This window comes from Diuraphis noxia, unplaced genomic scaffold (genome assembly GCF_037042655.1).
Source record: "Diuraphis noxia isolate RWA-SAM2 unplaced genomic scaffold, SU_Dnox_SAM2 contig0001, whole genome shotgun sequence".
NCBI classification, from domain to species: Eukaryota; Metazoa; Arthropoda; class Insecta; order Hemiptera; family Aphididae; genus Diuraphis; species Diuraphis noxia.
Window position 1 is genome coordinate 106,301,358 of NW_028301711.1, and position 72,089 is coordinate 106,373,446.

Here is a 72,089-nt window from a genome sequence, read left to right on the forward strand (position 1 = left end):
TGACAATAATAAAATATATTAATATGTAAACACAAAAAACACAGATGTTTTGATTCACAACATAGATGTATTACTATTAATTTAGGACACGTACGTTCGTGTCTTAAGATAAGATTATATACATTACCTGATACACATTTTGATACATTTAATTCATCACTTTTAGTGATTTCACCAATAGCTGTCACATCTAAAGATTCAGCATCTGCCATATACAAATTAACAAAACAAAATGTTATAATAATTATTATTGTTTAACATAGACAATTGAAATAAACAAACATTTTTTTTTTGAATGAATTAATTTAACTAATCTTAGTTTAGTTGAATAATAATGTTATTAAAATAAAATAATTACCTGATAAGATATTTGTTTTAGTCGTGACTGAAATATTTTTAGGAGATTTAAAATAATTACTTAAATTTGAACCAAAGTAATTATGACTAATTTTTTTTTTTTTATTGCACTTGCAAGCCTCTAAATGTCGACCCCAATTTACCGAGTTCAAATTACCACGTTTCTTACCACAAACGCATACTGACCCTACTGTCGAACTCATAATTTGGCCCAAAAAGAAATTACAGTCCAGTTTAATATTGGTCACAATATTTGTCACGAGCACAACCACGAACAGAATATGAACAACAAATAACAATACATAAAAAAACTTTAAAGTTAAAAGTAACATAACCGTCAATTCGTCTGCAGGAGGGCACGGCATACGTTATCAATTAAATATTTCATATCAAAAACGTGGTTACGGCCTACGGGAAACAAGCCGACCCCGCACAGCGTACCCCGCCAACGTGGGAGAAACGTTTACATAATATGTATGACTTTGGGTCTAATATCATGTTAGTACGGGAAACGTTTTTCGGAGGTTTAGACTTCAGATCATAGGGAAACAAAACTCCAATCAGCTGATCGAGTTTCGCTTCTATATTGTTCTGTGATATTACGTGCATCCACAGACCACGATCCACCATTGTTGCCTACAGCCCAACCATGATTTAAGATAGACTATCTTAGTCTATCTTAAATCATGAGCCCAACCAACGAAGGGGAAATAGTGTTAATAGATAAATAAAATATTGACACAGATATAGATAATATTATCTATATCTGTGAATAATGATGATAAAAATAATGATATAATATTATCTTTGATAGTGTTACGTAGTGTTACCACAATGGCACCAATATACCGCGTTATTGTACACTATACAACATGTACTATAGTTAATAGTGTATACTGTATTTCCAGTAAAAGTAACTACGTAAGGTTAGTATAGTTAAGTAATACTACTAATACTAATAAGTAATAGTATTAATTGATCATACTCCATATGTGGTTTTTAATATCCGTTCCCGGGGGTACCACCACCTAATTGGTCGTGAGGCAATTGCCTCATGAAACACCCTATCACGCCGCCACTGGTCAGAACAAGCACCTTCACGCCAGACACCAGTCCAATTTAATTATTCGGACTTAGAATATTTTACAACCAAATCATTTTGTGCAGTAAAAGTGTTTTATTTACATAGTAATCAAATAAATATCTAATAAATTAATCACAAATTAAGTTGTTATACTTATTACACCCAATCCATCTACCTCAACACCAGTCGTTTGTCCTCCTGTATACTGGGACGCTACATAATACTATTGATTATAGAATAGACAAATAGACCATGCTATATGGATTTTCGCCGACTACAATTTTAATTATGATAGCTGCCGGTAGGTAGCGTTGTATGAATTAATTTTATATTATTACTACTGACGGCGAATAACATATTCCTAGACCGGTTTGAGGTAGTGACAGAAAAAGCGATAAGCCTATTAATGACTTTATCATGGATAAACCTATATTTATTATTTTCTGAGCATTGCGTTATGATTGCCACTATCGCTAAATAGTATATTCACAAAATTGTTAATTTTTATGTCGAATTCTACTACAGAAAGCAATAATTAATTAATTTCATTACGAAAGATCAATTTTGTTTGGAATGTTACGATTCAGTAAAATCTGCTTTGGGCGGAAATATTTAATTGAACATTACATACTATACTAGATTTACCAAGTTTTAAAAATAAAGCAAATCTTTAACCATATTGTAATTTTTAATTTTATTGTATTTTCATACTTTATAAAATACATTGTTTTGTATTTTTGTGTTCAAATTTTAAAATAAATAAAAACTCAATAACAACATAAATAATATACATAATTAAATTATTAATATAATTTATAAATAAAATAATAGTTGTGTTTTGTTATTATAAGTACATACTGAATGTGTTAAGTTTAAAAACCAACTATAAGTCTATATAATATGATGAAAAACGATTCTGAGTGAAGATATACCAAGATTGCTAAACTGGATTAGAAATAAAATACTAGGTTTAAAGAATAAAAAAATTGTCTTTATTATTAAAAAAACCCAAAATAAGGGTAAAATACATTTATACATTTATATTGAAGCATAATTATTAGAATAAAAGTAAATTGTGATGTTTGTTGGTTCTGAAAAGAACCGTTTAATAAAATTGAAACAAATAGTCTTAAAAAAGACTATTTAAAAATTTAATGCTAAGTCCTGAAAAGAACTGTTTAATATAATAAAAATCAATGCTTAATCCTGAAAAGAACTGTTTAATGTAGTTGATGTGAATTGTCCTAAAAAAGACAGTTTAATGTAATTGATGCAAATAGTCCTGAAAAGAACTATTTAAAAATCAAAGCAAAGTCCTGAAAAGAACTATTTAATGTAATTGATCCTTAGTCCTGAAAAGAACTATTTAATGTAGTTGATGTGAATTGTCCTAAAAAGGACAGTTAAGACTGCTTCTATATTGTTTTATGCAAATAGGTACAAGGTCAGAACAAGAAAAAATGTATTTAATTTATTTAAATATGGTTTAATATTTTTAATTTAGAAAGTTTTGCTAATTTTGAGGTAGTTGAAAATAATTTTGTTTTATTAAATATTTTACAAATTAAAAGTTGTTCAATTATGTACATTTTATGATCTATGCAGTTTGTCAATGATTCATCAAGCCATTTTTTAATTGTATTATTATTTTTTAAGCACTCAGTTAGTTGAAATTTTATTTTCTTTTTATGCAAATAGTTTTTATAATTGCTTTCAAAAATATTTAAAATTTTATTTACTACATTATTTAAGCTATTTGATGGTGCTTTAAGTCCACTTTCATTATCAATTGAAGTATAATTTTTATTAAGAAGATGCAACTGCTTTTTATCATTTAAGTTTTTATCAACAAATAGTTCAAGTTGACATTGGTTACAATTAAATTTTTTCATACATTTATAGCCCAAATATCCTGCGAAATATGTTACAGAACAGTCTTCTAAAGTGACATCAATATTACTATCAGTATTATTTGAGTCCTCGTCAGATGAAAAAAAACAGAGAGATAAATTAGAATTACATTCTGTGTCGGAATCAGATGATAATTTTGAACTGTTAAAATTTATTTTATTTAGTGAACTAACTGGGTCAATTATAATTGGATTATCATCTTCTTGGGTTTCTTCACAATTTGTCGCTTTTGATGTACATAAAGAAAAAATACAATTACTTCTTATGGAAGTTCTAATTGTTCTAGCTGTTGGGTTTTTGTTATAACCACCATTTTGTCGAAAAATACTAAAGAGGTTTTCTAAAACATCCTGATTTAAACGATTAGTCATTAAAAATACAATATCATTAGATTTCTCTGCTTCAAAAAATTGCAATACACCTTTAATGGTCTGTGTAAGCCCTTTAAAACAGGGAGGTTGAGATAATTTTCCTTTTTTTAATTTTTGTAAATTTGTGAAGTATTGTGAAGCTTCTATTAAAAAATTTTTTACAGTACCTAGATCAGTTAATGTACAGAGGTATGGATTATGACTATATAAAGATTTACTATTTAAACAATCAAATAAATTATTAATAAACTCAATAAAATCTGCAGTATTCGATGAAGTGTTACTTTGAAGTTGTCCTGTTTGTATACAAGTTCGGATTGCTGCGGCCATGGAATTGCTTAATAATTGTACTGCTAATTTAACACGCATTTTTTGAAAAGAATTAGGGTAAATATGTGCATCTGTTATTTTGATGAGAGACTTACTTTTATGATTTTGTTTGTCCAACTCATATGTTTTTTTTATATCATCAAATGAGATTATTTTATTATCTTTTATATAACAGGCATTAATTAAATTATTTCTAATACTTTTAAGTAAATGAGGAACATCAAACAAAGAAAAAATTTTATTGTTGTTGATAAAAAAAAATGGATTATCTTCTGAAATATTTAATGATTTTAAAGTGCTTTGGTTGTTTGTGCCTTGATCGCAAACTATAATTTTGGGACACAACCCAACCTCAAATAACTTTTGTAAAACATCAATTATTAAATTTTTTAAAATTGTTTTGTTAACTCCAGAATGAACAAGAAAATATGCAATTGGAAATTTCCATGTAGAGTAAATACCTCGAGCCATAAATACTAAAACACAGTTAGCACTTTTATTGGTCCTCCCATAATGACCTAAATCTTCAAAACCTTCAATAAAATCAAATTCTTTGGAATATTCTATAAATTCTTTTATATACATTTCATCAAAACAAACAGTGCAAGCTTTTTCTTTATAATCAGATGACTCAAATTTTTTTTGTATATGACTGAAAAATAATTTACTAAAACCTGGTAAGAATTTTGATTGACCAATCCAACGACGAATAGTTGATGGCCCAGGTAAATTAACTTTTTGTGAACGTAAAAATTTATATGCTGTTGGTGATTTATAATATAAGTTTAAAGCTAAATTTTTTTCATTTAATGTCCACGGACGACTCCTATCTTTTAATTGCATCGTTACCATTGCCTTAGAATTAATTGATGGAAAGTTATGCATATTTATTGAATTCTTAGCATTATTATATGTTTTAAAAGTTTTAACTCTTTTTTTTAATTTTGAAATTTGAGTTATTTTATTATGAATTAATTTGTTTTTTAGTTTTAATTTTTGTTTTAAATTGATTTTTCTAGGTGTATCTATTTCTATCAAATCAGATTTCCTTTTTAAATTTGGGCTAGGCATGTCAATTATATTTGTTATTTTAATTTTTTGAGGTGTAGAAAAAGTTGAAGGGGGGCTCGGAAAAACTAACTCTACCATGTCTGGTTTTGAGTGTGTATATGTTTTAGTTGGGGTTGACATTATATTATACTCCTGCTGAGATTCATCATTCTGGTTAATGCCTGATGATGTAGATGGCTGTGTTTTAGATTGATAATTATAGGGAATAGCAGTATCTATCAAACGATTTTGAGTAAAATTTCCCACACAGCATTTGTCAATCAAAACAATTGTATAAATATTAAATTTGAATTGGGTTTCAAATATTTAAATTTAAAAGTTAATAAATTATTGATAACATATTTTATTTTTTACCTTTTAATCAAAACATTGTATAGTTACAAATAAATATTGGTTTAACAATATTTAATTTTTAAAGATGATTAAAAATTGAATAAATCTTAAAATTTAACATTTAATTAACATGACAAAATAAAAATTTATTTTTGGTTTAAAACTCATTATTTATTCATTCTTTAATATTAATATTTTATATTTATTTTCTATTTGTTGAATAAAATATATTTTATTTCCAATGCAAATTGGAAATTAAATGTATCTTATGATGTAACATTAAATAACTAAACTATATTAATATTTATTTTTTGTTAATACTAATAATTTATTCAATGTTTATAATTATTATTTTATTTTGATTTTTTGTAATAGTTGAATAATAATTATATTAATATAAGATAGGTAATATTTATTATATACACGCAAGCACACAACGTATTAGTATTTTATAATGCCAGAGCTATCGCGTATCATGGATAAATGAACAGTTGTTTTTTCCGTAATCTATTGGAAAATTTGAAATATTGGCTATTTTTATATTATCCGTGAATTTTCTAGAAGCGTATAATTACGACCCCACCCTACTCCTCATTATCTACGACGGTACGAACTACGAATTTCAGCCGCTGTTCTGCGTAGCGCGTATTGCGCGTCTGCAGTCTGCAATTCTGCATTTAATCTTTTTCCATGTCCACTGTCCGCACGAGCAAGTCCGAGACGTCGAAAACTCGAAACTGTCCCGTAGACAAGAAACTCAAACGCGTTATAGGTAATAACTAATAATCAATTATTTTGGTGCGACATCGAAAGTTCAAGTATTTGGCACTGCGACACTATTATTATATACTCACTACCTCACTACGATATACCTATATGGACACATATCACACATGGAGTTATAAATGTTGTAAGTATATAACTTAATCAATATTATTATTGTTGCTATACCTACTTATATTACTAAATAATAATAGACGTATTCTTGTCCGATCGCTTTGTAAAAAGCTGCTAGGTTTTACTATAGCTGTTATTAGAATTTAGGAAGTACCTATTATCTTCTAATCATATTCCATAAAATCGAAAATTGAATTTTGGAAAATTTTCACTTTAACTACCTACTGTATTTTTTGATTTTCTTTTACTTATTTATTTTAAATAGTTAAGAACCATGATGCAAAAAAATAATTTGGAAACTACTATATAGTTTTGAAGTTTAGGTATTGCTGTTTTGTTTATTTTATTATAAATATTAAATACATCTATGAATAGGGACTCTAATTTTAATATAGTTATAAATGCACTACTTGCAGTTAAATTAATAGAAATATATCTAGGTAGGTAGTAACCAGTAGGTACTAATTTTATAATAGATATTATTATAATGAGTATATACTATATATTATACCTATATGCACATAATAATTACCTAACTTATAAGTTATAATCGCATATCATAATAATATTACTCATCGCCTTTGACTATCGCCCCGATAGTATCCTAACCTAACCTATTTATTTTTATTAAAAAAAGAAAATACTTTCCTCTATTGAGTGTTCCAAATTAAACAAAATAACAAGCATAATAATACGACATATTGTTCTATTTTAATTATTGTTGGATGAGCAATGGTTTTTGAGATGCAATTGCTAGAAAAAAGGGTATTACCAATAACTGAAGTTAATGTAAATTAAAGATACTAGGTAGGCATATTACCTGGACTATGCTAAATTTGTGTAAAGAAATAATAATAATTTAATTTTGGTTTTTGCTGTTATGCATCAACTTTTATCATCATGATTTGTAAATCTTCATTTGTACAAATTTAATTTTTAGTGAAATATCAAAAATAAAATTAAAGTTACTGACAACAATTAATAAATCCTAGCATATACCTACAAGTAAAACACTAAGACATAGCAGCTTTTTACCTATAATGATCAAACTTTATTGGTATATTAATTATAATTTATTTATACATAAGAATATAATTATGTTTACATACAATATTTTTATTTCAGCTAGTTGTTGCACATATATCAAGCCTAATCTGACGATCACCATAGATTTAGACTAATAGTAAATAGCTTTGATAGCCAGTAAGTAATTTTTGTATTTATACACCTAGGTATTACCTACTAAGTTAAATAATTACTTTTATATAATCAAAAACAATATTCAGTTATGTATAACCATAATATTAGTAAATCTACTAAGCGTAGAAGGTTTTTAGAAGAACTTGAAACAGTAAATTTTTTGATCGATGACCAACCTGAATTAGGTCCTCAACCATCTTGTTCATCTTATGAAATCCCTTTTATGTCAAGTTCTGAGAGCTCTAATAATCTTATAACTGAATCAAACATTTTAAACCAACCACTTGATGCTACTGAAAAAAATAATTTTGTACATGGTTCTTTTTCAATAACTTCTGATTCTAGTAGTGATGAATCTATTTGTCATGAAATTAATATGCTGGACATATTTGATGAAAAACAATCAATATTAAATTCTTTAGCGAAATGGACTGTGAATTATTCAATTACATCGGAATCTTTTTCTAGTTTGTTAAAAATATTAAAAGGTCATAGTTGTTTCAACAATTTTCCTATTGATTCAAGAACAATTTTAAAAACAAATAAGAAAAATCAATCTAGTGAAATTCAAACTATTCATCCTGGTTTATATTACCATTTTGGTATTGAAAATGGTTTAAAATCTCTTTATGATTTGAGTCTTTTTGAGGAAAAAATTAATTTAGTTGTGGGGATTGATGGCTTACCACTGACCAAGAGTTCTTCAAGTACATTCTGGCCCATTCTCGGTTATGCTCGTTATCCTAAATATAAACCGAATTTATTTATAATAGGTCTTTATTGGGGGAAAGAAAAACCTAAATGTAGTAATTTGTTTCTGAGTGATATGGTTGATGAACTTAAACGTTTATCCTATAGTGGCATGATTACGGAATTTGGTACTAAGTTTGTTGTTTTAGATTTAATAAGTTGTGATCTTCCTGCTCGAAGTTTTGTTACTCGCACTAAGAATTTCAATGGATACAATTCTTGTTCAAGATGCACTGTTGTGGGTGAAAGGATAAATTTTACAACATGCTTTTTGGGAACAATTTTTTGTAAAAGAACCCATAGTGACTTTTTAAATCGTACTGATGATGATCATCATGTCACTAATGATGTTTCTATATTAACTGAAGTACCATATATTGATATGGTTACATGTTTCAGTTTAGATTATATGCATTTAGGGTGCTTAGGTGTTATGAAAAAGTTAATTCTCCTTTGGTTAGGAATGATGAAAAATGCATCTGTATCAGTTCGATTACAAAATTGTGATGTAACAAAAATATCTAATCATCTTTTATCCATTAAATCATTTATTACAAGTGATTTCCCTCGAAAGACTAGAGGGTTAAATGAAATTTTGAGGTTTAAGGCTACTGAGTTTAAATTTATGCTAGTATATGTTGGACCAATTGTTTTAAAAGGTGTAATTACAGATGAATGTTATTCTCATTTTCTATGTTTACATGTAGCCTTTAGGATTCTGTTATCACCACACAGTAGTATGAATCGTGTAGAGTTTGCTGAAAAGTTACTCGTATATTTTGTAGAAACATTTGAAGAATTATATGGGGCACAGTTTTCTTCTCTTAATATACATGGTTTAATACACCTTGCTGATGATTACAGAAAATATGGAGCCCTGGATAATTGTTCATGTTTCCCTTTTGAGAATTTCATGAAGTTCTTAAAAAAAATGGTTAGGAAACATGAAAAACCTTTGGAACAGGTGATAAATCGTTACCAAGAATTCATAACTTTCAACAAACCATTGGTCAATAATAATAGCAATGTATCTTTCAAAAAAGAACATACCAATGGTCCTTTAACTGAACATTATACTGGACCTCAATTTCAAATTCTTATTAAAAATAACCTTAAAATTAATACTAAGTCTGGGTCTGATGTATATATTGGTTTCAAAGAACAAAACAAACTATCCATTTTTAAAATTCTAAACATATGTCATGATCCTCGTTCAGGTAAAAATGTATTTTTAAGTAAAAGTTTTACTCAGGTTGAACCATTTTTTGATAAACCCATTAACAGTTTGAAGCTAGGTATAACTAAAGTTGGTAATCTATCAAAAAATTTTACAATTATTGATATTGAAACGGAATTTTCTAAATATATGATTATGTATGATTATAGTCTCAACCATAGTATTGCATATCCTATTATACATACATATTATGAATAGTGTGAATATTAATTATAATAGGTATTAAGAATTTTATTTTATTGTTTTGTCACTTTTTAAATATTTTTAAATTATCAGTTATTATTATATAATTTGTATTTGCTAAATGTGTGAAATTTTAATTTAATAAACAAAATTATTACTGTATTCTATATGTATTATATTTTATAAAGGTATAAAAATGAATACCTATTCAGTGGTCGTTTTCACCGAAGATAATTCTATTGAAGCTGTTCCTACAAACTGGTTTAAAAATAATAAGTGTGCCTGGCCAATAACCAAAAATCATTCTACAATTAGAAAACTAATTGAGCGAAGAAGTGTCCCTAATGAAATTGAATATACTTATTTCAACGCCAAAGTATTGAAAACAACTGGTAAAATACTTACTTAAACTTAAGTAAACTTAACTATAGTTTTTAATTTAGTGTATATTTGGTATTGTTATATTTATAGTTAGGTATTTCTTATTATTTATGGGTATCATTATGTATTTTTAATTTGCATTCCAAGTTAGGTATGGTTATAATAAACCAACATGACTTGTAAGTTTGTGCACTAAGAAACAAAATTCATCAATAATAAGCTATAAAAGGTTAATATCTTGAATGTAATTTCCATAATATGTCACTTATTTAACTATCGAGACAGCAATAAGTCCTGCTTATAACATAAACATAATAGTACTATAATATAACCTTAATAGTAACATATTATTATATTATACATTTATAAAGAATCAGTATAGAACATCAATGAATATGTTGATATATCTCATACTATCATATTCATAGTTGTTATACATTATACTTAAAAATGTACAATATTATAGATTCATTGCTTAGAGCTCGAGAAATGACAAAAAAAGGTTTAAATAGAACAGATATATCATCTGCCGAGGACTATGATAATATTGTAAGAACCAAACGGAAAAGTAAGGGTACAACATTAAAAAATATAATGGAGCCCGGTTCCTCCTGCCCAACTTACTCAGGTATCTACATTAAATATTAAAATACCAAACTACTTGGATGTTTGTTAAAAAACAAAGATTTTTTTTTAATTTAGCATCTGAGGATGATGATGATGATGACAATAGTACTGACAAACGTAAAGCTTCCTGTAGGAATACACCTAAGAGTGGATGGTCACCGTCACCGAAAAAAATTAAATGTGGGTTAAATGATGATGACAATAGTACTGACAAACCTAAAGCTAGGAATACACCTATGAGTGGATGGTCACCGTCACCGAAAAAAAGTAAATGTGATAGTTAAATACTTATACTTTTCTGAAATACCTACTATAAAATAATAAATAAAAGTAATACATCCCATTTGTATATAGTTTTGATAAGTCCAATTTCTCCAAATACTAAAATCGTAAACAGCAGCTATTACAAAGAAATGGATCACCATTCACAAACCAAATCAATCTCCAGAAAACTTTCTTATAATATTGCAAATGAAGGTATGTTGGTTTAAATAAATTATTTTCAGCCTAAGACGCGTAAATGTTGGTAGTGACGGCATTGGGAGTAAAAGATGAACATTTTATACAATTTTACTACAATACTCAGTATAAATAGCTATTTTTTTGCATTTACAAACATTTACATCTGCAAATTATTTTCTTTCATTGTAAAAATATAATATAGGTACTATTAAAATAATATAGAAACATCTTATTATAATTTATAAATTGTAATCTAATTTACAGTAACAGAAACTATAACTAAAAAACCATTAAACCGCAATGACTATACAATTGATAATGATGGGGACTGCAGTGTTGGAAATAATAATGACATTAATACCACTGATGTTTTACAAGTTGATAAAAATATAACAAAACCTATTGAATCCCAACCAGGTAAATTAAATTAATTATTTCTAATTATCAAAACTAATAATTACACAATATGCATTAATCCATGACTAGGTATTGTAAAAAATTATGAGCATTTTGTGAAAATAAATGACAGTTTTAATAATACATCCGCTTCCCCAGATGACCAATCATTAACTAATATAATTTCATATAAATCAGTGGGTAAGTTACATTGTGTGATATTCATTAATAAAAAAAAACAATTATACAAATATGGTTTTAAAATTTCCTGCAATATAGATAATGGTTTTCAAAAAGATGTCCTGCATAGATTGGCTTTTATAAAGTATGAGTTAAGAAGAGTTGTAAACAATCAATTGGATTTGAGCCAGAGATTTGAAACATTTGAGTCCAAATTTGAAGACATTTCACATGCTAGTCATCCAGATAACCAGTCATTATTGAACAATATAATCGACTGTCCTTTACCTATGGATAATACAATTGACCTTGAGACGTTTAACGATAAAATATCTGGCGATAGCAAATTCAGAATTAATTTGGTATACTAACCAACATATTTTAAACATTAATTACTTTTGAATAGAGCTGAGAATTTTTTGGATAAGCGTTTTTATTAAGCTTATTGCAAAATATAATTTTCCATTGATGAATATTTTTATTTTAATTGAGGAACTATTGAAATAGTTTAAATGTTAAAATTTTTTATTCATAAAATGGTTTTTTATTTTCTATATGACTATTGACTCTTATATTAGAATTTTGATTTTTTAATGAATTGTACGGTGTTTTAAGAATATTGAATGTATCAGATTATAATAATCAGATTCACAGCCCTAATTATTTTAACATTATTATTTATAACCCATACCTATAGTCAAATTATTTTCTGTTTTTTTAAGACCAATCAATTATCTTACATCGGTGGAAAACATTGTAAGTCAATGATTAAAAGGATTATGAGTAAGCTGTTTACAGATGAGTTGTTGAAATTGTATTCATTTAGCGGGAAAAAAGGAAAAATTAAGTTTTCACAATTGGCTGTTTGTTCAGTCATATTTGGTAAGTTCACAATTACATTGGTTTTATTAATTTATTTTAGATTCTGAATAGAGCGATGAATAAATATTAATATCCTAAAATATTGATATCTTAATTCTTAATCTGATAGAGATCTTAATTTCTCTTCAGAATCACTTTTTATTATATACAATAATTTATCATTGAATTCAAATTTAAAACATCTACGAGTGGCCTACCTAATGGCGAGGTGCACTCGAAAACTACTATACAGCAGAGAAATTTTTCCGTTTTTAAAGTTTTAAATTTGTTTTCAATACATAATCGCTAACAACTGTGACTACCTAATCAATTTTTCCAAATAATTCTAGATTTCATTAAAAAAATATAAATAATGCATGCAGATTTTTATTATTGCTCTTATAATCAATAAATATTTTTACATCTAATCAACTTCTTTAGTATTTTGAATTAAATAACTTAATATTATCTTAATTCTAATATTTAAATAATTAGTATGTAATGATTAATTACTGACCCAACTGATGTATACCTATTAATTATTATTATATTAATAATGATTTCCAATACATTTTATACTTGCAGATGCAGTTAAACAAAATCATAAATTCAAAAACGTTACTCAAAATGACATGGAGGAAGTTATAAAATATGTATTGGCACAAGCTCCTTTCAATATTAAAAGACTTGAAAAAAAAAATGATTCTATATTCTTTTAATTATTAAATTTTATAATTTTCTATATACTTATTATTAATTTTTATTAATTTTTCAAAATGTAAAAGGATACTAAAGATTATAATTTGAAATACATATTATAATGATTTTTATAATGCATCAATATTTTTTGTATTAATAAATAAATATAATTAATATAATAATCATAATGCGTTGGTAATTTATTTATTTTTTATAAATATTCATTAACTAGCTAGGTGTCTTGCAATACAAATTAAATATTGGATTTACAATATTTTATACAAAAATTAGGCCAACATTTATTGCATGTCTTTTATAAATGTTGATTTAACTTTGGATGTATACTATTAAATAATTATTTATAAAAAAAATTTATTTAACATTGGTTTTCAATATTTAATTGAAAATGCAAAAGGGTTCACCCAATGGTTATTTAATCAAAATTAAATATTTAAAAATCTATTGTCAATAAAATTTCGATATTTAATAATGATTGACATTTATTCTTAAATATTTATTTAACATTGAATAAATATATCTATGCTGTGTGGGTTTGTACAAAGCTTTCGGGTGGGAAATGTTCTTGACAAATGTACCTATTGTGGAGTTTATCTGGATCAACAGAAAACAAACTTGTGTTTCCTGTGTAGATATAAAAAAAAATGTGTAAAAAAAATTATAAATATTCGCAATGGTACAGAAAAATTAAAATTTAAAATTAATTACTCACCTGAATGTATTATCCATACTTCTTTTCTATCATCTTTTGGAAAACGATACATTTTTAAATTTGGAAACATTTTCTTTGATTTTCCACAATTTAAATATTGGCATTTATTTCCAGACATGTTTAAGAATTTTTAATTGTAAATGCAACTTAAAACTCAAAAAACAAGAAAATTCGGAAGGCGGTTGTTCCACAATGAACAAGATAGTAATAAATGATAATATAATAAAATTATTATTTCCAATCATTTCAGTATATCTTCAGTTTCTTATTATTACTCTATTTTTAGATCGGCACTTCGCGATAAGCCACCTCTTCCCTTCCCCGCATATCCATGGCAAACATCTATGATGGGGGTACCACCTCCTTGCATCCCAACTACAATAGCGCTCCATAGTGGTTGCATCCTACGCATGGTCACCAAATATTAACATTGCATGGGCTATCTGTCTATTCTATAATCAATGATAATACTAACCACATATTTTAATGTAATAAATAAAATCGTAGACTTATTGTAATACGAAAATATATATTTTATTGTACTAATAAAAATACTATTGTAATCAAAAATGACAAACATGAAATGTAATAATATATAATTGTAAATGCTTCATGCATATGTAATATTGAATGTAAAACATACAATATGAAATTAATGAAAATTGTATTGTAAACAAGTTGTTTGAACTTGTGAAAATATTAATGTAAAATAACTATATTGTACACAGATTGATTGATTTCTGTCTATAATAAATCAACTTTTTAGAGGGGAGGTGCTATGGACTAGCGTCCCGCATTGTCTAGTTCACGGTCAACTAGGTACCAGCCGAACTAAGATAGGGTAGGGTGCGACCAACTTTGTAATTATAAGAGAGAAAGCATTTCGTGGAAATCATTAACGTTAGGGCAACACGAAATCATGTGGTTAGACGACTATAAAAGATCTTGATAGGTGTGCACAGGATGTGGGGTTATGCATCATTACAAAAGTTACAAGAAACAATGTCATAATGTAATATTATAATGTATATTTTTACATAATAATAATGTTAATAATAATATAAATTATCGAGGTCTGTAGCCACATGAGATACGCATTTAGCTCGTACGTGGGCGAGTGGCATTTCCATCAATCTAGATAACTTTACCACATCCGTGAGAACAGCGACAAGAGCAAGTAGACTATGGGGAGTAGAGGGTAGCACTATATAAGAGACCCCGAAACGGCCTGTATTCAGACGCGACTTGACCAGACTAGCCAGAGCACCTTCACGCCAGTCTGTTGTTTAATTTAATTCATTGGACTTAGAAAATTTCTTATAAACAATATTTTGAACTTAGAAAATATTTCGAATCAAACCGAATTTATTCTATCATTCAGAATACTTAACTTACATTCAGCTTTCATGTTATAAATAAATATATGTTTTACCACAATAAATAAACAATTAATCTAATTAAGAAGAATTCTACGTTGTGTAATTAACTCAAGAGTCACCTTCCAAACATCATCCTTGACTACTGATACCTGTAGGCGACGTGATCACTACATAAGTCATAAACTCATAACATGTGTAAAATAGATATCTAATGGATATCCAAAACTAATATAAATGTGGCCAATTGGATATCTACTAGATGTTTAATAGATACCTATACAGAAATATCTAATATACGTCATAGATAGGTATTTATAAATCATACTGTTATTTATTATATCCATTAGTTGTCCCTGTGTTATGTGGGTAGTGGGTACCTACCTACTTTCATGTATTATATAATATAATTTATATAATATTCATAAAATACACCATGCAGGGGTGCAAAATAATTTTGCCTCCCCCACCCCAATATATTAATATTAAATGCGCCCATGCCTTTACTAAACAAATAAATTCCAAAAGAGCACTAAAAAATCAAGGGTTCAAAAACGTAATTAAGAATCTATATTTTTAATATTTCCAAAATTCATAATATCAAAAAAAAGTGCAAAATAAAAGTAAATGTAATCATTTGTCGTAAGAAATCTATGTTTAACGATAAAAGCTAAAAATAAATCATTTTTTATTTAAGTTCACTTCTCTAATTTGGTATAAAGTATGATTTGGTGTTTAACACTTATCTGGAGGAGTTAGGAAAGTGATTTTTTAAGTTTTACATTTACACTTTCTATCTCGACAAAAAAGAAAAAGAAATGCCTAAAATAATTTATACATGTTATATAGCATTATAAATTGTATATTTTAAAAATATTTATATAATGTTAATGGTGTAAGGTTAAAAACATAACCTAACATAAATATTTAAGAAATATTTAAAATGTAATATTATTTTATGTTATAAACTTAATATTCTTAAAACATTTCGACGTAATTAACTTCATAATATTACAAAAATAAGCTATCTGAAATATTAAGATAATGTTTCGTGTATAATATTCTAATTTTAATATTGCACTAATGTGATAGTAACATTAAATTAGAAATATTATAAATTTAATCAAAGATGAATATTATTGTAATATAAATATTACTGTTTTGCTATCTGGGTGTTCATCTTTTAAGAATATTTTGATTTTCTTAGTAACATTGCTAGAATATTATTATAACATAATTTTGCTATCTGGGTAATATTATATTTTTTATTCTTATTTTGTTTTTATTTTTTCTATTTCAATGAGTGCGTTACACGGTGTAACTTACACCTCCATGTGGCGTCGACTCTGTTTTACACACGCGTAATATACCACATTTTGAGTTCAGTATATATGTCACTCTTATTTTTCAAATAATAGTAAATTTATCAATAATTTACATACAATTTTTGTAAAATTTATTTAAAGTTAAGATCATTATCTAGAGTATTTAGGAGGGTTTTATTGACATTTTAAATATGAAGCAAGTTATAATATGATTTGAAAAACTACACAAAAATTACAATATTAAAATGTTAACTTGCTTCAAAATTAAAATATCAATACAATTTTCAAATATGCCCAGGCAATAATTTATCTTCAAATTTTACAATTTATAAATTTACTCTGCATTTAAAATATCACAATTAAATAGATTATTAGGGACACAAAAATTTGCCATGTACTTGTGTGTAAGACAGTTGACAGAGAGAACATGCGGATTTTTTTAGAATGTAGTCGTTAAATTTGTATATTTATACCCCCTGTCAGGGCCGGAAGCATATAATGTTAATATGCGCACTCCGGACACCTTTGTTGCTCACCACTAACACCTAGGTCTTAAATATGCGAGGACCAGCTGGGTGTGTAATGGTGTAATAGCTCGAACAGCAGTGGTCGAGATTGCCGGGCAAATACTGTCGAGCTACGTAATGCGTGTTGTGAATTGTGTGTATTTGTGTACGAATGTGTGTATGTATGTGGGTGTGTACAATAAAACAAATGATAATAAAATGGTAACAAGGTTTTTGGAAATTGTTGCTGTATAATACAAATAATTCAAGATAACACACAATATAAAATAATAAATACAGCAACCAAACGGGTACAAAAAAGGTATAAATAATGTAAAAATAATATGTGGCCCTTCTGGCCCAACAGAAAAAAATATTAATGTAAAATTTAGCACTTCTGGCTCTACAGGATAATGTTAATATAAATGCTCGGCCCTTATGGCACGAACAAATAAAAATACAATAAGCACCGCTATTAGAGCTGAAGCTCGTACAAAAATAATGAATATAAATATAAAATTACGTGCAGCCCTTGTGGCGCAACATAATAATAATATATAATATATATATATATATGGGTGGCCCTTATGACCAATAGAATATAATATATATGTATAACTAATGTAATAAAAAGTATAAATGTATAAAAAGAAAAACTCACAGTTATGACGGTGCTCGGCTGGCCAGCTGCTACCTGCCCTATATATGGATAATAATAACAATAATAATAATAATACGCGACACACACACTATGTCGTAGCAATATAATATAGCAAGATGATTTGGCGGTACGCGCTTTACAATAAATAAATAAATAAAAATAAAAGCTGTGGCGATTCGCGCCTGCACTGAAAAATACTATAATTTGGGCAATCCGTGTCTCAAAAATAAAACTATAATATAAACGCGACGTTCTCTCACGACGACGTACGATGCGAGACGGACAAAAGACAGTGTCACGGCGACCGTGTTAATTAATATTCGCGTAGCCGGTGCGGCGGCATAATCTACATACATATAGGTATTATATAACTCATAAAACACATTTAAATAGATATAAAAATAAAATATTATAATGACAACAGGTGATAGTGAGTGTGTGCTTGTGTCCAGCTATCCTCGCGGTCAGATATTAATAATTAATTGAACACTATTATGCCATACGTTTACCTATAATTATGTTGCGGCGGCAACACCCCCCCCCCCCCACCCATCAATATTAGGTAGCGCCGGCCCTGCCACGCGTTGTCGTGCAGCAGGCAGACTCCGCTCGTTAACAGACTCCTCATTTTATTTTTGATAGTTCTCCTCAATTTTTTTAGGGTTTTACAATATCTTACTGCGTCTCCCCTAAGGTAAATAATCAATCAAAATGATGCCTTTGTGGCCCCAAAACACTGATGCCATGATTTTTTTAGCTGAAATGATGGTTTTGAAGTTTTTGGTTGAGGGTGAAGTGGTGTGACGGCAGTGTTCGGACTGTCTCTTGGTTTCTGGTGTATAGTGTGCAACCTAAGTTCATATGGCCTTCACCATAAACGGTTCGTACTTCGTTAAAAATCTCATGTGGAGATTTTTTCTTCGCAACAAGGTACCCGGGTAACATTTTTTTGGATCAGGGTCGGTTATATCGCACCGTGCACATAACACGGTGCTAACACAGAACTCGAGTGTCATAAAAAACTTATATGGTGCATGATTGGTGTTATGATGAAAATATAAAACTGTGTACTAGGTGTGTTGAGGTGCATTCATCTACCGAGTCTTATCCGTGTACTGGTGTAAATTTGGTGATACCAGTGTGCTACGGTGTTATAGAAATGCCGTGTGGTATATGTGTAAATGTGTTCAATATTACCTCAAAATAATCGCTATCAATTTTATTTTTAGCCGGTTTTCCAACAATATTGCCTCGCCGTCGTAATCGTTGTTATTGCGTGTGGTGATGGTGCATTGGTGCAGCAGTAATAATGTAGACATGAATATAAAAATAAACCTACAGTATAATATTATAGTGATTACTGATTACGATAATCAATATAATATAATCCGATTAATATTTAATAAGTATCTTCAATTTTTTTGTCTATTTATTTAGTTTATATTATTATTTATTTTATCACATGTGATCAGTATAATATACTGACTGTAATAGTTGGGACTTTGGGAGTACACAGTCTGCTGCAGTTTCGTCTTGCGTCACCCGTTATTATTATATCAGTGAGTATCTTTTAAAATAATAACAATAATAATTATTATATTTTACATAAGTTTTATAGGTTACCTATACGTTCATTTAAATTAATATTTTCTATCTGTGATTAAATCAAAGGAATAATTTTAGTTAAGCATTTTTCAATTTCAGTAGGTACCTATACTTCTTAACGTACTGCCAGTTTCGGTATACCTACACATAAGATTGAATTATAAAATATTAATTATTATATATGACTTAGGTAGGTACCCAAAATCAAAATATATTCTGTTAGAGTACTTACAATATGAATAAATTTCTATTTTTTGTATAATTAGTTAAATTACTTAAAACTATGTAATTTAAAGTAGGTATAGGTAATAAGTTTATCTAATTAATCATAATTATTGCAGTATTAACACATAGTATAACTAAGAAACTACTAAAATTAACTTAATCGATAAAATAAAATAAAATTCTTCTTGCTTATATAGATACTATAATATTTATATTTAATTGAAATGTTAGAAAAAGGTTTTAAATTAGCAGTAATTATACATTAGATGGACCTTTTTGGTTAATATTGTAACTAAAAGATATAGTGATATACTGATATTGCACTTTTTAAAGTTTAATTTATACTGTATACCTACTATGTATACTACATGGCTATTTATTGTAAGTATATTATTGTGACTTGTTTTTTTATAATGTGCTTCAAAAGTAAAAGGTAATACCTACAGATTTTAGTGTGAACGATAATAATTGGGGAAAGTATAGATTAAAGTACTCCTATACCTATATGTACCTAAATCAATTGTTTTATTACCTATATTACTTATAGATATAGATACTTTTTATAAATTTATTACAACTTCCTCGATACAAGTAGGTAATATAGGTAAAAACCATTATGTATTTGGACTAGTACCTATTTGCAGAATGACTAATAAAATATAAATACATAAATATTAATAATAATGTATTAAATAATAAAAAAAAACACTTTAAATTAGATTAAAACAACTGCAGTGATATAGAATAGTGCAATATATTAAAATAATATTTTTTTTTATTTATTATATATATTTTACTTTTTATATGTTCTAGAGTTCAACATCCATCTTACACAAAGACCTGCGAAAAAGTATTTTGCCCTATATTTCCAGATTATGTAAGATTGTTATTATTTTTTTATAAAATAAATAAATATGTCAAAACGAAATATAAACTTTAGTAAGAGTACCCGCTTCAGGAATAGGAAAAAAGCTTCTATGATGTTATTAGAAGCTCTATCTAGTGAAGATGATTATGAAGGCCAATCTCTTAGTAATTCTAACAGTTCATCTATAAACACAAATAATACTGTTGAGCATCCTCTTCTTAATTATTCAACTTCTACTGATGTTGATCAGACAAATTTGAATTGTTCTAGCGTACACATTTCTCATAACATGCACATTGATGAATATTCATCTGAAGAAAGTAATGTGGCCTCTGAGTCTACTAGTTGTCCATCAACACTTTCAGATTCTAATGACAATCCTGACTTGAAATTGACTTTAGCAATATGGCCATTTCTCATAATATTACTCATTCAGCCCTTAACGATCTATTAAAACGTCTTTCAAAGTTTTCTGAATTTAAAGAACTCCCAAAAGATTCAAGAACACTTTTAAAAACTCCTCTTAAAACAAATGTTAGGGAAGTAGGTGGTGGTATTTAGCATCATTTTTGTATAGAGGAAGAAATCAAAGACATAATTAATTATGATAAAAATATTCCAGCAGTATTATCGTTGTATGTAGGTATTGATGGACTTCCTGTAACTACTAACCCCCCTAGCCAGTTATGGCCCATTCTTGGGTACTTTGTAAATTTACCAACTAAAAAGCCTAATATATTCATAATTGGTGCATATCATGGAAAAACCAAACCAGTTGATTGTAATACATTTCTATTTGATTTTGTTCAAGAAATGAAAGTCCTTACTTTTGATAATATAAAAATTCATGTTGAAATTTGCGCTTTAATTTGTGATGCACCGGCAAAGTCATTTGTTTTAAATACCAAAGGACATACTGGAAAAGTATCTTGTGTAAGATGCCAAAATGTGGGAAAATGGGTAATCGATAGAGTGTGCTATACTGAAGTTGGTTCACCTTTACGGACACACAATGATTTTATGAATTATAAAGATCCTATTTTTCATAATGGAAAAACTATTTTAACTGAACTTCCAAACTTTGATCTTGTAAAATCTATTCCTTTTGATTACATGCACTGTGTATGCATTGGTGTAATGAAAAAACTTCTTTTGTTTTGGATTGGGGCTCCTAAACATAAGCAAAACATGTCATTACCTGCTAATTTAATTAATGTTCTAGACATAAAACTTAATCAATTATCAGAATACATTCCTATAGAGTTTCAAAGGAGGTTTAGTGAAAATAGTAGGAAACATCCGCTGCTTGATGTTAGTCGGTGGAAAGCTACAGAACTACGTCAATGCCTATTATACTTAGGATTTATTATTTTACGGAACTTCTTCAATGCTGAAGTTTATGATCATTTTTTAGAATTATTCGTTGCTATTCGAATTCTCTCAACTCAGTCTTTAAGTGATGAATATATTGATTATGCAAATCAATTACTTCAACATTTTGTGTTATCTTTTAAAAATATTTATGGTGAAATATATATGTCTCATAATATACATTCCCTCCTTCATTTAGCTGAAGATGTTAAACACTTTGGTTCTTTAAATTGTTATTCTGCATTCCCCTTTGAAAATTTTATGCAACCTCTAAAAAAAAAAATTAAGTCTGGTGTAAAACCTTTACAACAGTTAGCACAACGATACGCTGAAAAGCGTGCATATAGTAATTGTATGCTAACCAATCAGTCAAAAGAATCATGTTATGGTCCAATTAAATTGCAAAATATACACCAGAACCGACCAATGTTGCCAGATGTATGTGAGCCACAATTTAGTAGTTGGAAAAATGAGCGTTTTTCATTAAAATTGGATAAAGCAAATAGTTGCGTAAAATTAATTAGTGGTGTCTATGTTTTGGTTGAAAACATTGCAACTAGTAGTAAAGATAACTCAACAATATGCATCATTGGGAGGCAATTTGAAAAGTTGACAAGTTTTTTCAGTAAGCCATGTGTTTCCCAGTTACTTGAAATCTATGAAGCTAGTAAAAAAAAAAAAAGTCATTTAAAATCTTGGGCATTTGATGATATTAAAGAGAAAGTTGTTCATATTCCTTTGAATGATATTAAGTCATACATTATACCTTTTTTACATAACTAATGTATATTTAATAAGTTTAAAAAAAAAAACTTTTAACTGTTAAATCAATGAAAGATTTTCTTGTTCTTTTTTTGTATATTATTATTACCCGTGAACTATTTTTTGTTAAAATATTTATTAATTTTTTTATGATTTATTGAATAGTTTGGTTATTAATGTTATTATACTATAAAATAAATATGCCATATTATGAATAAATAAATAATGTTACATTCAAACATACTTTTTTGTAATTCTGTGATATAAACAACAAGCTTAAAATTTGGTTGGTTCAATCAATAATAATAACAAAAAAAAATAATTTGGTATCTTTAATTTCTAATGTTTAAAATTAAGTTTTTTATGTACCTATTAATAAATATTGCTCATTATATAAATTTAAACATGTTATTATTAGTTTTCTTACATTTTTAATAATTTTATAGGTCTTGGATTGTTGTTTTATTTTTAAAAACGGACGAGGTTCAACATGTTCCTTATTCGTGGTTTATTGAGTTATATGATCAGAAGGTTAGCCAATGTTGGTTTCCGTTCACAAAAATGGAAAAGTCCATAAAACACCTATCAAGTAGTCAAATCAAAAAAATGATATTGGATTGCATTGAGCCAAATGATAATGATGGTGTTTTATATGATGCTAAAAAAGTTGCGGGACCTTTTAGTAAGTTAAGCATAATATATATTATGTTTAGATAACATTGCATTTTTTGAATTGTATTAATTGTATTCCTTATGAGTAAGTATATATGGTTGAGAAAAATAGAATTTAAACTAATAGATATGAAAATTTAGATATTTGATTGTTACAATTTTATTCAATTAACACTATAGATAATGAATTACAAGCCCGTCGAGTTGCTAAGGCGTGGTCTTGCACTGAAGGTAGTACCGATGAAAGTGAAAATCCAGATGAAAATGATCAATATATGTCGAAACCCAGAAAAAGATGTTCTGCAAAAAGGTACTCTCCTGAACCCAACAAAAAAAAAACAAAAACATTTCTTCATTTGCCTGTTTCTGCTTCATCGTCATTAAGCAAACAACTATTAATTTCAAAATCAACATCTGATAGTTTCAATTGTCTGCCATTGCCAAATGCACCTTCTACTTCAGTTTTAACGAAACCTACCAAAGCTTCAACGCCTACAATCAATAATGAACTCTTAACATCAAATTCAAAATATAGTGAAAGTGGTAAGGATTTATAAATCTTATATAATAATTAGTAATAAGAATCTATTTTTACTTGAATTTTTAATTTGAAGTTATTGAAATATATAATATAAGTAGTAATAGTAGTATAGTGCCTATTTTATTTTATTTTAGATGTACTTGATCAAGATTTTGATAAAACATTGATGACCACATCTCAAAATCTTATACAGCAAGAAAATAACCTGTTTGATTTTTTATCTACAGCTGATACTGATGCTGGCTTTATTATTTTGCATACCAAAACATCAAATGAAGGAAGTCAAGAAACCACTAATGAGCCTACTGCAGAAGAAGAAAAAAATATTTCAAATAATGATGAATTGTCAACTACAAATAATATGATAGTTTCTCACAGTAACTAAAAAATTAATATATAAAACAGTTGAAATTTATTTTTACTATTTTTAATTATTATAGACATCTCTTCAAAAATTGATAATCTTAAAGATGAGATATTGAAATTAAAAGAACAAGGGAAAAAGAAGGATGAAAAAATTATGAGCCAAGTATTATTAATGAATGGATCACTTGCTAGGATATCCTCAGCCGTACAAAATAATTCTAAATTGCTAGAATCGATTTTGTCTGTTGATCGACGTGTTCGTGCTCTTGCTATGCCATTCCCAAAGTTGCCATCCCCCTTCATGGGGCTTCTTCCTATTAAAAATCTTGACGATCTACAGACTTTTGAAAATATATTGTCTACTGAAAATGCTGATTCAATGAAATATAGAGAAGAACTTTTTCAAGTTGAAAAAATATTGTGAACTTTCGGCCTTTTTAGGGGCTTACTGATCACCCATCACACAAGGGCCTTGTGACAAGGGGAACACTTATGCGATGACCCATAGACCGAACCGCGTGGTGTCCTTTGGACACGTCGGTAGAATCTATGGGCTTTTGTACACGCAATGGGAAATGAATCCCAAAGATCTATTTAAAAGGGAAAAAGTAAATAAAATAATATTAATAAATAAGAAAACGTGGCAAAGTTGAAGGTAATTATAATAGTGTATTTTGCATGGCAATTACTATTTAGAAACAATATATATATATATATACTAGTTAGGCACATGGCAGAGTGCACATAACACAAAAAAATATATAATAATTAAGCACATGGCAATGCATAAGAAAACAGGGGAAAAAATATATAATAATTAAGCACATGGCAATGCATAAGAAAACAGGGGAAAAAAATATGAAAAGATGGAATACCAATGTTACGGCTCCGACAAGCGGTTACCGGCAAGGGAATGGTATGTCAGACGACATACCATTATATAAACATCAGAGAGAAAGGACCCACGGCTCCGCAAAACGGTTACCGGGGCATTGCGGACAAAATGAAAGAAAAAATATATAAAAAAAAAACATTATAGTGATATATAATAAAAAAAACCAGGGGAAGTAGGGGGGAAAAGATATTTTACGACTGCAGCTGATGCCTTGAGACGTTGGTAACCGGTGGCTGCGATAGGCTGGCCTCGTGGGCCGTCGACACCTCAACTCGTGAGCGACATGGCCCATCTGCACCGGTTACAATGATGACGATTGAATATGTTGGTCGCCGAGCCATCCTCGGCCCCAGATCTGAACTTAGCCCATCATGTCGTCGACGGCAACAGATGAAAAATTGAAAAAAAGAATGGCGATGTTGACCGCGTGGGTTGACCGGACCGGATCGTCGGCAGATTGAACACAGGAACACAGGAACAAAGAACAACACGTACGTGGACTCGAACCAGCGATCGTGAAAAAAGTGTCGAGGCATCAACGGACAGCTTGGCTTGTCGGTGACCGTTGACGAAATCTTGAAAGAGTGGGGAAGCAGTGTCGCTTTTTGCGGGGAAAGACAATATTATTGGGCTTCATAACGTCTTGTCAGCAGGTACTGGCGGACGCGATCGTATCGCCGACGGCGGCAGGTGGTAACAGCCTTGAGGAGGGGGCGGGGGACAATAATAATTATGTAATAGGACTATTGTTCGTCTTAATCGCAACGCGCTATGGTGATTAGATAAATACAATTAAAGTAATGGTCGCAGACCGATAGGTATGGTGATATATTGATTAAAGGGAAAGGTGGGTTCAATTGAATAATGATATTGTAGAGGCTAAAATTCTGTGACGTTACATAACCCCCCCAACAAGTTGTTGAAGTTGTACATAAGTCAGAACTGAAAACCACTTGTTGTAAAAAAGGTACTGAATTTTAGGGGACTATAGACATAGGATAAAAGAGGATTTAATAGTTTAAATAGGGATATAATATTATGGAGAACAAACGTCTCAATACAGTATACATATAGATAATATACGTGAAATAATAATAATAATAGGTCGCAACCATCAATGAATACTAATGATTTAGATAACAGTAAGTATTACCATGATAATAATAAAAAACTTGCACATGAGTGCACGGGGCACTTGATAATAATATAGAAAACCAGCACAATATAATAAAAATGCAAGGGAGAACACGATTAGTGTCATAATGATAATAACAAAATGTAATATAATAAAGATCCTACATATTAGTGTAAGTATACTTTATAATAATAAAAAACCTACAACTTTTAATGACCTGACTAGTCCGGGGAGTGATGATGATACCACAGAACCAAATAAATATCCTAACGGGGAAACCTAACGGGGGAACCTAACAGGGAAACCTAACAGGGAAATAGGGACTCTAGATCTGTCTATGCCTTTACTGGGGTCACGACAGAAATAGGTACGACTACACTATGGGAGCTTAGTGTAGAAGGGACAAGACAAAAAAAATAAAAATAAATACTATTGTGTACAGGCAAGGTGGGAAATGACCTTACACTGCATAAGTTACTCTGGACATTATTTTTACACACATGACAAGTCATGGTGGGACCTACCGGGGGATTAGGGGGGCTAACAAGAAAGTTCCTGCATGTTGTAGTGAAAGGGCGGTCAAGAGCGGAGTCTGGTGGCCCCTTTACTCCCAGAGGGAGTCGTCCCTCCAGATCATAGATATACACGACACAGTGAACCGCAGAGTGATCGACCCGGTCGCGCCTACACAAACACCTCCAGGGAAGCCAGCTTTTACACCAACCGCCCCGGACATGGGTAGACGCGAACCGCTGAGACCCGAAGGCTGCCGCACCTGATCGGTCCAAGGTCGTGTCCTCCCTGGTTCAGGATGTCACTACAACACCGGTTTTTTTACGAGAAGAATGTCGCAGACTCTTTGCCGTGCAGAGAGTCCCTCTCTGCCAGACGGGGGTCCTACCGAGCTGGGGTGAAGGGGGGCCAACGAATTTAAAGAAAGTACTAGAGACAGAAAATAGGCGGAGTAAAAGGGGACGAGGGGGGGACAACGCGGAAAGTTACGAATTAAATGACCCGGGATGATTGTTGCCACAACCATTTGTGCAACACCTGAGTATTGCATAGAGCTATCGTACGGTGATGGCCCCGTGTTAAGCAGAGCACATCCCACACAACCAGAACGGGTAGCACGCTATGGCGTGGAGCACGGCTCCTACACAGTGGTGGTCCCGTGTTAGGCAGAACACACCGTGTATTGACCCCCCATTTATGGTTGACTCCCAGGGTATACTAATACACTGGTATCTGTTTCGACAGACATGGTTATTTTAATTTAGGGATTATGACGTTTGACGTTGAAAACAAAATTATACTATTGTAATAAAAGATATATGGGTCTGTATTTATAAGGTCTCAAGTGTATGATATTGTGGGTACCTTGAGGAGTATCATTATCCGGATGGACCAACTCATAGGCATTTGTAGTTTTGATGCTTTTAACCTTATAATATGGTCCCTCGTATAATAAAAAGAATTTTGATATTTTTTTATCTATTTGATTACTAAGTTTGTGGGTTTTGACAAGGACGAGATCATTTACTTTAAAGTGAGTGGGGTTTAATTTGGACATTTGACTTTTCTTACGGGATTCTGCTTTTGTTAGTTGAACTTCTTGGGCTAGGGTCAGTTGCTTATGGAAATCGACAGGGGGGTCTTGATGTGGAAATTGTATGAATTGAGTTAAGGGATTGTATTTTGAATGTTGTAGAAACAGAGTAGAGGGAGTTTGGTGGGTGGACTCATGACGTACGTTGTTGAGTGTCCATTCAATATATGGTACATACTGGGGCCATGTAGAGTGTTTTTGGTGACAGTATGTCCGGAACATCCTACCTAGCTCTCTCATGACTCTTTCTGCGGGGTTTGATTGTGGATGGTAAATACTAGTGTGGGAAACTTGGATATTATATTTTTGAAGGGAGGTCTGCCAATATTTGCTTATGAATTGCCTACCATGATCGGATACTATATTTTTTGGGACGCCGTAATTGGGGAAATAATCCGTGGTTAACTTTTTAATACATATTTTTGCGTTGGCGCGTCTGAGGGGATATAATTTTACAAAACGGGTGAAGTTATCTACAATGACGAATATATAGGAAAATTGAAAAATACCGGTAGGGAGGGGACCATAAAAATCGACTAATAATTTATCAAGGGGCTTATTTGAGAGAATGGGTTGTAACGGACCGGCTATGCGAGTGGTCTACGGCTTGCACTTCTGACACAACTCACATGCCTGTACGATACAACGGACGGTTTTATTAAATGAGGGGAAATAACAAATATTTTTTAAAGTATGAGCAGTTTTAAGGGGACCAGTGTGGGCATAATAATAATGGAATAATACTACTATTTGTTTGACTAAATGATTAGGGATATAAAGGGACCAGTGGGGATTGTGTTGAGAACGTCGGGTAAAGAGAATATCATTTTTTAAAATATAAAAGCTGTGCCAGGGAGGTTGCTTTTGACCTTTAAGTTGGGAGATAATTAATTTCATTTTGGGTTCTTTTTGTTGTTCGGATGCAATATTATTAAAAAGGGGAACAATGTCAGGGGGAATAGGTGGTGGGAGTGTATAATGTAAGATGGCGGGGGAGTCTTTGGGGGGTTGGTCGTCGCGACCGAGGGGGTGTCTTGACAGGGTATCTATGGGATTGTCTTTCCCAGGACAGTGAATAATTTTGAGGTCAAACTCTTGGAGTGCAAGAGTCCAACGGGTGAGACGGGAGTTTTTTAATTTACAAGAGAAAAGAAATGTTAAGGCTTTGTGGTCAGTATATAAACTGATTGGGTGGCCGAGAATATATATTTTGAATTTCTGACAGGCAAACAGAATACCCAGCAGCTCCAGTTCAGTCACTGTGTAGTTCCTTTCGGCACCACACAGTGACCTACTTGCGAAGGACAGGGTGTTACGTTGGCCCGCAGCGTCGATTTGAAAGAGTTCTGCTCCAAGTCCTATGTATGAGGCATCGGTTTGGATACAGAAGGGAGTATTAAAATCAGGGTGAGTTAATGATATTTGTTGGGAGAAAGCAGTTTTTATTTTTTGGAAATCTATTTTCTTTTGTTCGGTGAATATCCAGGGGGAGTCTTTGCAAATGAGATGGGAAAGAGGGTGTAATAGAGAAGCATGATTTTGGGAAAATTTTGGGTTCAATTGAATAATGATATTGTAGAGGCTAAAATTCTGTGACGTTACAATATTTTATGAATGTATTTTTTTTAAACATATTTTGCTATACATTTTTATTAAATAATTTACATGATTATTATTTAAAGTTGTAAATTTTTGTAAGTTGTAATATTTGGACCATTACTCAACGCTATCAGTGCACCGTGTTGTAACCTACCTATACACGGATAATCAACTATAATATGTGACACGCTTGCACTGTGCTTAAACTGACCAGTACATGGATAATCAATGGTAATAATTTACCTTCTTGTACTGTGTTTTAACTGACCTATACATGGGTAAAGCACTGTTTAATGAAACACCTTAGCATAATATTTAAATCAACCGTAGCATAATAGGTGCACAGTGTTTCCCATATAAAAAATCGGTATTCAAATGACATATAAACACCATGTCCCGACCCGAAATATAACCGTGTTAAACACCATGAAATACATTCTACTGCACTCAATGTGAAATTAGAATGTTACCCGGGTAACGGATAACGCACTTGGTGGCATACTCGATCGACATGTTTCACAAGAAAAATTCGTTCGACAACAGTTTTCAAGGTACTGAACTTGTTCTGGTATTGTTTTAAGGGATAGGAGTAAATCTATACGGCAGTGTAGCCAACATAGAAAAAAAAAATTATTCCCTATGGCCGTGAGAGCCTCAGTACACTTATTTTCCTGGACACGCCTCGTATTTAGGAATCATGAAGTTCCACCGGCACGAATGGTTTTAATTACAATACGTTTCCTTGCATCTAGTGGTATGTTAATTCAGTGGCGGCTCGTGGGTTTTTAATGAAGTAGTGCACATCAAAAAAAAATATATATAACCAATATAATATATACATATATATATATTATAAATTATATTAAATAATTTTTTTCAAACTTTAATTATTTACCAATTACTTTTTCTCATGCTTATACCTATTTTTACAAGTATAATAATAATAAATACATAATAATAATAATACATTTTCAAGTAAAAATACTACTCCAAGGTACATACAATTAGAAGTGTGATAACGGAACAGTTAATATAGATAAAAATCTGGAGTTTGAAAAATATTATAGCGTAACGTATATATTTAGAATATAAGTTTAATTAATGCTGTTAAGTTTCAATAATATATAACTTAAAATTTAAAACGTAAAAACAAAATGCAAGTTTTCTTGTTTTTTTTTTCTGAGTATACATATTTTGATGTAATGTGAGTAGTATATATTTGTATGTTCACAGCCAGCTTTTCCACGGTAAAATTTTTTTTTCAAGGGGAAAATTCCCCCCTGGAGCACACTGATTTACCGCGTAACACAATACGGTGATTACACAAGATTGTCCACCTATTTGCCCTTTACACAAAAATATTTACCGTATCAACTATTTTTTCCGTTTTTTTTTAATTTTTTCAATCAAATATCGCTAATTTTTATAAAAATTACAGGGAGATTGTTTTTATGTTTTTAATCATGTTGGTTACACTGTTCTAGTTTTTAAAAATTTATATATTTAATTTCTACTATTTAGTTGCAAGTTAATAATTTTACATTTAGTTACTGCTGATCCGTCGTGTATTCGAGTTGTGTTTTTTCAAGTTATTATTTAAATTAATTAAAGAAATGAATTTACCAAAACTTACAAGCGATTTTCAATCATTAGTTCATCGTATACGAAATAATTCAGTTCCAACCCATCCAGGATATACTTCAATTTATTCAAGATTAAGATCTTTCGAACATTTTCCTTTAAATTGTTTTCAAAATAAATATGCTCTAGCTGAATGTGGGTTAAAATATACAGGAGTAGAAGATATCGTCGAATGCTTTTGCTGTGGACTTATTCTTCATAATTGGAAACGAGAAGATGACGTTTGGATTGAACATTGCAGATATAATCCAAAGTGTATATATGTATTATTAATGAAGGGAAATCAGTTTGTTCAAAAAGTGTTAAGTAAATATTGTAACAATGAATATATTTGTAATTGTGAAACTAGGTCCTACGACACCGTTTGCTAAATCATGATCTTTCATTATATGTTGTAATAAATAAAAAAAATATTAGAAACAACTTATATGTGTTAGTTTTTAATCTAATATCTCGTGGACGTATAGTTCAGTGGATTAGTGCGTTAAGTTAATTTAATAAGTTAATTTCATGTTTCAGGTAAGTAAGTATAAATAATTCCCTCTACTCCCTTCACTACACACTAATCTACTGAACTGTACGTTCACATTTTTTTACCATTTTTTTTTTCGCAACAGATTTAGTATATAATATGTTTACTGATGAAAAAAAACCTCAGTTCAAAGTATATGTTCCATCAGTTACATTATACTAGATTTTTTCATATTGATAGTCTGAAACATTATTATAAATATTATTCATCATGGTTCTACCTATAATCGTATCAAAATCAACCTTCGACATTCGTCCGTATAGTAAGAAGAGCGTTACAGTCGGTTTATTAATTAATAAACAAATTTCGATTATTGTGTTATTAGAATGTAAATTATCAAAGAAGATAATTACTTTAAACTTAGAACAATGGTTTACACTCATGTCTGAATCTAATTACATTTCAATTACTAATAATTTACACACCAGATGTAGACGAACAAAAATATCTGATAACTTCACATATTCAACTAATGTTAAGCAGAGTTCAATTACTTTACATATCAATGATGATTATATCACTTTATCACATATAGATTTATGTAGACTTAAACAGCTTCAACATTGTGTAGACCTCTACATTGCAGAAAAACAGAAACGTCTACCAAGTTACCAAGCTACATTTAACACAGCTTACGATCTAATAAAAAATGACGTCCGTGGTCTACCTATCAGTTGTCAGAGAAATGAATTCACAAACCAGTATATACAAAACTATGATTTTAGTTATTACACTCATCTGCAAAACGATGACACATCATTCCTATATGAAATATTACAATACCATTTTAATACAATGTCAGACTTAATACTTCAGGATTTAATAGTATAAAATAAATAAATATTTATATAATATATTGTATTGTTTATTCAATAAAAAACCCATTTTTAAAAAAAATAAACATATAATAATTAGCCTATTATTTTACTTTTGATTGTACGACGTCCTGGGTCTTGTAGCATCGTGTCAAATATTGACTGCATGGTCTGATTCAAGCTTACATTCAATGTCTGGTCTTTTGACTTTTCGCTTGTATACAACTTAACACCAGCTTCACTAAACTTCCACCTATAATTATATTTTTTTTTTTTTTTTAAATCATGAAATGAAGTGATAATAAAAATACCTATTGAAAAAGATTAACAATAGTTTAAAAAAAGTAAATTAATTATAAATTATTTACCTATCCTTAACCGGAACATTTTCAATATTTGAACATTTATAATGTGTTATCACCCAGTAATCTGTTGGCTTCTCCTCAAATGTAGTTTTTATCGTAATTAAACCGTCACCTTGTCGAAAAGTTAGCGAATTGAAAACTTCCTCATCATAATCTTCTGATCTTAAACGATCACCAACATTGTCTCTGTATGATGCATTCTATAAATGAAAAATATAATTTATATATATATATATATATATATATATTTTATTTATAATAAAAAAATAATTTAACTAACCATTTTCATCTGCTTCTTATTTGTAGATTTTTTTTCATTCGTCTTCTCAACACCACGTTTTAAAGTGGTTTTTGTTTTAGATGTTGATGCTAACGGTTTAGCTTTAGAGTCAACGGATTCACTGAAATGTTCATTCTATGGATCATAAAAATAATATTTTTTTTTTATTTAAAAAATGTACAAGTGGTTTTATAACCGATATCTAAAAGAAACATATTTTATTTTTTATGTTTCTTAATAATTATAACCATAACGTTGAGTAATGTTACGACTGACCTCCAATTTGTTATTTGGTTTTTAAAAAAACTTTACTTACCTCTGATTCTGAAGAAATAATTGATGTTCTATAAGACATTTTTTGAGCTGCGTTGTAGACTGTGTTGAGGACTGAATTGAAATCTTGAGACTGATGAACGTTAATGGTTTTACACTGGCTTTTTATACACAGATATTAGCCACTACCACAATAATTTTATATGTAAAATGCTAATGTTAATAGCAATGACTTGAAAAACCTTTCTACAAACTTGTTTTACATGAACACAAGTGGCATTATATGAATTATTAAAGAAACAGGATCTAAAATAATCACCCGCCTTGAAAATCAGATTTGATATAACAACGTTAATGACCTCAAAAGACTTTTCAACAAACATTTTTAATAATATGAACAATAATAATAGTATAATATATATATATATATATATATATATATATAATATTAACATTTATTAGAATCAAAAAAATAATTAGTATGAACCGGATTTCAGATATAAAAACGTTAAAGGTTAATAGCAATGACCTGAAAAAACATTTCCAAAAAAAAAAAAAAAAATGATTATATATGAACATGACATTATATGAACTGGTTAAAATATCAAATATAATTTAAAATAAATTAGAATGTATATATTCAAATAGACTTCTCATATAATAATGTAATAAGAATTTGCATGAAAGACTACAAACATGTTCTTACATGGACAAAAGAGAATGGTATTAAGTAATATAATGTACAATCACCTCAGGATTATGAGAGGTACCTAATACTCAACGTTCAAAGAGAGGGTTAAACTTTAGTATAAAACACCGAATTTTTAAACATAAAATCATCAGTTCACCAGCAGCACTAACAGACCAAGAAGCTATCAGAACAGCAACCATCCTCGACTCTCCAGCAAAACAGTTGCCGACCATCAAAAACGTAAAAACATCTTCAACAGCAATAGCAACCGTCAGCCAGACTCAGAAAACAGTCAACAGTCAGACTTAGAATACTTCAACACTAACTATGTAAGTACCTATTTTATTATTTTATTAAAACTTTTAATCTTTACTCCTATTTTTTTTTAAAAAAACTAGAAACTGAATAACAATGATTTAAACACATCATCATTATAATAATATAGTTTTATGATAATATTATCTATGTTTATATGATAAAATGTTAACATCATATTTATAAGATAGTAATCACTAGATAGTAATTACATTTTATTACACATCAGCATGAACTAAGATATACAGGACTGGACACTGTTGTGTGGGCGGGTATGAGGGGTACGGTCAGTAAATGTTACGCCGCTCCTTTAAGTGGATCTGGCGCAATCTATGAGAATAACTTTGCAACCTAATTAAAACACAATTTGCATGCTATAAATACATATTTCAAAAATAAAACATAAATATGGTTATTTTAACACATTATAATATCATTCTATACTGTACATGCTTTAAGCATACTGTTTTAAATTGTGTATATCGTTATAACCTCCGTAAAAAATTTAAAAATGGTTAACAACTGTTCTGTGTTACTGTGTAAAAGTCGAAAGCACATTAAAAAGTACTCGATATTTCAAGCTCCGAAAAATAAAGATACTTCTGAAATATGGTCCAAAATTGTATTAACTAATAAAATGAATCAAGACTCACTCGAAGTAAGAATAAACAAATATACATTAATAATATTTTTACCTAATCATTTCATTTCTTTTAGTTATTTTTTGGAACTGTTCGCCAAGCTTCAGGTCCTAATGATCATCCTTCCACACCAACATTCATACAAATATACAAAATTCTATCTGTTTATTCTATACTTAAACCTCCTACAACCGGAAATTGTGAATTACTTAACACTGATGTACCGAAAATTACTATGATGAATATAAAAACAATATATGAAAATGATGGTTATATATTAATTTATTAATTTCTCATTTTAACATTTTAAATTAAATTAATTGAATAAAAATTTAAAAAATACTTATTTAATTTACAGATGTTTCTGAAAGATCAAAAAAAATTAAGGTATTAAAGGACTTACTTGATACATGTATTGAGAAAGGAAACATTGAAGTTGATTCAGTGTTTGATGATCATAATTATTACAAAGCTTCAGCAGTGGATTGTGTGGTCTATTATGTTTGTGGCTATATAACTAGGCAATTAGCTAAACGTTATAAGTGTGAAGAATGTACAACATATTTCAATAGTTCAACAAAAGCATCTGCAAATCCTGTAGCTGCACTAACAAATATAAAATCCAAAGGCTGGTTATTACATCCTAACCATAATTTATTTGAATTTATTAGATATATAGAAGATTTATTTACCCAGTACTGTAAATATGCTGATGTTTTTGAATTAACTGTCAACCACATGACTGAAAATAATAAACAGTTTTTGTTTCCATGCTCCCTGCATAAAACCGATGTTATGTCTGATATAATAACATATTACATTACAATGTGCATGCGGCAGTATTCAGTATTTCAAAATAGAGAGCAAAACAAATTAAGTTCAAAAAAAAAAAAATTGTCAAAACTAGTCAACACTTAATTGTAATTTTATTACTAAGTAATATTTTTAGTTTAAATGTATAATATATAAATACAGAATGATAAATATTTTAAATAATTTTCGCACCTTTTTTTATTTGGAGTTTATATATTTTATAAACAATTAACAAATGGTTAAAATTTAAAAGTTGAAACATCTATAACACTAGATCATAGTATTCATGGTAAATTAAGGAATAATATTATTCTTTATACAATGCACTAGATGTTAATGATATTCGTCGTTACTCGTTACTTAGTATTACTAAGTAATAACATTAATAAACCAATTCGTCACCAGATAGCGTAAGTTCCACTTAAAGGAGTGATGCGTAACATTGTCTGACCGGCTGATAAGGCTCTGTGTCCAGTCCTGTATATCTTAGTTCATGCACATCAGCAATCTACTATTCATGAACATAACCTTAAAATATATACTGTCTCTATTACCATAGAACAGTTAGCACTATCACCGCTTAATATTATCACCGAACGCGATATTTATTATTTTATAATATTTGATATCAATAATATAAAAAAATGTTATATTATCATAGTATAATATTCAATATTTACATAAAAATATTACAATTTGAGCTAAGTTTTTATAATTGAAATAAGTAGTATAATATTCTTATTCTAATGAGTATTCAATAAGACTGTCTGCTATTAGATATAAAAAATATGTCCATCTATAACGAAATGTATGTATTCATTTGACATTAGATAGGAGAAAAAATAAATTTAGTATATAACATTAAACACAGTTATACTAATATATGATATTATGTGTTCCTATATTTTAATCTTCATGATTATGTTTTTATAAAGTTCATTTAATTTAGATAAAAATTAAATTATTTACAATACAGTTAGTTAATATATTTTATTACATTTTTTTTCTATATTAAATTGTAGGTATTCATTTAAAATTATTCAAGGGAAAAAAATAAATTTAATATACGACAAATACACAGGTATAAGTAATATAATATATTTGTGTACCTATATTTTTTAAACTTCATGAATATCATAGTATAATATTCAATATTTACATAAAAATATCTCAATTTGAGCTAAGTTTTTATAATTGAAATAGGTAGTATAATATTCTAATTCTAATGAGTATTCAATAAGACTGGCTGCTATTAGATATAAAAAATATAGCTATCTATAACGAATTGTATGTATTCATTTGATATTAGACAGGAGAAAAAATAAATTTAGTATACAACAAATACACAGTTATAAGTAATATATAATAATATGTGTACCTGCATTTTAATCTTCATGATTATATCTTTTTATAAAGTTCATTTAATTTAGATAAAAATTAAATTATATACAATACAGTTGCTTAATAATATATTAGATTATTACATTTTTTTCTATATTAAATTGTAGGTATTCATTTAAATTATTCAAGGGAAAAAATAAATTTAGTATATAACAAGTATACAGTTATAAGTAATATAATATATTTGTGTACCTACATTTTTTAACTTCATGATAATATTTTTATAAAGTCCATTTAATTCCTAGATAAAAATTAAATTGTGTACAATACAGTTGGTTAATATATTTTATTACATTTTTTCCATCTATCTTTATTAAATTTTATGTATTCATTTAACATTATTCAAGGGAAAAATAAATAAATTTATTATACAGCAAATACACAGGTATAAGTAATATATGATGTGTGTACCTATATTTTTTAAACTTCATAGTATAATATTCAATATTTACATAAAAATATCTCAATTTGAGTTAACTTTTAATAATTTAAATAGGTAGTATAATATTCTAATTCTAATAAGTATCCAATAAGACTGGCTGCTATTAGATATAAAAAAATATATCTATCTATGACAAATTGTATGTATTCATTTAACATTAGACAGGAGAAAAATAAATTTAGTACACAACAAATACACAGTTATAAGTAATATATAATATGTGTACCTACATTTTTAAACTTCATTTTTTTATTTTTTATAAAGTTAATTTAATTCAGATAAAAATTAAATTATATACAATACAGTTGTTTAACATATTTTATAATTAGATTTTTCCGTCTATGTTTCTACGATTTAACATACTGTGTATTAACATTAATGAATTTGAAATAATATTACAGACAATGGATTCAAAAAACAAAGATGAACTTATGAATAAATATCAATTTAATTTACAAACCATGGAATCATTAAGATTAGGGAATATTGAAGATAATAAAAATAATATATTTGAAACGAAAGAAATTAATAAAAAAATTAAAGAAATAAAACATAACATTTATTTAATCAGGATATGTTCATCATCAAATGAATTTGAAATCAATCAATTAAGAGATAAATTGTTTTCTTTAAAAGAAAAAAAAAGAGAAATATTTAATAAATATGGTAATAAATATATTGATTATGTTAGAAAAATGGAAATCTGTTATGGAGAAAGATATAGTATGGATATGATGATATGTTCTCAAATATTTCACGACATTTACTTTTCTAAGAAATTATGATTTTAATTTTATGTTTATAGCTATGTTTTTTTGCTTGTAAAAATAAAAACAATTATTATTTAATGATGATGTGTGTTACTATTTTAATATTTTATTACTAGCAGATAGTTTGCAAAAATCTATATAATTTACAGAAACATGACATCATACATCGAAAAAGAAATTAATGGAGTATTGAGACAACAGGCTGAAAATGAGAAATATGGTGAAAGAGAAGAGAAAAAATTTGAAAAAATGATTTACGATATTAATATTAAAATCAGAAAAGCAAACCTGAAGTCGACTAGGGAAAATTTGTTAAAAAAAAAAAAGGAAATTAAAGCTGATTATGACGAATCAAATCATATAGGTTATCGATGTCAACAAAGTTGTACATCGCATTTATCATACCTATATGATTTATTAAATAATAATTAAGTTCTTTAATTTCTTTTTTTTAAATCTAGTTGCTTAGGTATGCTAAATATTGTATGATTTATATTAATAAAGTGATTACAATATTATTATTGTTTATTATATTTTTTTTTTCATTTAATTTATTTTCAGCTTAATTATGAAAAGAAAAATGGTGACAAAACGTCAGCGAATGGCATATGCTGATGAAGGAATATTTGAAATTGAAAGATTTAAAAAATGTTCAAAAACTTTTATAGTTAAGAATAATTTAAAATTTTTAGACTACACACTTTTTTTTAACTATACTTTAGACAAAATAATTCCAAAGTTAAAGGAATCATGTCTACAAACATCTATAAAATTTAATTTATATGTAGATAGTGTATATGAACGAATTATCACACAAGAAGTACAGGATATAGCATTTAAAACCTCTAATACACTTGCATGTAATTCCTCTGATTTTAATAAATTACTGAATGGGATGTTCAATAAATTATTAAGTGAAGAAGATGATTTTTTAGCAAAAGCTTCTGGCTGGTCACTTAAAACAATAGATGCATTACAATTGAGAATTAATATAGTAAATCCTCTCAGAGGAGGAACGTATCTAGATCTTCCTGAATATATCAAAGATAAAAGAGCAGTCATAAATGTAAAAAATAATGATGTTAAATGTTTTAAATATTCAATACTATCAAAGTTTGATAATCGTTCAAATAAAACTTTTTTTAATAAGAAATATTTTGAAATGTTAGAAAAAAAAAGTGGCTTAGATTTTAAATGTATAGATTTTCCTACACCAATCAGTCAGATAAAAAAATTTGAACGTATAAATAATGTATCAATTAATATTTATAGTTTAAATGATAAAAAACATATTTTCCCTCTATATATTTGTAATACTGAAAGAAAAAAACATTTTGATCTACTTTTGTTTAATAATAATAACACATCACATTATTGTTATATAAAAAATTTTTCAAGATTTATTAGAAGTCAGAAAACTAAAAACTGTTCCAGATTAATTATCTGTAAAAGATGTTTTACTACTTTTAGTGAAAAGCCATGTAAAAGCAAACTTTGGGGTAAGAAAGGGTTGAGTGAACACCAGCATAATTGTAGAAAGAACCAATTAGGGAGACCAATAATGTTTGAAAAGGGGGATGATGATTTTATTTATTTTAAAAACTATAAAAATACACAGAGAATACCAATTGTTATTTATGCAGATTTTGAATGTATTTTAACTCCTAAAAATAAGTCTAGTGAATTTAATAGATGCGAAAAATCTAAAACTTATGCTACACATTTACATGAAATTATGAGCTATGGGTTTTATGTCAAAGTTAACTATGGTGTTATATCAAAAGAACTAGTAAAACAGTTCAAAATTCCGAGAAAGGTGGTAATTTATAGAGGTGAAAATGCTGCAAAAAAATTTATGGAAAATATGATTGTTATTGGAAATAATATTAATAAAATTTATCAAACAAATAAACCGATGAATAAATTAACTAAAGAAGAAGAAAGTAATTTTAAAAATACTAAGTTTTGTGGAAAATGTTCGAGACATTTTAAAAATAATAATTTAATTAAAGTTCGAGATCACTGTCATTTTACTGGTAAATATAGACAATGTCTTTGTCTTCAATGTAATTTTGAAATAATTAACCCCTCATTCGTACCAATTTTCTTCCATAATTTATCGTACGATAGTCATTTCATAATTCGGGAACTTGGTTGTAATGATAAAGATATTCACGTTATTCCTAATTCGTCAGAAAAATATATATCCTTTAGTAAAGAAATCGCACATAGATTTAGTATTAAATATGTCGATACATTCCGTTTCATGAGCGAATCATTAAGTAAACTTGCATTAAATTTATCAGAAGATAAGTTGAGGTTTAGAGAAACTCTTAAAAATTTTTCCATGAAAGCATTAGATCTAGTCACTCAAAAAGGAATCTTCCCTTATGAATATGTCGATAGTTGGAGTAAATTAGATGATACTTTTTTACCATCAAAGTCTGAATTTTATAACTCTTTGACAGACGAAAAAATAAGCGATAAAGATTATATGCATGCTAAAAATATATGGCGAACATTCGATATAAAGACTTTAGGTGAGTATAGCGATCTTTATTTAAAGACTGACGTTACCATACTGGCTGACGTGTTTGAAAATTTTAGAGACTTATGTTTATCTACTCTCAGATCATACTGATTTAAATGCGTTAAGCCTTAAAAGTGATGTAGTTGCTGCTTTAGGTAAAGTTGTATTAAATAAAATAGTTTGGAAGGTTCCGCATATTACTGTTGATGATGAAGAAAGGTTAAAGTTATTGAAACTTGTAGAAAAAGAAAAAAAGTTTGTTTATTCCTTTTAGATCTTTCGAAACTTTTGAATATCCTGAACTCGGAACTACTAAAAAAGTAGTATGGAACTTGAAAACCGCTTCAAAATTAGAAAAACCACGATTTATTATAATTGGATTACAAAAAGGTCGTAAAAATACAATAAGTCGTAGTATATTCGACCATTGTAGTCTAACGAACGTTAAAGTATTTCTAAACTCGATTGCATATCCGTATGATAATTTGAATTTAGATTTTTCAAAAAATAATTTTACATTATTATATGATATGTATACATCATTTCAAGAATCGTACTATGAAAAAAGTATACGGAACCCTATATTGAGTCCATCTACTTTTCTATCAAACGCACCCATCATAGTTATTGATACTTCAAAACAGAATGATTCGGCAACAGCCTCAGCAGTGGATGTTCAATTGGAAATTGAAGCATCGGAATCCCTTACAGGTGTAACTGCTTATTGTTTATTAATTCATGATCGTATTGTAGAATATGTACCTTTTACTAGAGAAGTAAGAAAACTTGTGTAATTGTATTGAACAAAATAAAAAAAGTTTATTAAATAATTTGTGTTCTTTACTTGAAATATAATTTTTTTAAAAATTAGCGATATTTAATTGAAAAAATTTTAAAAAAAGGGAAAAAATAGTTGATACGGTAAATATTTTTGTGTAAGGAGCAAATAGGTGGACAATCTTGTGTAATCACCGTATTGTGTTACGCGGTAAATCAGTGTGCTCCAAGGGAGAATTTTCCCCTTGAAAATACAAATATATACTACTGAAAATATTTACTAAGTTCTTTAAATTGATGTTTTTCAAGATTATTTGCTAGTTTATCTAAAGAACTTGGTAAAAATTTAAATGAATCAATAAATCTTAATTCTGATGTTAATATTGTTTCTTCACCTTTGATAACTTTTGTACGTTTTATAATTTTTGAAAACGAAATATATTTTTCCTCATTATTTGGAATTAATTTTATATCATTGTTATCATTCCCAAATTCTTTTATAAATAGATGAGCATCATAACCTGAAAGATTATGACATACGATTGGGATAAATTTAGGATTTTGATAAGTAAGATTACATATAGAATGAGCCGCCCCTCTATATTTTCCTGTCAAATGATCATGATCACAAACTTTTCTCATATTAATGTTTTTATTTTTTATTTCTTTTTTCCTTAGATCTTGATATTTTTCAATATTTTCATCATCATTATATTCTTTATAATATTCAATAGCATTGTGAAAGATTTTTAATTTTTTCTCTAATCTTGGAGGTAATTCACTTAATAATCTTTCACATTTATGACATTTATTAGAATTATTAAAATTATTTTTTTGGTTTGCAGTCATTAATTCCTCAGGAACTATTTTATCATATATTTCTGAAATAGCTATTTCTTCATCATACATACATCTTAAAAATTCTTGAGCTACATTTGGACCAGAATATACTACAGGAGGTTTATAATCACCATTACTATATTTAATATAGTAACAAAAATTATTAGGTATATGTTTCTGATAACATTTTGTAAAAGACTCTTTATCATTTGGTTGATAAGTGTATATTGGTACGAGTGTACATTCATAGTCAACAATAATCTCAAAAAGGATTCTAAAAGAATGGTTATACTTCTCAAATTCTAAAGTTTTATTAAAAGGTTCTGGTAGAATCATTTTAGCAGCATTATTATTACCACAATAATGTTTACGTTCATTTAACTTATTTTCTGTATCAAAACTAAACACATTTTACATAACTTTCTTTTATGACCATCTTTTGTAATTTGACTCCCAACAAGTTTCCATAAATCCTTAATCCAACAATAATGACCTTTATTCTCATTATCCTCTCTTAAATACAACAAATCTATATGATTAGTTTTTTCAATTTTAGTTATTTCTAGTGGTAAAATTATATTTATATATTGTCCTTGTTCTTCTAGATAGTAAATATTAATAGAAATTATCTTTTGTTCTTTTAACAAATTTTGGAACGTCTGTAGTTTTTACTGGAAAAGAAATACCTTTTAATTCTTCATCAAATTCATTTTCCCATTTTTTATATTTTGTAACTCTTTGTGCATTTTGTTCAGCAGGGTGTAAAGCAGAGAGTATTGACCAAAGAAAACATTTATCATCTTCATTTTGAACATTTATAACAGCGTGTTTATTTTGAATATCTTCAGGTAATGGAATATATGAAGAACCTTTAAAAGGAACATATTTATTTATATTTATTCCCAAACTTAAAATTTGAACAAGTCTCCATTGAGATTCTTTCATTACAAAATCTTCTATTTCATTTACAATTTTAATTTTTACATTTGTATAAAACTCATTTAAGTTAGAATTTTTTGTTAAAATTTCATTTTGTGTTTTAAAATTACATTCTTTATATATCATATTTTCTTCAGATTTACCTTTCTTATATATAGCTAACATCATAATATTTACTTTTAAATCTTTCTTTTTTAATTCATGTTTAATGCGTCCTATTACTGGGTTATCTAAAGGATTTAAAAACACTTGTGGATCTTTAATACCCATGTTATTTTTAATAACATAAGTTTGTAATCTACTTTTAAATGCAGTTTCTTCAATTTTTAGAATAGGTCGATTATCTTTCTTTTCAAACATTTTTGCACTAAAATTTAAAACCTTATGTGGTTTTGGTATTCTTTCTTTTTTTGTTCTTATTGGTTTTGTTGGAATTTTATTGTACATTTTATTAAATTTAGGTTTAATTGTTTGATCTACATCATTTGTTTGATGACGAATAGATTTCAAATGTCTAGACCAATTTTTGTAAGTAACTGTTAAGTTACATTTATCACAAGTTTTGTTAGGATATGTTTTTTTGTTCTCCATTTTATTATAGTTAACATTTCCTTTAACTAAGGAATCAATTTTATTTAAACTTTCCATTCTTTATTATGGAGGATATTATTTTTTTTTACATTCAAATTTTTAATAGAAATTATTCTATTAAAAATACATTTTTTAAAAACAGATAAGAGTTGACCTACTTACTATCCCACCTCTCGTCTGTTGTATTATAGATATCACTTCCTTTAACTCATGTCATTTAAAAACAATGTGAAACATATAGTCGATTTATTTAATTTAATATTATTTTAATATTAAGATCCCATAAAAAATTTACACATTTTAAGATTTCCTAAATCTTGAACAACCTTAACATCTTCTAGAAAACGATGTCTATAATTACCTGTTGTAATTATCATATCATTGGCTATTTTACAAAGTTATAACCAAGTTGGTGAATGTAATAGATTAGAAACATATGGTTTTCCATTTCCAAACATATCATCTCCTTGATCAATAATGATAATATTTCCATTAATTGGAATTTTATGTAGATTATATTTAACTATTTCAGTATTTTCATGATATTCAAACGCACAAAATTCAACATATATTTTATCTTTTTTTCTATATTTTTTTATGCATCTTTTTATATCATTTTTCATTAATTTCAAATAATTATATTTGTTTTGTTTTTCTTGATTAATTGGTATACCTTTGTATGTTTTATTATATCTAAAAGGTACAATTGTTTGATCTATATCATTTTTTTGATGACGAATAGATTTCAAATGAGCAGCCCAATTTTTGCTATCAACTGTTAAGTTACATTTATCACAAGTTTTGATATTCATTTTATTATTGTTATCAATTTCTTTAACTATGGGTTCAGTAATATTTAATCCATCCATTCTTTATTATATTCCATGTTATTATTTTTTGCATTCAAATTTTTAACAGAATAATTTCTACTAAAAATATTATTTAAAATTTTGTTTTTTGTAACTCTTCGTTATAAAAACTCCCTTCAATCTCTTCATTGTTTAAAGCTATAATTTTATAGGTTATAGGATTTGTGTTTAAAATTTCATTAACTATAAATATTTCTCTTGTCCAATTATTACTGTATTTGTTACCAAATGTTTTTTTATAAGCTTTTATTCTTACTCTATCACCCACGCTAAATTTTATTTTTGATTTAGTTTTGTTTTTTGTAGAAAATAATTTGTGTAGAACATCGTTTTCGTTAGATTTATTTACTTCACAAGGTTTCATACCAATAGATCTATGTACATCATCGAAATTATATTCATCTATTAAAGATTGTAAAATTTTAATCCATTTTTTAGAATTTTGAACTTCAAAATATATTCTCATTTTTCCGTTTAATGTTCTATTAAAACGCTCAATAATTGCAGATTTTTCTTCGTTTTGTGTATGATACATATGAATATTATATTTTTCCAAAGTTTGTTTAAAATGTTTATTTACAAACTCCAAGCCTTTATCATCATGTAGTAATTTTGGTGGTTGATGTTTTTGTGATTTAGCTTGTTTTATTATTTTTTCAAATGCTTTTGAAACATTAATACCATCTTTATTTTTGAGTGGAAATACCCATGCAAATTTTGAAAAAGTATCTATAACAGTAATTATATAACAATAACCATCATTTTCATTTGAATAATTTCTCATTATAACTAAATCAGCAGCCCATAAATCACCAATACCTTTAGTGATAATCCTTCTTTTAGGAAATCTTAATCTGGCTGGTTTATGAAGTTCTTTAGCTAATAAAAATTTGTCTGTATTATTTGAAATATTTTGATTTATAGATTTATTGGTGACGAGTTGTTCAATTTCATGTGATGTTGTAAATTTACTTTTATTTGTTTTACAATCCAAACATTTTGTTGAAATTCTCCATCGACCATTAACTGTTTGAATTTTAATAGGATTAAAATTGTTTGTTCTTTTTTTACATTTAAGGCAATGTATAGTTTGTAATAATTCATCGCTCATTTTATATTACAAAAATTTTTTCAAAAATCTTTGGAAATGGTTTTAGACTACCAGACTTTGAGGGGGACTTAAAGAGAATTAAAATTAAAAATGTTTAATCAAAACATGAACATTCTAACATAAATAGCATCGGAGTTATACTTAAATCAAAAACATGAAGTGGAGGGTAAACTTTTAATATGTAGTGTAGATAAGTATATAAAACATGTATGTGCTGTTTCGACTTGATAATATCAAATATTAAATGAATTATCAGACTTAATAATAATAATAATAATAATAATAATAAAATATTTTAAATTGAAAAAAAAAATTCAAAAAATCGGTAAAATCATTCCCAGCTTTACAGGTACCCGTTATGAAAAAAGGAGGCCGGAACTCTTTTACAGATATCTGTAAAGCTATCGTGGGAGGGAGAAATTATCCAAGTGTTGTTGATCGTCAACTACAGTTTTTCAGTAGTACTAGATAGGTGGGCGCCTACACCTATCCAATTTACTGTAAACGTCTTCAAAGCATGATTAAATTAGCAGGAGAATATGCGGCGCCACACATTCCCCACTAATTACGATCTTACTAAGAACACATTTAAAACAAACGCATTAACTGACCAGGCTACAACACTTGGACATGTATAAATAATATTTAAACACTATTTAAATAATTCGATAAATAAAAACCTCATTATAAATATATGTATATATGATAAGATATTCAATACCGGATGTTAAAAAACTAATCAGTCTAGCTACACAAACGTTGATATAATATATTATTATACGTAATTATTCAGCTTATACTTATACAATAATAATAATATACTTAGGGCCGTTCTTACAATGTCCGGTTAAGTGTCGGTTAAGACTAACCGGTAGAATTCTATCGGTTAACTCATGATAAATTCTTCCGGTTAGTGTTATCAGGCACTAACCGAGCATTGTAAGAATGGCCCTTATAATGCTTATACCATGAAGAATAAAGATAAGGAGCTCGCACTCGCTGATACAACCAGGCCGACTTTCGCTCGTACAATAAAAGTTGCGCGGAATCACCACGGGTTGCGCGTCGTTCGATGGTTATACTAAAAATATTTGAATAACATGACGAATGCATACAGTAATTTGGAAGTTTTTAGCATTTATTTCCAAAATAAAGAATGCGATGTTAATTATATAATATTGTAGATATAGAAAAATTGTTAACTGTAAACTGGTGTTTAATAATGTTAGTTAGGTTATAATTATAATACCTACAGGCTATAATAGGTAATACAATAAACACATTCAACAAAATATTAATGATGTAATTCTTTCTGACCTTTAAACTTAGTTTAAATAACTAACTAAACAAAATTAAGAGTTATAATACAATATACAAGAAATCAATTAGGAAAATAAAAAAAATTATAATAATAACATTAACATTTTCCAACGTTCTAATATTTTGAGGTCTTCCTGAGTGCTCGTGTTTTGTCCTTTTATGTTGTCAATAACATTATTTGATCTTTTACAAATCATATGCATCCTTGTCACAGTATAAAAATGGAGTATTCTTTGGGTAAATTCTCGACAATGTTCAATGCAACCAATAAGTGGCAAGTTTTCAACATTTTCTAATGTACCGGCAACATCAAAAAATGTATCTACATTCAATTTATTAATTTCGATTGTTTTAACAATAACTGATTCTAATGTTGAAATTAAATAATAAAGTCTATTGCTAGAAGCTAATAATCCTCCTCTGCTACGTACTTCTAACACTTTATTTCTGTTAAGTTCTTCAAAGTTGTTAAACTTCAAACTATTTTGACAGTTCTGGCAGGTAGAAAAACGTATTGCTTTACGTCTTACATATCCAGATATGTATGTTATTATGAAATCATTTGGATTATTAGGAGTTCTTTCAATTATTTCTTCAAGATCGTCGCAATGTATACCTTGGTCCAATATACGATCCATGCTATCCTCCCAAGAAATTTTACTTTTTTTTGAAACATTTTCAGTCACATCCTCTAGGGTCATCAGGGTTTCCAATATTTCACCTCCAGAAACATTGCTACCTTTTGGTGGCTTAACTAATGAATATGTGGAAATTAGTCGAAACATTTGTATATAAAGAACTGAGTCTGGGTGGTCATTTGACCCACAAGCAGACCTCATCATTCCAAAAAACCTCTAAAAATACACATAAAATATAATTTAACTAATTTTTAGATAATTGTTAATTTTTATTTTACTTCAAGGGCATCTTGATTCAATCTAGATGTCATCACATATTTATAACCACAATTCATTTGCAAAAAACTTGATATTTCTAAACATGCAGTAAGTGATATCTTAAAACCAGAACATGTATTATTCGACATAAAGTGTTTGCCATCTACCATAGATTCCCACTGTTTCATATAAGACAGAAATTCACCAATTGCCTAAAATTCAAAAGTTATGGTTTATAAAATGAATGCAAATACTATAAATCTATACATAAAGTTATAAAGTAGGTATATTTTAATTACTGTCCAGTGTATTGAATTTGGTCGTAATGCATTCAATGGAGTTCTGGAATTCATTGCAATAATTAATTTTTGTATTCTAGTTATAAATTTAATAGTTGGTTCACAATCTGCCAAGTCTTTATGGAATCCTTTCAATAATTGCATTGCTGATGCAATAGGCTCACCGAAAAACTGTATAATATATTAAAATTAACTTAAATTATTACATTAAATAATTAATCACAATATGTATTAGAAATTACTTGAAATGCCATAGCTACATTCATTTTTTGATAATGTTTTGGTCTGATGTGATTACTTGTTAATTTATACGCAATTTTCAAATTATATGATTCTTCATGTTCTATATCCAATAGTGCTTCCCAATGTTTTAATTTTAAAATACCATCGGGTGTCTGTACAAGTATTAAAATATTAATCATATTTACACCAAATTTAAACATTATTTTATAAATTACCCATGTTTCTTCATGCTTTACAATGAAATTTCGTAAATTTTTTATTAAATGGGGGAAATCCGATAGGAACCATAATTGTCTTTTAATATCACTTGGATGGGTTACCCACACTTTTTCTTCTGTTACACCAAACTGGGTCCACATATTTCTATTCCAAGAGGCCCCATCCGTTATAACAGCATCAACAAAAAACCCAGATTTTTCCAAAAGTAGTATACATTCCATAATCAAATGGTGCAAAACAGTTCCAGCAGCACATCCCTTCGACAAAAAGCAAGCTACAGCCTGAACCCATCTTCCCTGGAATGGCTGAAACATAATGACAAGACCATGGTCTCCCTTTTTTGACTGCTGGTGAAGAGAAGTGTGTTCACCTAAGTCGGTAAAACCAACCATTTTTAATTTTTTTGTATCAAATTTCACAGCTTCGCCAACTTTCATTTCATCAATCAATATAACGCCTAAAAAGAATTATTCTCAGTTGTATTTCTATTAATGTTTGAAATAAACTTACCCCTCCTTTGTTCCATGGACATTTCAGATGATTTTTTTTTAAGCAATTCAAAAATACCTTTGTGAAACCCATAACCACTATCCATTTTATTTATGTATCTGTTTAGAGTATCAATACTAGGAAGTGCCAATATTTTATGTTTCCTCAAATGTTCATATGCTTTACGACTCTTAATTCGAATCAGCAAACATTCATATACCCAATAAGTATTATAACGCATACCATGTACACTACTAACTTTGGCAGCAGCTATACAGCTTTTAAAAGCTTCTTGCTGTTGCAAAGGCAATTTTGAAATTATTTCGGTAATATTTTCAGTTGTTAAACTTGCACATTTTTCTCTATACATTTTAATAGCTGTTTGAAGTTTATATACCTATATAATATGTATAAAGAGAGAGAGAAAGAAATAACAAATTAAATAAGAATATAAAATATAAAAGAAGAGTTAATACACTGATGAATTCTTACATTTTTTTTAAGTCGTATGTTTTTATTTTTAACAGATTTTACTTTTTTTAGTATTAATTTTCTTTTTATTTTGTATTTGGTTAAACATTTTTGTTTTGAAGCAATGCAATCTTTTTCCTTTTTTCTAACTAACCGACACTGAAAACACCTACTACTTTTCATCCCTTTAATACCAATTTTTTTGTTTGGTAGATAACCTACACATTGGTCAGAACTTCTATAAAGAAAGTACATAAAGAAAACTATTAATAATATAGATTTAAACTATAAGTACATAATTTAATTTCAATAATACACAATACAATTTATATATTTATATTATAATATTATACATTATAATAATATACTAATAATTAAAATCTAAATAAAGTTAGTAGTTAAAAGTTAATTCAAAATTGAGTATCAATTGAACTAAGTTAAAATAAATAATATTTTTTGTTACTAAAAGGTAACAGTACAAATTTTATTGATATTATTAATACATATCAAAACAATGTGTACCAGCAACTTCATTTTAGACTAATTAAAAAACTTAATAACCTCTTATTAAGTTTAAAAGTTAAATAAACTTAACATTGTAACTTAGCTTCAACTGATTAACATGTTAATGCCTGTTATGTTTAATCTGGGCTGTTTATAATAAATAAACACAAATACTATATAGTATGAGTTATATTATACAAATCACTCTTGTATTATTACAATTATTACAGACTACATTATGTCTAGACAAAAACCTAAAACCGAGTAGTAACATATATATAGCACAATACAAAAATTAATGCACTGAACTCAGTACGCGTAACCAACATTACTTAACCTAAAACATTACAATGCCCAGCCTTGTAGTTTAACTACTTTTATTTACCTGGCAATGCATACTCCTTCACATACATTAGAAATTTCATTAATTTTATGGAGAATTAATTCTAAATTTTTAAAACTAGAAACTTCAGGCAATTCTAATTCAGGCAAACAGCGCTCAGTATTATTTATGATAATCTGTAAACAAAAAATTACATTTTTAATTAAATATATTAATTATTATTTTATTATATTACATAATTTCAAAACATCAGTAGACAAGGGCAGCTAGTAATAAGAATACTAGGAGCTATTGCCTATTATACTGCTATTTATTATATAATACTGCTCCTGCTTTGAAAATGGGGAAAACATTTTTATTTTAGTTTAACAGGTTTAATCATAACAGGAGATTAGTCAACAGTAAAAATTAATGAAAATTTAACTAAAGAAGAACCTAAAAATATTGCATTGGTCCTGGTAAATTTAGTTGGTGGATAGTGTAAGTTTTGAAGATTCAAGCTGCCACTATCAGTAAATATACAATAAAAAATAAAATAAATATAATTTGTTACCTTAAGATTTAATTTAATTCCAACAGCTGCAATTATTTTAACTATATTATTACTTATAACTATTTTTTATTTCTCTCCAACGCGAAAATATTATATTTGAATTAGTACAGCAATAAGCCCATGAACTATTTGGCAGATTCAAACATTTTAATCCATTTTTAAGATCATCAAATGTAAAAGAAATCAAAGGTGTCTCATTTGTTGAAAATGGTTCCCTGGCGATAGTTACATTCTCAAAATTATTTTGACAAGTCCTGTTAGGTTCAAATTGATTTGGTTTTTGTCGTTTTTGAGCACTTAAAGATCTTTTCTTTGGAGATTTTCTTTTCTTAATTGTATATGATAGGTATTTTGGCAAATTTGGAAAAATTGTTGGAACTGAACCAGATTTTAATAATGGTATACCTCTATCCATAGTGAATAATGAACCATCTGATAAAACAGTACTATACGTTTTATCAACACACTCAGGTTGGAAGTGTAACTCACAAACATAGTTAGACATTTTCAATATTCTATCTGCTCTGGGTATTGATTTATTCCATATCATTCTTTCTTCTTCGTCCTATAAACAATTTCGGTTTCAATAGTTAATATAGATACTTACATGGGTATTATAAAGGAAGTTCAAAATATATATATTAAATATAAAATGAATTACCTTTGGTTTGAAAACAGACACATTTTTCACTCCATTTTTTTTGTTTAACATTCTTGTTTTTGGATTGCCAGAGACACAGCCTGGTACAAAACAACTCATTTTTAAATAATATCTATTTACTTCTCACTGCTTATAAAGTATAAATAATAGTATTTGTAATTTAATAATTAAAAATTATAATTATTCATAATCATCATATTGTTATCATTTACTACTAATACACTATAACTTATAAGATATAAAACATAAGTCAACAACTGTAGAAGTGTATAGTGTAGTACCGAGACAGACGTATAAAAGTATAAATAAATAAATCATGAATTAGTATAATTAGTATAAACATCGAACGACCTGCGACCTAGTGGCGAAATCACACACCTTATTTCGTGCGGATGGAAACGAGTGTGTTTTATTTACGCGCGTCAACGGGAGTGCGAGCTCCTTATCTTTATTCTTCATGGCTTATACTTATCGAACTACGTAAAAAACAGTGTGAAGAATATGAACAAGAAATCAAGAACAACAAGAATATGCTTATAAATTTCCGCAATGTGACAAAAAAAGATAATAGAACAACGTGAATGTGAACGTGAACGTGAAAATCAACAACGACAACGTAAAAACACTAAACGTCGACGTGAACATAATTAATTGATTTACGTAGTTATGTTGTTATGCTTAAATGTATATTTTAATGTTTCGATGTTTAAAAATTTTTATTTTTATTATAATAAATAATAAAAATGGAAAATTTTAAAGCATCTTTAAATAAATGCGGCAACACTCAATATGATTTTGTAAAATTAGATACATTAGAACAAGGAAAAAAATATGAGGTGACTTTTTTCGAATATTTTGATACAGAGCATGGTAAAACAATAACTGTTGTATTAGATAATAAAATTAGAGTATTTTTACCAAATAGATATGTAATGAAAATTCAACGCTTACTTTATTTTGTTATTTTAGTTAAACGTTTATTTCCAAAACTTATTGTATTAGTACAATTTAGTCATTTGTGGTACAATATTTTAAATAAATTATACTCTTACGAGTGTACAATTAAAATAATTTAATGGATAATCACATTAAGTATGGGGGGAAAATGTGCGTACATAGAACTCACGGTTTGCTGTCGGGTCTTCGTGATTATTGTCTCGGCTCGTGCCGCATATAATCTGAACACAATGGTGTACTGCTCGGATGGCGGTATGTTGACAACTGATATGAACTGCGACTGACGGCGAGTAGTGTGGATAATTCTTGGTCTTCCCGGCAACGGTTGTCGTACGTGGTTTTTTCTGTGACTGGCTACTCAGCTCGGACGGCGGTGCTCAGCGACTATACACGTAGTGATTTAAAAATACAACTCGCGACTCACGGCGGCGGTGGTGGAGTGTATGGAATTGCTGGGTTAGACTCTTTGAATGTCCGTTCGTGATGGTACTTAAATACCACCCGTCTCACTCAGTCTAGGGCAGTTGCTGTTATATTGATCAGGGATTAGCGTCCGTTCGTGGCGGTCTGTAAAAACCGTCCGGCTCGCTAATTACCTTTTCTCAGCGGGGAGAAGTGTGTATTATACGGCGACCAGCAGCTTATACTTATGCAGTTCAATGCTTGCCGGTCCCGGTTAAAATATCGTGTTTTACTTTTCCGTGTTTGGTTGTACCATTATAGATTTTACACATTTGATAGTAACCACTTTATGGTTTGTTATGCGCTGATTCCGAATATGTATATATTTTGCTCGTAACTTTAAATCCTTCCTAAAGAAAACTTGATTTCACTGTGGGCGGCGCGCGTTAAAGTAATAGGAGGTCGATCGGCGCTATCTATGTTTTTCTGTCGACGGTTATCGTTCGTAGGTGGAGACGGGTTTCGAGGCGACGGTCGGTCTAGACCGTGGGTAAAGAGGACAACTAGAGTGCGCCACTTAATTGGTCACTCTGTTTTTTCTCGTTACAGATATTTAGATAAAGATGAAATGATAGATGAAAATATATCGTTATATAAAAATTTGAAAACAAAATTTAATCTTATTTATAATAAATAAATGGTATTTATAAAAGTAAAAAAAAAATGGTTATATTCATTTACCACAACCAGAATTCAATGATAATAATAAATTTAAAATAGGTCTCGAATCAATGTATTTAAAAAGTTTAAATTTGATTAATATTGAATCAGATTGTAAAATAGAAATTGAACATAGATAAATATATATAAAAAAAGGTATATATAGCATTTCATATTTAAATAAATTAATTGAACCGGTATTTTTATCTTATAATAATAAAAAAATTCAAATTGAATCTCCTTGTTATTATAAATTAGATGAAAAATTTAAAAAAAATTTAGGATTTGAAAATACAGAATTTGATTTTTCATTAGTTGGTAATACTTTAATGTATTGTCCTACTTCCGAAGAAAAATATATAAATATAGATCAAGAATGTATAATTAGATTAGGTAGAAATGGTGAAATACCGAAGATTGAAATTCCAATAGGAATATACACAATAAATGAAATTGAAAATTTAATGAATTGTTATGATTTTCCTAAAATTAGTCTTGAATTAATTGATGATTTTTTAAATATTACAGCCTCAATGGGTCTAAGTTTTGATGAATATTTATCAAATTGTTTAGGTTTTGATTATATGGGATATTTAATCCCTATAAATAAGGTATGGCCTGGTTCATGGAAACTAGCTCCTGATATTGAATATACAATAACAGGATCAAACAAACCAATTTTTTATACACAATGTTTTTAAAAAAATATAAACGGTGTTATATTTAGCCAAACAAAAAAATCTGATAAAATATATAAAACTAAAATTGAAGGTAACTTTTCAATTGATCAATTGAATAGTATATTATCTTCAAATATCAAATTACTAAATGATAATAATTTTATTAAATTAACTTCAAAAAATACTTGTTTGATAGACGAAAATTTAAAATTAAGTTCAAGGATTGATAATAATTTTTTATATAAACATGTAGGAGATTCTGAAAAATTAGATAATAATATAAATAAACAATTATTAGAAGTACATTGCAACATAATTGAAAAGTCTGTTTCATCTATTGATGAAAAAGTTATCGAAGAGGAACTTTTGTTTGTTTTTTATTATGATTCAAATAATCTTTTTATAAGATGTAATCCAATAATGTACAGACAAGTAAATGTAAGAACAATTCAAAAGATAAATATATATATTCTTGTTCAAAATGGTGATATTGTTAATTTTGGTGATGATTTTATTGTTTATCTTGATCTAATTGAAGAAAAACAAAATAAATATTAAAATTATTTTTCAATAGAAATATTTCTATTGAAAACATAAAAATAAAAACATTATTTAATTAATAAATTGTTAATAATTGTACCTCTTTCAATATCAAATAAAAATTCATCTTGTGTGATGAAAAAAATATAACAAATTGTATTACTAGGTAAATTTTCACTAAAATCAACATGTAAAATAATATTTTTTCTAGTTGCAGAAATATTTGGTGGTTGTCTACTCATGTTAACAAGAAATATTGATCTAAAAAGTTTAAAATCAACTGGATTATTATACATCAATGGTTGTTCTCTATGATTTTTTTGAAATAATCTCTTATACTCCATAAAATTGTCATATGCTTCACAGTATTTATTATTCTTAAAATCTAAATCTTGAAGTTCTTCAGGATAACGTTTTCCGTTTATTTCAAACCAATAATTTTTAACATTACAATGATCAAATTCAGTAGGATCATGATCTTGAGTATTTAATTTGTTTGTTTGTAATCCAAAACCTGCAAAAGTTGGTGTATTAGAACTTCTTTTTAGATTTGTTAAATCAATATGTAAAGTCTTTCCTGTTATATTTCTTTCTTCAATACATTGAAACGAATTAAATTTAATAGTATACTGTTTTTCTTGAGAAAATTTAGTTAACTCATTTAATAATAAAAATTTTGATTTATTGTATTTTACAATTGGAATTCTAATTGTAAATTCATCAATAATAATTTTTCCATCTTGTACTCCTGTAACAACTTTTCCATCTCCTTTAATAACTTTCCCATTTATTGATCTTGTAATAATTCTTTTTAACAAAGCATCATCATCTGTATTTCTCGTAAAACTTATTTCCATATTAACATTGAAAACAGGATATGGATGGTCTTTAAAGATTCCTAAAGCTAGTTGTGATAAGTAACCATAAGCCTCAAAATAACCACCACCATGAAAATTGGTTACAAATCCTAAGTTTATAGTTGGTCCGTTTTCATCAACAGAATCACTTATAACACCTTTAATTGTACTAATTCTTCCCATATTTTCAATTTCATCTATTCTGACACTCTTTATTTTAACTTCACCATCCCGTAAAAAGATTTGCAACAAAATTATCATTTAGTTGTATATTTAAATTTTCGGGATATTCTTTTCTATCTTTTTGCAAATATCTACCACGAATATGAAACTTTGAATTTTGAAGTAGCAGAAAATCATTCATACTATCTATTCTAAAAGTTGTACTTTTATTAGGCATATTAAGTTGATCTTTAGTCACAGGTCCAAAAGTTTTATATTGAACACTTTCAATATCATTATCGTATTTTTTTGAAATAGTACTCAACATTATTTATAATAGGAAAAAAAAAAAATTTTTTAATATAAAATGGATTATCTTAAAATAAAACCAACTAAAATAGGTAAAGAGAAAATAAAAACTTTATTTCATTTGCCTTTGCGTGGGGCATGTTGTGGTCCATCAGGAAGTGGTAAATCTGAATTGATTAAGTGTATCGTTCTAGCCCACTGGACTAATTATGAAGTTTTATATGTTTTTACAAAAAGTCTCGACCAACCATGTTATAAAGAACTAATAGAAGTATTTAATGGTGATATTGATATTGACATTGAAGCTCATTTCTCTGATACAGATATAATATCTATAGATGAATGTAAACGTAATAGTACAATTATTATTGATGATTGGCCACTTAAAGATCTAATTGAAGTTTATGAGATGTTTAGAAGATCAAGACCAAAAAATATTTCAGTTATTTATTTTACACAATGTTATACTACTGAAAATTTACAAAATATAAGAAATAATTTATCTATTTTATTTCTTTTTAAATCAACTCATTATACTAAAAAAATTTGGGAGGATTTTTTAAGTAATACTATTTCTTTTAATGATTTTAAATCTTTATGTGCAAGTTGTTGGAAAAATAAATATGGTTTTATAACAATCGATCTAATCAATAATCGTTTCTACTATAAACTTGAAAAATTAATAAATTTGGAAAATTAATATTTTTTTTATACAATAAATGAATGTTAATCAATCAAGAAAGCATTTAAATGATATGATAAAAAAAAAAAAATTAAAAAAGTTGTATTTGCAGAACCACCAACAGAAATATCAGAAACACAAAACATTTTTAAGAAAGAAACCCATTTAGAAAACAAACCAGAAAAAATTAAGCAATTAATTCGTGTTAAACAAAATTTAGAAAATAGATTTAAAAAATCAGAATTAGAACATTCTGAAAAAAAGTTAAATGTTATAGAAAAAGATGAAGATGAAGATGAAATTAAGATAAAAAAAATAAATAAAAAACAACCAGCAGAGGTACATAAAATAATTAATCTTAAAAAAATTTACAAAATAACTATAGAAAAACAGTTTTAAACGATAAATATACATCAGAAGAAAAAGTAAAACATTAAGAACCAATATTAAAAGCCTTATCAAATGTTGAATCATCTGTTAATGATGTTAAAGAGGTTGCTATTAAAACTGATAATGATATTCAAAAAATGATAATACCTACTCCTTATAAACCTACTTATACAACTCCTTATAAACCTCGTAATCCAGAATTATTACGACTAACAGAAGATCAAGATATTATGCAAACGCCTAAAAGTTCTCTACGAATAACAACAAATGAATCTCCTATGCCTAAAAATATAATAATATTAGGTGAAAATGCGCAAAAATATTTACCGACTTTACCAAATGAAGCTAAAGGTGTTAATCCATTTGGAATATATTATATTAGTAAAACTGATGAATTCATGATTGGAAAATACCCTAAAATATTTGATTTTGATGATATAATTTTAAATGGAAAAAAAAATCAAGTGTAAGTGCTAAATATAATGAAATGATTAAACCTATTTGGGAAAAAATTAAACTAACAACAACAACAAAAACTAAAGAAAATAAACCAAAAACATCAAAAAAAGATAAATCACCAACACTGAAAGAATTACAAAGTTTACCCAAAGGAGAAGGTTTAATAAAATATACAAATAATCCTATTGAATTTATTTATATCGATAATATAATAAAAATAATTGACAGACTATATTTTATATTAGCAGAAGAAATAGCGGGAAATTATGGTTTTCATAATGAAAAACTTGGTATTGTTCATTTGTTTAAACGAAACATGGAAACACTGATTGATACTCCCAAAAAAGGTGTTGAATATTTACTACAATCTTTGTTAAATTTACCAAAAGAAACAACAAATAAGTTAGAATATAATATTAAACAATTAATTGACAGACTACATGTTATATCATCTGCAGAAAGATCGGGAAAAAACACTTATCATGTTGAAAAACTTGAAATTCTTAATTTTTGTATTAAAAAAATAGAAAAGATAATTGATATTCCCGTTAAAGGTGTAGAATACTTAATGTCGTATATTTCACATTTACCAAAGGATATTATAAAAGGTTCAGGGTTTTTTAATGATTTTTTAAATTGTTCAAAATTACCTCCGATACATTGGCCTGGATATAATTATCTAGGACCATTTACAAATTTAGATGAAAATATTCCCCCGATTAACAAGTTAGACGAATATGCAAGAGAACATGATTATTTTTATAAAGATCATAAAGATACTAAAACAAGACATATCGCTGATAAAAATTTACAACAAAAAGCAATGGAAAGATTTTATGCTTCTGATAGTTCTTTGAATGAAAAAATTGCTACTTTGACAACTGCAAATGTAATGAAAACAAAAAGATATTTAGGAATGAATTTAATATTTGAATAAAATTTAATATTTTGTATAATAAAATGCATTTTAAATTAACTGAAAACCATAAAAAAAGTTGGCTGAAGCTCATAAAAAAAATTCTAATGTAACAATTCATATTGCTAGTGATAAAATATATAAAGGAGAAAATAAATATTATTTAGATCAAAATCAAATAGATAAATTAAAAAATGCCAAGAAAAAAAATTCTGGAGTAAGGTTGGAGATTACACCGAAGCAAATTAAAGGTGGATTTTTACCATTAATTTTACCTTTTCTAGAAGCTGCAGCAGTAGCTACTCCAGCTTTAATTGCATTGTATGATAGTTATAAAGATAGTAAACATAAGAAAAAAATAGAAGAGGAAATAATTCGACACAATAAAGAAATGGAAAAAAATAAAGGTTCTGGATTGAAGACAAATAAAAAAAAAAATCGAAAAAATGATTAATTTCGATATATCAACATTTAGAAAAAACATTAAAAATTATCTAGGTTGTTATACAACTTTTTGGAGTAAAGTTAAAAATATAAATATCGAACCGTTAAGTAATTTTGATATAATAAAATTTAGAAATAATATAAAAAATTTTAGAGGTTGTTTCATGATAAATGAATTACCTGAAAACCCTTGGTTAAATGAATGTGGGATATTTAATTTAAATAATTTTACTCAAAACGGTTCTCATTGGGTTGCATGGAAAAAAAATAAAAAATAATAAAATATACCTATTTTGATTCATTTTCGAGTACTCCTCCTCCTGAAATTTTAAATTATTTAGGTGATGATAATCTGTGGTATAACAATGACAAGTTTCAAAAATATGATGATCCTCCTATATGTGGACATTTATGTTTAGAATTTATTGACAATTATAAAAAATTTATTTAAATATAATATATTAAAATATTTTTAATAGACATATTTCTATTAAAAAATGATGATTATTTAGTTATATTCTAAGCAATTTGTGATCGGAATCTGTACCTCCCATGCCAAGACAACAAATTTTAATTTTTCCTAAATCTTGAAAAACACAAATATCATGAAGATATTTGAATAAAAAAGTACCTGTTGTAATTATCATATCATTGGCTATCTTACAAATTTCGAGCCAAGTTGGTGATTCTAGTATTTTAGAAGCATAAGGCTTTCCATTTCCAGAAATATTGTGTCCATTATCGACGATTATAATATTTCCTTTAATAGGAATTGCATTTAGATTACATTTCATGATTTTAATATTTTTATTATTAGTAATATAATATTCATATTTACAAAACTTAACAAATATTTTATTATTTAATATTGATTTTTCTATTTCATTTTGCATTTCATTTTCTTGTAATTTATTAAAATCTTTGATAGTTGTATCCATTGTTTTAGTATACATTTCAATTCCTTTAACTAAGGTATTCAATTTCTTTTTAATAATTATTGCAATTAAATTTTTAATTATTAAATTTTTAAGTTTTGCGAAAAATATTTTAATAAGTATTGCATTTCAATTGTCTGATCTTTTTGCACATTGTTTTCTTTGTGATCTTTTACTGATGGATTTAAGGACTGTGCCAGGAATGGTACATCTATACTACTTTTATATATCCCCAATCGAAATAAACAAAAAGCGCTATCTATCAGTATTATAAGCGCCAACGATGATAAACGTTATATAATGGATGATGGGATTAATACATTGGCTTATGGCCACTATAAATTAAAAAACTTTATGTATCCCCAATCGAAATAAACAAAAAGCGCTATCTATCAGTATTATAAGCGCCAACGATGATAAACGTTATATAATGGATGATGGGATTAATACATTGGCTTATGGCCACTATAAATTAAAAAACTTTATATATCCACAATCGAAATAAATAAAAAGCGCTATCTATCAGTATTATATAATGTTTTAATTGTTAAACGTTTCATGTAAATAAACAAATTTAATCATTGTTATCAAAGAAAAACAGTGAAAAGGTAAAATATAATAATAAGATAAAAAATAATATAATATAAAATGTTATTTTAATATATCTGACAACGTTATCCATGAATTATAACTTGTATCAAAACCTCACCACTTGACAAACATTTTATCCCCAACTTTTTTTATAACACGTTCAACAAGAAAGGTGTTTGGAAAATCAGTTAGTTTAATTTCCTGTTCATACAAACCGCCTAAGATGATATTGTTCGATTCATCTTTTAATTGATACGTTACTGGATTTGTATGTAAAATTTTTGAAATTGTAAATATTTCTGTCGTCCAATTTGGTGTGTATCCCTTATCAAATATATGTTTATATTTAGATATTCTTACTTTGTCATTAATTTTAAATTTTGGTTTGTATAATGTTTTGATATTTGTATGTGTGATAAATTTAATTTTGTTTGCATCCATTCGAGCTTCACTTGGTGTACATTTAATTGTTCTATGTTTTGTATTATTATAGTTTTGTATAATTTTTGATATTGTATTATACCGATTCCCTGTTGCAGTAAAATGTTTATATATTTTATTTTTAAGAGTTTGTATTACACGTTCACAAATTGAACACTTAATGACACTGAATGAACTATAATGTTTAATTTTATATTTTTTCATTACATCTTGAAATTGATTATTATAAAATTCTGTACCATTATCTGCCTGTAACAATTTTGGATTAGCTTTTTTCAATATATTAAACATAGCTTTTGTACATTCCTCCGCTGTTTTATTTTCCAGTGCTTCTATCCACACATACTTGCTAAATGTATCAATTATGATTAAAATGAATTTAAAACCTTTATTTTGTCTAGAATGTGACTGCATGTCTATTAAATCAGCTTGCCAGAGATCATCTTTAAACCGTGTAACTACGCTACGTCTAGGAAATATTTTTCTCGCTGGTCGATGTAGCTCATTAGCTATATTCTCTAAGGTTGTCATTATACTATAATATTCCTCTCACGTAATTCTTCTAAAATAGATATGATTTCATTACTAACGCCAGTATTACCAACTCTTTGTGATGATGTTAAAAGATTTAATCTAGTTACTAATTCATTTGGATCATCATAATAAACTAACTGTGTTTGAGGTATTACATCTTTATATAAACCAGAACCTTTCTTAGCATGTGGTGATGCAGTAAAATTAAACATATTTTCAACTGGAGGATCTACAGACATAGAACTGTTTGCTGTAGGGTTAAAATCAAATGGTTCATTTGTTATGGTTGTATTATTATGAACATTACTACGTTTAGCACTCGAACTAGATAAATGTTCGTTTAATTCTTTAAAGCTTATCCGAGGAGCTCTAGAGTTATTAATTTTAGCTATTTCTTCGTTTATCTGTTTTTCTTCATTTTTCATTCTTTCGTAGAGAGGTTTTACAACGGTCGCCCATTTATGAAACTTTGAGGTTTTTGGTTTCCCATCCGCTTTTAAATGAACTCGAGAAGTTTTCAAAATATCGTAATAAGATTCCATATCTTGTATAGTTGTATTTTTTGGTTCTTTCTCACATAATAAAGACTGTAGTCCTAATGTCCATGGGTAGTATTTATTAAGCAGCTGTAAGTTACCATGGCTAAAAGTTACAGAGTAATCTCCTATTTTGTAAGAATCACTAGTTCTACCATAATGTAAACCATAAGATTTATCATAACGTTGTGATTTAGGACGTTCAAAAAAATTTACAAATGTTGAATTTAATTCATCATCTTCATTTTCACCACTTGTGTATGAGGTTTCTGCATTTTTATAATCAGCTAGTTGTAAGTTACACGATGTATATTTTTCTATTTTTGTACTGAGTGGTTCAGTTATTGGTTTAAATGCTTCACGGAAATAGTTCTGAATCTATAATACCACGTTTCATTTCCATTATTTTTCGTTTAATATATTTTTTTTTTTGATATTATTAATTTTTTCAGCAAAACCTTTTCTTTGTTCATAGTAAATAATAAACTCAATATTACTGTATCGTATGACCACTGGCAAGACTATGTAGAAAATAACAATATTACATTATATATATTTGTATTATATATAATTATTTTATTTTAATAAACGTATGAAAACCACATCTATATCTTCCTTCATTCATTTCTCTAATTTTATCAATAACCATAAACCCATAATCACATTGATTTCAACATAAATGAGAAATTTTCCGAAATTCTGAGAAATCCATATCTGTCGACGAATTATCATTGAATATATGACGTAAATTCATATCATCTTGTCTCAGAATTATTAAAAAGTTTTAGTTATCTCTTACCAACTGTTTTGGTATTTTAGAATATGTTTGTGCTAAATAAAATACAGAGCTAGCACCTGAATGTCTACAGATGCTAAAGTATTCTCTAATAACAGACTGTGAGTCACATATTACATCATCAAAAATTATAATAGAATTTTTCTTAGTTAAGTTTGGTTTTATAACTTTATCTGCGTTTGTAAATATGAACAAATTAGCACCTTGTATATCATCCATTATATTTTTTAACAAAACATATTTTTCTTGATTAGAGGTTTTAGAATATAAATAAATATTTTCAAATCTTAACCAGTTTTTATGTGTGATTAGATTGTACATTATATTTGTTTTACCTGATCCACTAGGGCCATTTAATATAGCACGTATAGCATCAGGTAATAACGAACCATGTCTTGATGGATTTTTCGATATTTGTATCTACGTTTATTATTTCTAATTTATCTTTCTGTTCAATTAAATCCATTTTCTTATAAATACTCGAAGATTTTTATTTTATATTCAGTTATTGATGATGCGTTCAACTCGAAAGTGTAAATCGAAAAAGACTGGTAAAGGTATTGTAAACTCTCTTATAAATAGTCTTCCGTTTGAAACCCATGTTCCAGGTTATCAATTTTGTGGACCAGGTACAAAATTTAAAAAAAGATTAAATCGTGGTGACATAGGAATAAATCCATTGGATACTGCTTGTCTTGATCACGATATTACGTATGCATCTAGTAAAAATTTAAACGATAGACATAAAGCTGATGAAGTGTTAGAAAAACGTGCTTGGGAGAGATTTAAAGCTATAGATACTCCTAAAAAGGAGAAAATTGTTGCGTATGCAGTAACAAACGCGATGAAAGCTAAAAGAAAAATAGGAATGGGTTATAAAAAGAAACGTGCTACAAAAATAAAAAATCTTATGATAGCTGTTCGCGCCGAAAGCTAATCGCTTATCGTCCCGTCGATATGGTTGACGACACCGTCCTAATTACGTCTTCCCAGTCTCCTTCACTCCACTCCGTTCGTTATGTTTTAATTGTGTAATTATTAATATTATTATACTATCTAGGTATTTATTCTCTTTGTTTACTATTATGTTATTTAATTATTAGTCAGCCCGTTGTTGCATATGTTTATTATCATATTTTGCATATCTTTCGTATTACTGATTTTTATTGTCTTGTCACTGATTTTTATTGTTCTTGTCATATTTATTATCATTATTGTTTTTTTCTTTTATACGGCCAACGCCCTTGTTTATATGTTCATTACTGTTGTTGTTGGCGTCAAAATGTCTGCCGCTGTGTCGTTTTTTGCTGTCGTGTTTGTTCGCTATTGAAGCGACAACAAATACTTTTTTGTACGTAAGTTGTATTTTTCTTCCGCTATTGCAGCGACTTCGTATTTTGTTTATATTATACTTTGTTCACTGTTTTATTGTAAGTCGCATTAAGCGCATATGTATAATTTGTTGTCACGATAAGTCGCATTAAGCGCATATATATAATAAACTGTTTTTAATAACCTACACCAATTACTTGAAAGTGTCTAACAATCTCTAACAAACCTAGATTTGTTGTTTGAGCAAAAAAAAAATGTTCTAACAAACTTTTGCACTGCTGCCGTGAAGATAGCAGTGCAAAAGTTAAAAAGATTATTGCGCCGAAAATAATGTCTAACAAACTTTGAAAGTTGTCTAACAATCTCTAACAACTCACTAACAAATTTGTTAGACCATTTTAAAAGTTATCTATTATCATTGCACCGCTAAGTTCACAAGGGTAATTCCTGAATTGTAATTGGTTGGTGGTCGCGTGCAAATATTCTGATTGGGTTGTCTATTATTATTTCAATTGTTATTCATTCTACACTGTGAAGAGAAGTGGCCTTCGCGATTACACGTAAAACTACGCTTAACATTAAAATTGTTGCTCCGAGAATTTTGGTTCCTATTAGTATTCTGACCATAATTTCTTCCCGTGTAATTATAATTATTACGATAGTTTTGATTTTCATTTTGCCTAGTGTTAAAATTTAAATTTTTATTAGGATTTCTATTATTGTGGCTCGGAATATTATAGTTTGCATTATTTGAACGGAATATTTCCTGTACGTCATTGTAAGTTCTAATATTTTTATCGGCGATTACGGCTAACTGCATTGTCTGCTCAAGGGTGGAAGGATTTTTAGTTTTTACTTCAAATTTTAATTGATCACTTTTTCATATCTCCCCATTCCTTTATTTCCTGATACCTTGTTACGTTAAAAGCCCTATCAGTTAATTTGGTAGCCGCTATCATTTTTAACATAAAAGAATGTTGTTCCGCATCCACTGTATTTATTATTACCTCGCATGCACTTAAAATTGGGTATATCTCAGTTTGCCCTGAATAGGTGGGAATTAATTTAATTGCGTCGATGGCGCCTAAAGATTTCATAACTTCACTGCTTCCTGTCATTTTCTTTTTTACTATTCTTTTTGTTGGTGTATTTTCAGTATGAATGGTATTTTTATTACTACGTAGACCTGTACGAGTTGCGCTAGTAGTAGGACTATTTTCAAATGCTTCTAAATTAATGAGTCTTAAACTTTTATTTAACAATTCACTAGATATTGGGTCTTTTTTTATTTCTTTATTTTCACCTTCACTAAATATTTCCGCGGTAATAACGTCTAAATTTTCTACTAAATTAGATAATTCTAAATCATCAACTACTTCATTATTATTTTATAAATTTATTAAACTCAATATATTTCAGTTGCTACCAATTTTATGCTATTATCGTTTTCAATTATTTCAATTATTCTGTCTAGCGTTTCCCTAACTATTGCTTCGAATTCATCGGAATTCATTAATATCTATTTATTATTACTAAAAAAAAAATATTTTTTTTTATCTTTTACTAATACCTATCTCATATACTTAATTATATATATAATTATAATTATAATTATTTATTTGTTATTTGATTTATTACTTATCCTTATTTACCTAATAATATAATATCTACACCTATACAGGGTGTTCCAAATTTCATGTGACAGCAGATTTCAGCATGATATATTTAAATTAGGGGAAAATGACCTATGTAAAAACTGTTTTGAATCATATAATCTAAATTAATTTGATATTAAATATTTTTTTATATTAATTAGGAGGGGAGGTTTGAGGGTCAACTTTTAAAATTCAAATGGGAACCTATATTTTTGAAATATGATTCGTGCACGGTTTAATTTTTAATGAATTTTGACGGTTCATTTACATTTATGTGATAATAATTGGAGGAGCTATCGACATCTGAATATTGGTGTTAATTTATAAAATGTCAACAGTGAATAATACTAAAAGTGCTTCCGTTGTACGACCTTAATAATCCGGGTATCGAATTATCAATTTATTACAGTATACAGTAGTCAGTTCAAAGTACAGTATACCTACCGTTTGATATTATAACTAGGTATCATATAATTTTATCAATGATATTATGATATTATATTTTATAACCTTAAAATTATTTGATGTTTACCAATCAAAATACATAAATATTAAATGCATAAATCATAGGCATCATATAAATATAATATAATAATATACAATTTATAATAATATGTCTATGTACTAAAATACTAAATAGCCGTATTAACATAGAACAACATAGAAGCTAAACTTGATCAGCTGATCGGGTTTACTTTACGTTTACCTATTATGATCTAAAGCCTGAACCTAGGAAACGAGCCCGTAAACCAACATGATGTTAGATCCTTGTTTACCCATATTCAGGAAACGTTTACTGTATCATTGGCGGGGTATTAATTTGATGGGCGACATGTGATAACAACTGAAAAACGTGTAATGTTTACTTTGTTAGTGGAAACTGGAAATTGTCCAGTAATTTTCCAGTCTCCTCAAAATGTCCTCTAATCGTGAGAAAATCATCCGAGAAGTTTGATTTCCGTCTGGAAATCGTTGTCTAGTAAGTAGTTGATAGTTAAATAGACAATAGCTATAATTAAAGTAATTAACTAGTAACTACTCTATGAGTTACTTATAAATGAATTGTTATTATTATTGTAAATTTGAATACATTATTACATTTATGCATACAATTTCTACATATACATGTATTACTAAAGACCAGATTTTTGTGCACAAAACACCTAAAAATCAATTAAAATTCTGAATTGTGCAAAATTCATGTGGTATTTCTAATTAGGAAACATTAATTTCCCAGCTTTTATTTCATATTACATTATTACCTATGCATAAATTTGTGTTTAGTAGCCAGTAGGTATCTATAATATGTACAAATCCATACCTATAAAATATAATCTAATTTACAATATTTTGTTAAAATTAACCATCATGGGAATGAACTGTACTATAATGATTAATAAAAAAAAACTGTCATTGTAGTATTTGTATATCATGGTCGTCAGTCGTCACATCTTCATTGTTCAAAATAAAACTTAAAATTAATTTACATGGGTAAAAATTATTTCTATACAATTTTAAATTTGGAATTACACAATAACAAATTGTAATTCGCACAAGAATCTAATCTTTATTTATAAATTAAAAACGAATTTATAGTAATTTAAATGCTTTTTTTTTTACAAAAGTTGTGAAAACTTATATTATGTTTCAATCATTTAGATAGAATATTGAAGAAATTGTTGGAATAAAGGAATATCGCTGTTATATTCAGTCCAATCATATTGGATTACATATTACAATAAATTCTAAACAGTCACAACTGCAACAACATTTTATTCCAATTATGATTATAGAAGTATGTATGAAGTTAATACTATGTATGATTAAATAAATAAAATGGACTCATTAAATTATTTATTGTGTACTAAACCAAATAATTTCTTGTATATTATTGCATTAGGTGTTCAAATATGTATACATTTAGGTATAATAATTTGCATGAATATAATAATATACATCCTAGGTATAGTATGTAGTATTGTTATAGTCATAGTGATACTCAGTGATAGTACCTATCTTTGATATACTAATCTATACAAGCTCCAAGGTTAGGTCTATAAATTGTGTGCTACTTCTATGATAATTGATAACGCTTGTCACTTATTACTTTATAATTTTTTATTTGACAGAAAAATGCTTTAAACTTAAAAGTTAAATTAAATATAAATTAAAATACATAATATCTAAATATTTCATTATTTCAATCTGGTTGATATTATTTTCGTCAACTGGTTGTTATCGTCTGAAAATGTTTGCATTTATTTTAAACTGACATCAGAAGACTAAGAACTCTATTTACTCTAAGAAGGTAGTTGTTTATATCATAGAAAAATTATATTTGTATTCATCACCATCATTAGTTAAAATTTGAGGATATGTATAGTTTGATTATTTATCAATTTGTAAATGCCTTTAAAGTCGTATTTAATTATGTTAGTATAACAATTTACGTACGCAAGATAGATATCTAAGAATAACATAATATAGAATGCTTAATCCAGTTTTATATTCTGAGTGGTAATGTTAATACATTTACTTATCTATTATCAATACATTACACCATATACAGTGTTATATTAAGGGGCACAATTCAGTATATTTCAGCACCTAAATATCTATACATATAATACTAATGTATTTAATATTATTTTACTTCAATTCCTGACTCATGACTTAACTTAATTTTTATTTAGCCCATTGATTTAAATTAAAACTGTTTTATTGGATATGATCCATTTTCTTCAAACAGTTTAGGAAAAAAGTTTACTTTTTTAAGAATTAATTCTAAGAATTAAAACATTTTTAAATTCTTGAAATGTAGACAAGTTGAACCATTTTGAATAAGACATTTTTAAATTTCATAGTCGTCATTATTCTCAATAAAATTATTCTTCAATTAATCTAAAAGTCATTATTCATTATTGTACCTATCTAGGATTTCAAATTAGCTTTTTTATCACAACTCTAAGTGTAATCTTAATTTCCTAAGTTTTCTAATGTGACATCATTGTTTTTATTAAATCATATTCTCCATAATGATATCATAATGAAAAGTGGACAAATCAGAATATTTTAGATACTTATATCTAGATTTGCTATTTTGCTAATAACTATTTTCTACTAATTTGTTTAAACATTGATCGCATTAATTAATAGTGTATACCAATACCTTAAGAAGATGATTGACCTCATTTAAACCTCTGGCGTGGACCAAAATTCCGCAAGTAAAATGGCAGTCATAATTATATTGTATTGAGAGTATACACTTGTTGAAAGTAAAAGTATGCGAGTGTTTTAAACAAATAGTTGGTACCTATATTGATATAACTTTTTAACAACTTTTACCTATATTTTACCTTGCATATCTTGCATATTCCTTGCTAATTTGAATATACTAAAATGTACTAAATGGTTCAACAATTATTTGTCTTTATATCCTTTCTTATGAAAATTGTACACATTTCAAATTTATATTTATTTAGTAAAATTAAATTAAAAGTTTTAAAATTGCCCTAAATCCAGACTGAAAATGCTTCTAAAAAAATGTTCAATCCCGGTCTAAAACCAGTAAAACCTAACCTCATTCACCACTCAGAATACATATATTATGATTTTACTGGTGCAATTGACATATTTAAAATACTTGATAATTATGTTTGATGTCATGATTAGGACTTTGATGTTGTTATAATTAATTAATAAGGTTATAAGGTTTCTACTTATTAGAGCAAAAAAAATTTCATAAAAATGTAGTTTAAAAATTCAAATTGCTTACACAAATGTGATATACATATTTTACTAATGTTGTGTAAATATTGTGTAACTTACATGTGATGATCCATGCTGCAGATGTTAAACCCTCCTATGGCCTATCATTTTTTTTTCTTGCTCAAGCCATTGGAGCAATAGGTACAATTATTTTTAAAAAAAAAAGGAAAAATTGATAATACATTAATAATAATTAAATACATTTTTAATAAATTCAGTCAAAATTGTCTTGTTCTAGACTTCTAGAGTATACATATTTGCTCATATTTTTATGCGTATATGTTTGTGTTTAAAGCTTTTAAGTCTCTAAGTCTAGCCATAACCTTTAGTCTTTAATAAATGAATTATTAATTTTAATAAAATTAATGTAACAACATCCAAGCCCTAGTTATTATAATTTAATATTAGATTGATCATATCTTAATGTTGTGAAAAGGTGATGTTTTTTCAAAATCTGTTTGATTTTATATGCATCATTCAACATTATGTTGAACGCGAGGTTTAATCATACAAGTTTTTGAAATTAATGTTGTCATTTTGCAGCGTTTAGAAATGATATACATATTTAATATTAAGTTGATTCAAACATAATATGAAAGTATAGGTATGTAAGTATGTTATTAGTCTTACCAAGGCTCGGAACTTAAAGCATTTGCATATTTGTTTAGAAAGTGCATATTGAAAATCTGATTCGATACAAATTTGATTCATAGTAAGTATACATATTACAAATACAAAAATGTTTGTTGCATAATTTTGAATATTTCGTGATTTTTTGTACAAATTCGCATATTTTAGGTATAAGAACATTAATTATATACAATAATTAATAATATTAATTATATGCATATAAGTAATATCATAGAATTAACGTGAATAATTTTTTTTTTTAGAAATTTATACTTTTATATTGTTTGACAAAATAAATTAATTCATCAACGGCTATTACCATTGCTCCCAAAAATAATATTATAATCTTTATATCTACTACTGAGAACTTGTAAAGCTGACCGCTGACCGGCCCGTATTTATTTTTATTCAAATTTACCACTGGATTAATATTTTGTACCATGATATAAATAAATTGTATAATCGTAGGTAATTAAATACATAAGCGTGCGGTGTTAATTTTTTTTAAATTTCTTCTAATTTTTTTTTCAGACACCTACCTAATTTAAATTTTTAAATTTTGTATGTAAAATGTATTTTATTCAATAAATTGCATATTTTCCAAATTTTTACTGCATATTTTTAAGTTCCTAGCCTTGGTTATTATTTATTATTTAAATTTATAAAATATGAATAGGCACCTACATTAGTCAAAAATACAGGTAGGTACCTAACCTATTTGTATACATTTTAAATAATTGTATGCAGTATAATAACATTTATACAACAATTTGGTATAATTAGCTATTGCTTATTTGTCAACTGAATGATATTTATTTCTAATTTTATATTATAAATAATAAATATTATGTAAAATTATTGAGGACACAAAACCCGTTCCATAGCATTGATTATAAATAAAACAATATCCAATATACATAATATGTAGACGGTACCTATATTATTATCTAATGCCTTGTTTTATTTTTATTTTTATTATCAATAGAATCATGTGACTTGACCTATGTAATATAAAATGAAATTAAGATAACAAATACACGTTTTCTTACTGGTAAATTGGTAGTTAGATAGCGTACAGATTATAAAGGTTGTAGGTACAACAATGCATCGGCGTATAACAGAAGCACAAAGTATATTATTATTATT

At 27.8% G+C, this 72,089-nt stretch overlaps 7 protein-coding genes, 1 long non-coding RNA gene and 1 pseudogene across 8 annotated transcripts; 7 read left to right on the top strand and 2 right to left on the bottom strand.

Moving 5' to 3' along the window:
• The first annotated feature begins 5,935 nt into the window (after positions 1 to 5,935).
• Positions 5,936 to 13,365, top strand: LOC149063177 (uncharacterized). The gene is made up of 11 exons (XM_089215910.1): positions 5,936 to 6,367; positions 7,480 to 7,557; positions 9,913 to 10,116; positions 10,572 to 10,733; positions 10,808 to 10,999; positions 11,087 to 11,209; positions 11,459 to 11,611; positions 11,681 to 11,791; positions 11,870 to 12,132; positions 12,493 to 12,652; positions 13,217 to 13,365. The coding sequence occupies exons 3-11, from the start codon at positions 9,921 to 9,923 to the stop codon at positions 13,348 to 13,350; spliced, it is 1,494 nt and encodes a 497-aa protein (XP_089072036.1). The 5' UTR covers positions 5,936 to 6,367; positions 7,480 to 7,557; positions 9,913 to 9,920; the 3' UTR covers positions 13,351 to 13,365.
• On the top strand, positions 7,643 to 9,739 carry LOC149063178 (uncharacterized). The gene has a single exon (XM_089215554.1). The coding sequence runs from the start codon at positions 7,643 to 7,645 to the stop codon at positions 9,737 to 9,739; it is 2,097 nt and encodes a 698-aa protein (XP_089071680.1).
• Positions 13,366 to 23,320: 9,955 nt separating the features above from the next.
• Positions 23,321 to 24,762, top strand: LOC149063179 (uncharacterized). The gene is made up of 4 exons (XM_089215555.1): positions 23,321 to 23,441; positions 23,612 to 23,974; positions 24,107 to 24,349; positions 24,413 to 24,762. The coding sequence occupies exons 1-4, from the start codon at positions 23,321 to 23,323 to the stop codon at positions 24,760 to 24,762; spliced, it is 1,077 nt and encodes a 358-aa protein (XP_089071681.1).
• A 6,340-nt stretch (positions 24,763 to 31,102) lies between these two features.
• On the top strand, positions 31,103 to 32,577 carry LOC149063180 (baculoviral IAP repeat-containing protein 7-B-like). Its single transcript, XM_089216902.1, has 2 exons — positions 31,103 to 31,491; positions 32,280 to 32,577. The coding sequence occupies exons 1-2, from the start codon at positions 31,187 to 31,189 to the stop codon at positions 32,575 to 32,577; spliced, it is 603 nt and encodes a 200-aa protein (XP_089073028.1). The 5' UTR covers positions 31,103 to 31,186.
• A 55-nt stretch (positions 32,578 to 32,632) lies between these two features.
• Positions 32,633 to 33,864, bottom strand: LOC149063181 (uncharacterized). The gene is made up of 4 exons (XM_089217453.1): positions 33,523 to 33,864; positions 33,207 to 33,341; positions 32,930 to 33,126; positions 32,633 to 32,814 (listed from the first exon to the last, which is right to left on the bottom strand). Exons 1-4 carry the CDS (start codon positions 33,559 to 33,561, stop codon positions 32,658 to 32,660), a joined length of 528 nt encoding a protein of 175 aa, XP_089073579.1. The 5' UTR covers positions 33,562 to 33,864; the 3' UTR covers positions 32,633 to 32,657.
• A 470-nt stretch (positions 33,865 to 34,334) lies between these two features.
• Positions 34,335 to 40,573, top strand: LOC149063182 (uncharacterized; annotated as a pseudogene).
• LOC149063183 (uncharacterized) lies at positions 34,782 to 36,044 on the top strand. The gene is made up of 2 exons (XM_089215556.1): positions 34,782 to 35,395; positions 35,485 to 36,044. The coding sequence occupies exons 1-2, from the start codon at positions 35,362 to 35,364 to the stop codon at positions 36,042 to 36,044; spliced, it is 594 nt and encodes a 197-aa protein (XP_089071682.1). The 5' UTR covers positions 34,782 to 35,361.
• Positions 40,574 to 62,123: 21,550 nt separating the features above from the next.
• On the bottom strand, positions 62,124 to 62,651 carry LOC149063184 (uncharacterized). The gene has a single exon (XM_089218174.1). It carries the CDS (start codon positions 62,649 to 62,651, stop codon positions 62,223 to 62,225), a length of 429 nt encoding a protein of 142 aa, XP_089074300.1. The 3' UTR covers positions 62,124 to 62,222.
• A 4,520-nt stretch (positions 62,652 to 67,171) lies between these two features.
• LOC149063185 (uncharacterized) lies at positions 67,172 to 68,423 on the top strand. Its single transcript, XR_016189676.1, has 2 exons — positions 67,172 to 67,524; positions 68,205 to 68,423. It is a non-coding gene; the product is annotated as an uncharacterized LOC149063185 (long non-coding RNA).
• The last annotated feature ends 3,666 nt before the right edge of the window (positions 68,424 to 72,089 follow it).

Excerpts from the sequence above, each read along its gene's own strand:
- LOC149063178 (XM_089215554.1), top strand. The coding sequence starts at position 7,643 with ATGTATAACCATAATATTAGTAAATCTACTAAGCGTAGAAGGTTTTTA.
- LOC149063177 (XM_089215910.1), top strand. The coding sequence starts at position 9,921 with ATGAATACCTATTCAGTGGTCGTTTTCACCGAAGATAATTCTATTGAA. Across the intron at positions 11,612-11,680 it reads ACCTATTGAATCCCAACCAG|GTATTGTAAAAAATTATGAG; the intron begins GTAAATTAAATT and ends ATCCATGACTAG. Across the intron at positions 12,133-12,492 it reads GCAAATTCAGAATTAATTTG|ACCAATCAATTATCTTACAT; the intron begins GTATACTAACCA and ends TGTTTTTTTAAG.
- LOC149063179 (XM_089215555.1), top strand. The coding sequence starts at position 23,321 with ATGGAAAAGTCCATAAAACACCTATCAAGTAGTCAAATCAAAAAAATG. Across the intron at positions 23,442-23,611 it reads AAAAGTTGCGGGACCTTTTA|ATAATGAATTACAAGCCCGT; the intron begins GTAAGTTAAGCA and ends TTAACACTATAG. Across the intron at positions 24,350-24,412 it reads TAATATGATAGTTTCTCACA|ACATCTCTTCAAAAATTGAT; the intron begins GTAACTAAAAAA and ends TAATTATTATAG.
- LOC149063180 (XM_089216902.1), top strand. The coding sequence starts at position 31,187 with ATGAATTTACCAAAACTTACAAGCGATTTTCAATCATTAGTTCATCGT. Across the intron at positions 31,492-32,279 it reads ATATATGTATTATTAATGAA|AGATTTATGTAGACTTAAAC; the intron begins GGGAAATCAGTT and ends TTTATCACATAT.
- LOC149063181 (XM_089217453.1), bottom strand. The coding sequence starts at position 33,561 with ATGTCTTATAGAACATCAATTATTTCTTCAGAATCAGAG. Across the intron at positions 33,342-33,522 it reads TTATTTCTTCAGAATCAGAG|AATGAACATTTCAGTGAATC; the intron begins GTAAGTAAAGTT and ends TATGATCCATAG. Across the intron at positions 33,127-33,206 it reads ATAAGAAGCAGATGAAAATG|AATGCATCATACAGAGACAA; the intron begins GTTAGTTAAATT and ends TTTCATTTATAG.
- LOC149063183 (XM_089215556.1), top strand. The coding sequence starts at position 35,362 with ATGATGAATATAAAAACAATATATGAAAATGATG. Across the intron at positions 35,396-35,484 it reads AACAATATATGAAAATGATG|ATGTTTCTGAAAGATCAAAA; the intron begins GTTATATATTAA and ends TTTAATTTACAG.
- LOC149063184 (XM_089218174.1), bottom strand. The coding sequence starts at position 62,651 with ATGAAAAATGAAGAAAAACAGATAAACGAAGAAATAGCTAAAATTAAT.